Genomic DNA, 72,089 nt, shown 5'->3' on the forward strand with positions numbered 1-72,089 from the left:
TGAGTAAGTTGTCTTCAATAGAGCAATGCCCTGGTGTTGCTGCACAGGAAATCCATAATCTTCCCACACACACTCTCAGAGACCCAAAACCTAAGCCAGATGCTTCCCTCCTGCCCCTACATTCAATCTAGGCTCCTGTCAATCTAATCTCCATCCATCCAGTTCTCTCCATGTCTACAATCATCAGATTGTCATCATCCTCACTTAGACAATATCCATACCCTCCTAATCTCTTTCAAAGTTTTCAACTGCCTTTCTGCACACAGCAGCCTAAAAGAGCTGATATGATAACCTCACCTAAAATCTGTCACCACTTTCCATGTTAGATACTCAGAACTCAGAATACTATCCCAACACATACTAAGATCTTAATGAACTAACATATATTAGTTATCAATTTAATGTAATAGTTTATTAATTTAGAAATACCTTAATGATTAATCATTATATTTGGGAGTCTGAAACATAAAATATAGATTTGTGACTTAGAAGTTCTTAGGTGTTATCTATTCTGATAAAAGAATTGAGAGTGATCTGGGAGCTAATAAAAAGCAGAAAAAAGTCAAAAACAGAATCTTGGGAAATATCAAGATTTTAAAAATTAGTCAGGTAGTCATAAGTAATTATATATACAATGTGAACATAAAAGATGGTACTTGAAGGTAAATCAAGATTTTAAAACATTAGGTAATTTTATTAGACTATTGAGAAACACATAGTCACAATCATATATGACACACACAGACCCTGGAAAGAGCTCAATCAAAATGTCACCTATGAAGTAAGCCAGAAAGAAAAACACCAATACAGTATACTAACACATATATATGGAATTTAGAAAGATGGCAATGACGACCCTGTATGCAAGACAGCAAAAAAGACACAGATGTATATAACGGACTTTTGGACTCAGAGGGAGAGGGAGAGGGTGGGATGATTTGGGAGAATGGCATTCTAACATGTATACTATCATGTAAGAATTGAATCGCCAGTCTATGTCTGACGCAGGATACAGCATGCTTGGGGCTGGTGCATGGAGATGACCCAGAGAGATGTTATGGGGAGGGAGGTGGGAGGGGGGTTCATGTTTGGGAACGCATGTAAGAATTAAAGATTTTAAAATTTAAAAAATAAATAAATAAATAAATAAAGCTAAGCACCAAAAAAAAAAAAAAAAAAAAAAGTCACCTAGTTGTGTTCAGTTAGTGTACATATTGTTAGCAATGTATTGTGACTATAAAGAATATTGCTTTATTCTTTCTAAATTCCAATTTTATGGAATCTAAATTAGTCATCTTTTAAAAAACTAACAATAGCAGTTCACGATATCTTTCAAAGTTTCTTCCTTTAGATGTCCAAAGGGCAAATCTCTCTCCTTTCCTTGGAGAGAGTCCTTTCCACCTTGAAGAGAGCCCCTTTCACCTTGACCCCTATGATGGGCTTCATCATTGCTCCTTGCCCAGTTCAACCCTCTGTACTACAGACACTTGCATTCAGATACTCTGAATCAGATACCAAACCCATTCAGTGCATGGGCTCTACTTATCACTCCTATTTCAGAAGACATTGCAAACTAGTGTCCACAATTTCAGTGTTCTATCTGCTGCACAAAGCAAGAGAAGTTCAAGGATACTTTACATTTAAAAACTGGGAACTCCTTTGTATATCATCACTGCCCAGGTGCTGGTGAGATTTGTTTGGTAATGCCAAAGCCATCAATCAATCAGACTCTCCAGGGACCAGATAAGAGACATGGAACTAGAGAAGACAATGACCAAATGTATTCAGTTGCGGACTCAGAGGATCAGTATAAACTGGAAGAATTGTGGAGACATTGCCAAGGACATAGATTCATGGACAGTGAATGCTAACAAAGCAGTCCTATTGAAACTCTATGCATAAGGTATCATTAAGACTATACTACTGGTCATTTTAAAGTAAAGATATTGCTTTAAGAGGATGAATACAGTAATAAATAAATGAAATGTTATCCCCAATATTCTTGCCTGGTGAATCCCATGGACAGAGGAGCCTTGCAGGCTACAGTCTGCAAGATGGCAAAAAGTTGGACATGATTAAGAACTAACACTTTCACTGATTTAAGAGGATGAATGCAGTAATAAATAAATCAGATGTTATTTTTACTTTTATCATTTCATGTTTTACTTCCACACAGTCAAGATTATTGCATTACATGCCATAAGGTATTTCTTAGCCCATTGTGACATCTGACATCATAACATAGGGTTGGATGCACCCTGAATCAAATAAACTTTAACTGTAGTGCTTCTTCAATTTCATGGAGAAACGTGGTTAAGTTTTATTCTAAAAACTGTATTAATGCATCTAGTCCAAACTTGTCTAAAATGTTTTTATTTTGATTTTAATCTGATAGAGAAAACCAAGCCTGGAGCTTTCATTATGTATTCAAAGAGTTGAGATTCCTTGGGTTTTTTGTAAACCGTATTTTTAAATATTTGGGGTTTATTTTTTTCTGGGATGAAAAACAAATTTGGCATAAATAAATAACAATGCAAATGCCCTATTATGTGAAATCAATTAGTTATGCTTTTGTTGGACAATGAGAGCAGACTCTCCCTTCTGGATGTTGCTTGATGTGTGAAAACACAGTGATCTCTATGGCTTCCCACAAGTCTCCTATATTATGATGCTAAAAAAGATTCTGTTACCATCTCCCCTCCCACCACCACCCACAGCTCTTTATTGGCTTAATGCTTTCTTGATGATGCTCTGTTTCTCATTTACAAAGTCTTTAGGTCTTGTTCTTCTTCAGAGCAATAACTTACATAAATGTTGTCATCTACTCTGCATTGCTTTCTTGACAATTGTTATGGGCTGAATTGTAACCCACCCCCCAAAGTCTGTACATTAAAACCTAACTCACAGTATCTCAAAATACAACCTTATTTGCAAATGAGGTAATTGCAGACATAATTAAAATGAGGTATCAGAGTGGGCTCTAATCAAATGTGACCGGTGTCCATATATAAAAAGGAAATTTGAATACAGATACCAGCATGCACAGAGAGAAGAAAGTGTGAAGAGACACAGAAAGAGGAAGTCTGCAAGAGAACGTTCCCTCATAACTCTTGGAAGAAGCTATACCTGTTGATACCTTGAATTTCTAGCCTCCATAATTATGAGACAAAACATTTCTATTGTTTAAGTCACCTAGTTTGAGTGCCTTGTTACAGCAGCCCTAGTAAACTAATAAACCATTTTTTAGCATCATACCATTTCCTAGTTGTTTCTAGAATTCTAGAATTTCACTAAAGCCACCTTCTATTCAGTATTCAAGTCATTTTTTCTATATCAAAGTTTTCTGATTTTTCAAATACATGCTTCTATAGAAATACATTTCTTTCCTCAGTTCTCCCTTCTGATTTCCCAGCTTTTATTTGAAAAGCCCATTTCTGAATATTTTTCACTTCCATTTTCTTTAGTAATGTTCAGAACTAATTGCAAAAGCTCATGTCTTGGTGCAAGAGCAAATCACTTACTGAGCTTCAGTTTCCTCATTTCCAAAAGGCATTAAAAGCAATGCCTGCCTTTTAAAACACAGGATTGTTTTGAGGACTAAACAAAAGAGCACGTATAAAAATGTTTGAATGGCTACCAATGTTTCTCTGTCATGTCATAGCCTCTCTGATGTTTTGCAGAATTGTAATAACTTTTGTTTGTTACCACAAACTTCAAGTAGAAGTCTCCAGGAGAAGTTAGTAAAGACTCTCAACTCTTTATCCTGGGTCATCACTGATGCCCCAGGGTCATCATCATATAAAATTTGGCTTGTTTCATTTCTTCTTATTCTACAACATTCATACATCCATGGTGAAGTTCATCTTTGTGTCCTGACCTCACACACAAGCAGGAAAGATTTTTCTGCAGTTTATCCTTATCAGCTTGACATTTAATTACCCAGAGAAGCTTAGTGTCATCTGTGAACTTGAAGATTTTCCTGGGCACTTCATCTTCCCAGTCACTGATAAAATCCTTAAATGAAGCCAGTCTGACAATAATCCCTGAAGCATAGCCTCCAAACCCAAGTGCTAGGAATGAATTACAGATGGGCTGAGGTGCAGATACATTGGGAACATTCTTTTCCACAGACGTGAGCAGACAGGGAGAAAATTATTATCTTCTATAGGCTGTATATAAGAGAAATTGTGAAATGACACTTTAGAGGTAACTTCTGATAAGAGCATTTTCTCCATAAAAGTAGTTGCTTGTGCCCTTGTCTTTCCCCCATGAATAAACTGGATTCCAGCCATGAGGCATAATCTCCTAAACTTCTAGACTATTTGCTATGTGTGTTTTTGTGTGTCTGTGCCTTCTATGGCTATTTTTAATGGACTGACAGCACAGATGATTTTCAGATGTGTTGCAGTCACGGCAACTGAGAATCGCAGGGAAGGTGAAATTCAATGTGATGTGAAGCATCAGTCACATGAATAAATAAATAAATGAGAAGTGAAGGTCAAAGAACTCATTGAGGTATCACTGTCAGATTGCAACAAATGAAAACATTTTATGTTCCTCATATGGAAATGCATTTTTATGGGGCCTATATACATTCAGAAGCCTTGTAAATAATACCTTTATTTTCTATCTAGTGGGTATTCCTTTGGGCCGTTCCAAAAAGGTCATCTCAATTAATGAGTATTTTGTTTTACTTAAGTCTGGCTGCTGCAAACTTTTGGAAAGATAATTTCTGTCCAGATAAGAACTCTTCCTTCCAAAGATCATGGGGGAAATAGGAGACTGGGAGGGAGTTATCTAGCACAAGGAGTAGGAATTTCCAGGGAAAATGTGGAGAGGGAGCAAACCCAAGCAAGACTGGGACGTCTGTCTGAAATCTAACAGCCTGGCCAGAAGAGTGACAGGAGAGGCGGGGTTTGCTCACAGCTTGGTGCCTAAACCTCCCATAGAAAAAGGTCATCTTGTAAGTGGCTCAGTAAACAAGTAGAAAAATAAAAGAGCAATAGTGACAGAGGGAGAGAAAAAGAACAGAAAAGAAAGCAAGAGTGAAAGTAACAGGCAGTGAAAGAAAACCCTAGGCAAGACAATCCAATTCCTGTCTTACAGTAACATCTGTTCCTACACAAAGACAACTTCTAAATATGCTATGGGCAAAATTCTGTTTGAAATTTTAAAACCTTCTGTGCTTGTGTGTCTATCTACACACACACACACGCACATTCAGCATCCTAGGTAGATATCTATTCTGCATATATAGAAAACAATGTAAGGACTATTTGGAAAGCTAACTTTTGGTGCATAGTGTGCTATTATTGTATTTTAGCGTTGTGTCATATATGACAAATTTAAACAGATGACTTCTATGGGGTAGAATCCTAGGGGAGAGAAGATTAAAGAGGTAAGGCAGTGTCAAATAACTTGTGAAATGGTGTTCCTGTCCTATAAGATTGGCATATGTCCAATCTGAATTCTTCTCTGATTGCCATTGTGGGGGTCTTTGAGATTTCCTCTCTACCGCCTCTTACTAGAATACTCATAAAGCACGGGGTGCCTGCATCATTCCCAGCATCAGAACCCAGGGACAATCAGGCCCTTGCTGGGCTATGTCACCCAGAATTCTGTTGCATGCATTCCCTTTCAAAATGGCTCTAACTCAGACTCCTCCCAGGTGGGTGGGTTGGGAGATCCTTCTAAAGACTCATCTCACATGACAGAGTCTGGAAGAAATCAATTCTCCTCTCATCCCAAGAGAAGGGAGAGCACATGGCCAGTTCATACTCTCTCTAAAGAAAATTTCCTTCATTCATTTTCTATTTCTATGCTTTTGTGGTTGGAGGTAAGTGATCACTAATACAACAGAATTAATCTAACCATCTTGACACATCCAAAGAAAAGTGAAGGCACCTTTCTTTGAAAATTTTGGGATACTTTATATCTATTATTCCTGGCCTAAAGGGGCTTATGTTAAAAAGAAAATAAAAGGAGTTCTATTTATTAGGTTGCTAAATTTTAAACTACCATGTTTGAGATTAAATATGGATGGTCTATATAAGCAAGTTCATATGTTTCAATATAATGCATATCTTATATATGAATTTTCTGCTCTGCCCTGCTCTTATCACCCAATTTGGCCAAAATGGAACTTCTTAGACAACTCTCTTTTGCCAACAAGAAGTTTTTTATAGTGACCTAAGAAATATACATACATACATATATGTGTGTATGTGTATGCGTATATGCTAAATTCAGCTCTTCCCTGTTACCTCAAGTAGCAGTTTTCAAACAAATGAACAAAACACATACCTAACTCAGTGTTCTCAAAAGTACTCATTTCCAAAGTGTCTTTTATTGTAAAGTGACAAAACAAGTTGCAACTCACTTCCCAGCTTGTTTGGAACTGGAAAGAAATAAGTTTTCCTATTACTTATAGAAAGATATATGACTTTTTTGATTGCCTGAAGAAATCCTGTTTAGGGAAGCCTCATGGTATTGATGGAGAAGACAATGGTACCCCACTCCAGTACTCTTGCCTGGAGAATCCCATGGGTGGAGGAGCCTAGTGGGCTGCAGCCCATGGGGTCACGAAGAGTTGGACAAGACTGAGCGACTTCACTTTCACTTTTCCCTTTCATGCATTGGAGAAGGAAATGGCAACCCAGTCCAGTATTCTTGCCTGGAGAATCCCAGGGACAGGGGAGCCTGATGGGCTGCTGTCTGTGGGGTCGCACCAAGTTGGACATGACTGAAGTGACTTAGCAGCAGCAGCAGCAGCATGGTATTGAGTCAGAGGCAGGGTCTGTAGTTATGATGCCATTTAAATATGACTGTCACAGTTGCTGGCCTGTGACTTTTACCTAAGCTCAAATACCTTCAAAAAGTATCTTCACTCCTATGATCTTCTACAACATTTATTATTTGTACCACATATTTTGTACTATATGTACAAATAATAAAGCTTGGCACCACTGTTTATTGTTTGTATGTATTTTGGTACCTTGTTTTCTCTTTTTGACTTGCATTGCAACTGAATTGCCACATTTATTTCTGAGTCTGTGCTCCTTATCTCGTGTGATGTACAGTGCACTGTTGTGCAGTGCTTTATTCCCCTTTGTGCCTTTGTGGCCTTTACATGGTGGAAAAACTCAGTAAATGCATGTTGAAGGAGCTAATGAAGGCATCTTCTCTCAACTGCTGAATTTCCAGTGTTTGCATTATTCTATTTAGCTGTAATATCAAATTTTGAGATTGTTCAAATCAATCAATCACAATAGCTGAAAAAAATAATAAAGGCATCTTTCAACATTTCTGGGAGAATAATATACATTATGTTTATTAGTAGTGGTTCTTTGATTTACTGTTCTGACCTTTTAGTTCCTTGCAAGAATGAGATCTTTTACACATATTCATCTTAGGCTAAAACCAACAGGGGAATTTACATAATTTTAAGCTCAAAGAAAATGGAAGTGTTATATGGAACACAATGCATGTGTGCTTACTAATTCACTTCAGTTGTGTCTGACTCTTTGCAACTTTTTGAGCTGGGGCCCTCCAGTCTCTGTCCATGGGATTCTCCAGGAAGAATACTTGAATGGGTCGCCATGCCCTCCTCCTGGGGATCTTCCTGACCCAGGGATCAAACACCATCTTTTATGCCTCCTGCATTGGCAGTGAGTTCTTTACCACTTGTGCCACCTGGGAAAACCCATGTAGCACAGTATGATCCTTTAAAGATTCTTTCGTCACTTCTGCATGTAGAAGAAGTTGAATAATCACATCAAGATACAAAAGAAAATAATTGTAAGATTGTATCATAACTTTTGCAAGATAAACTCTTGCAAGAATATGAGAAAAATCATTGTTCTTGTCCTTTAGTCATTATGGAAGGAGAACTTTAAAAAGTATAAATTCTCAAAGTTTACATCATACTTAGAATAATTTATCTGCTCATTTAAAATCAAACTATGATTTTCCCAGAAAGAATTACCACAGCTTAGAGACAATCATATAAAAAGATCAGAATAAAGATATTTTATTCATGATTAATAGGTTTTTTTAAATTATTTTAATAGATGCTCTTTTTCTCTGGAGCACAAAGTAGACTTAGTTGAATTGCTTTATCTGTATAGTTAATGAAATTTTCTGATTAAGCCGATGATTCTATTTTCAGCAATTAATAAATGTTTGATGATATAGACCTCAACCGTATTTTCTTTGCAAAAACTCCAGGAACCCTTGTAATTCTTTACAAAACATCTGTGCTAAATGGAAATAAATTGTGAAGAGAAAAATAATGAAAGAAACTTAAAACAAATACTCACAAATAGATGAATTTTTATAACTGGCAAGTGCTTTGAAAGACTTGTAGGATAAATTTGCTTATATTTATAGAGAAACACACTGTCGTAAAATTGAATGTATGAACATGATCCTTATTATCCAGGCAACACCTGCTGTTGTCAATTACTGCATGTTTAATTTAATGAGAGGAGTAAAATGAGTTTGGAAATAGGGAAATAGATTATACTGGGAAACCCAGTATCAAATTTACTCAGAGATGATCAAGTAAAAATAAGGGACGTCACAGAAAAGAAACAGAATTTTTCTTCAGGCTTATAAATTCGATTTTAACCAAACAGAAGTTATGGGCATATGAAAAATGATAAATGTCAGTTAATATGGAGTTGGTATAGAAAATGAGAATCAAAAGGGCAATACCCAAAGTAAAAATGAAATCAACTGTCTTGAGAATGCAAGAAGGTTGGCAAGAATATTCTCATCACTGTGTAAATAAATAAATTGGGATTAGCTTTAAACCCTTACACATTTAAGTCGTATGACTAACTGTCCCTTGAGCGTGGTCTTGTGAAACCCTTAGCAGAAAAAGCACTCATGCTGACGAACTTTTGACCTATTGACATGTGATACTGACATGTGAGTTAATAAGTGGGTATTATTTGTTATGTTGCAATAGAAAAGTAATGCACTGTCTATGACTAGCCAGTCTTTACAGGACCAGCCTCAACCAACCAGCCTCTACTCAGCTATGCTTATTACCATAGAAATATGGGGTCACTGTTGTCTTGCATTCCACTTTTTATGAGGTTCTGGAAGTAGATATATTCAGGCTAAATTTCTCAATATTTTTTGAAATTGGCAAGTTATTCAATTAAATCAGAGAAGAAATCACTGTGGAGGCCAAATAATATCACGTCTGAGGGCAGCCAAATTGAAACTAGCCTAGCTGATGATCACAGTCCCTTTAAATTCTAATGTCCCATGAATTACAAAATGAATTATTTTAAAGCCTTTTCTATTTGTTTTAAATCATAAATATTATAAATGTGGTAATACCCTAAATGGCTTCAAACTTTTCTTCCAGATGAAAGATTATGATTATTAATGCATTATTATTTTTTTAACTTTTCTATGAGATTTCTTCCTGTCCTGTCCAGAGAATTACAGGAATTGAAGTTTATATCGTAAATTTGTTACAGTAAGCCATCAGTTCAGTTCAGCTGCTCAGTCGTGTCCAAATCTTTGTAACCCTATGGACTGCAGCACGCCACGCCTCCCGGTCTATCATCAACTTCCAGAGTTTACTCAAACTCATGTCCATTGAGTCAGCGATGCCATCCAACCATCTCATCCTCACACTCAAGGGACAGTAAGCCATCATACAAATTCAAAAATAAAATAATTTACTTTGATGTGTGACCTTTTCAATTTTAATAGAAATATGAAAATAATGATGTGTACCAAGAAGAAATACCTGTTTTTCTTCCCATCCAAAGAGGTGGTAAAGAGTGTGACCCTGGGCAAATTGTTTAACCTCTCTGTGTCTAAATTTCTTGATACACAAAATGAACTTACATTTAATAAGTGATTAATAGGGTTTTGTGAGGATGATATGAGTTGGTGTGTCTTAAGTACTTAGAATGTTGACCAGAACATAGTATTCAACAAATACCAGTGATTTACAAGCAGAGGCATGTAAGTTCTAAGCAGGGCTCCTCAACCTCTGAAATCTAATGCCTGATGATCTGAGGAAGGGGCTGATGTAATAACAATAGAAATAAAGTGAACAATAACTGTAACATGCCTAAACCATCCTCTCAATCCCCCCACGCCCACTCTGGTCTGTGGAAAAACTGTTTTCCAAAAAACTGGTCCCTGGTGCCAAAATGGTTGGGAACCACTGTTCTAAAGTTTAGAGTAGCTCATGCCTTGACCAGGAACAATCTGTTGCTTCCATACTCCTTCATGTGTCTTTCAGTCTAGCTCAAGTCTACTTTCTCAGGTCCCTTCTCTGCTTTAATCCAACTTGACCCTATAGTCCAATGTATCTAACTGCTCCACATTTCCTAACCTCATACTACACCTTCCCTCTTATTTAGATCCCGCACTCTGTGCTGCTGCTGCTGCTGCTGCTAAGTTACGTCAGTCGTGTCCGACTCTGTGCGACCCCGTAGACGGCAGCCCACCAGGCTCCCCCGTCTCTGGGATTCTCCAGGCAAGAATACTGGAGTGGGTTGCCATTTCCTTCTCCAATGCATGAAAGTGAAAAGTGAAAGTGAAGTCGCTCAGTCGTGTCCGACTCTTTGCTACCCCATGGACTGCAGCCTACCAGGCTCCTCCGTCCTTGGGATTTTCCAGACAAGCATCTTATTTCTTTTCATTTGTCCATCTTGAAAAGTAAACTTACAGACAAGCCCTCCACAAAACCTGCCCAGATCCTGCAGAGACTTGACTTTCCATAGTAAGTGTTTAAACTTCAGGTAAAAGTACATGGCTGACACTTAGCAAAATACTCATTTACATATTGATCTAATTTATAGATGATAAGTTGCTTCTAATAAGCATATTTTAGCTGTATTCCCACAGGGCTTAATATGATGAGTTCTCTACGTTAGGAACTCAGTGAATGTTAATTAAATTTTACATGTTAAAAAGAAGCAAACAGAACATTCCATGATGAACAAAGATAAAAGGAGAAAGAAATCATTCAGTATTTATACCAAATTTAAATAGTCTTTGGCCTACCTGTTTTTTAGAATTTTGTGTTTGTTTTGGGGTGTGTGTGTGTGTGTGTGTGTGAATTTACCTTTTCAGGCTTAAAAATAAAACAAAACTACTGAAATGAGAAGCCTGTCCAGGAATCATTTCAAACAACATAATCATAGCCTCTTGAATTTAGAAAACTTTCTTATTCTTAAAGACTTCATCACAACACAATAGTCTAGAACTCCATTTATAAAACACACATAGGCCTTTGACAACAGCAAGAGCATAAAGGGAAAACTTTACAGTGAATGAAAAAGAAGCATGCCCATTTATTTAAGAGAGTAGTATCCATTGTAATGAAAAATGCTCCTTTATTGACAGCAGCAGGAAGGGTTTTCTTTAGTACAGAAACTCACTCTCTGGGTAGAGTCTTAGATGTTAGATAAAAATGACTCAGAAAAAAGAAAGAGAGAAGGATTTGAGTAGACAGTTCCTTTCCCCATGACTCTCCCCAACAAAGGAAAATCCATCAATCTTCATTTAACGTGGGATTCTAATATACTACTTCGTTTGGCCAACAGGTGCTGCCATTGCTGCTAAATTTTTGCCTCTTTACAAAGTTATCACATGGCAGAATCATTGCCAAGATAGACATGTGTGGTTCTCCTGCTAATTTTCCTTGGTCTCTCCCCATTGTAGATGTTGAAAATATAAGATTCTTACTTCCTGGTCCTTCCTTCCAGCCTGGTTATGGATTTGTAAGCCAGCACTGGTTAAGGGTACCTTGTTGTAAGTCTGCTGGGGGGCTTCTGGGAAAGGTTTTCATCCCCATTTTAAAAACAAAAACAAACAAACAAACAAAAACACCCCTTTTTGCCTTTGAATGTGTTGTCTGAGGATATGCTTGTTACCTAGAGATTACTTTGTAGTCATGAGAGAAGACGCCTGAAAACTAAAGCCAAATCACCAAAAATAGAAGATGAGAGGACCCTAACCTGCTTTTCTAGAAGGTAAAATTCAAGGCTTGCAAACTCTGGACTTCTTTTTCTCTTAGACAGTAAATCCTAATTGTTTAAATCACTGTCAATGTGGTATTATTTTAACTACAGTTTAAAGCATTCTAACAGACATGCAATTTTCTCCACATGTACTAGATCTACCAATAAAAATATCAATTCAAAACTGTTTCCTGAATGATACAGTATTTATCATAATCACAGCAGACTAACACTTGTATTTCTCAATGTTTTCTCTATAAAGTCCCAAGTAAGAGCAAGACTCAGTTATAATAAAATGATGATTTGACATTTAAATTGAAACTATGTGACTGTCTTTATATACCATAACACTTTGAAAGATAAAACTAATGGTAATCTTGTGCAGTTAGAGATTACTATCTTACTAATTCTGAATCTCCCTGGTGATTTAGACTCACCAAATACTACTAATAATTATTCTAGTGTAGTGCCTGTTGATAATTCTGTGTGAGAAGGACTGTATCAGCTTACTGCCAAATGAAGCAGCAGAGTATTTGAGCTAGAAACCTTTCAATTATCTTAGGACAAAGAAATTTAAGAAGTTTGGTATTTCAAAACTCAATTGCTATGTGTTGCTCAATTTGGGTCTGTTTTGCCCTGAGGACTTCTAGAACCAGTCTACAGATATGTAGGGCACCTCTTATAGAGTTATGCCTAAACAGTCCTGTCTAATCAAGGTGAATTAGCAAGACTTTTAACCCTAACATTCTTATTTCAGACAGATACTACCTGAATAATATTCCACTGTGTGTGTGTGTGTGTATATATATATATATATATGTATGTATATCACATCTTCTTCATCCATTCCTCTGTGGATAAACATTTAGGTTACTTCCATGTATTGCCTATTAAAAATATTACTGTCATAAAGAAAGAATAAAATAATGCCATTTGCAGCAACATGGATGGATCTAGAGATCACCATCCTATGTGAAATCAGAGAAAGACAAATATAGTATCACTTATATGTGGAATCTAAACAAATGATTCAGACGAACTTAATCGTAAAACAGAAATAGAATCACAGACATAGTAAACAAACATGGTTACCGAAAGGGAAAGGTCAATTAGGAGTTTGGAATATAAGCACATTATTATATATGAAATAGATCTATCAACAAGGATCTACTGTATCGCACAGGGAGCTCCACTCAACCTATATTAACCAATATGAAAAAATCATCTGAAAAAGAATGGATATAGGTATAACTGAATGACTTTGCCATTCATTTGAAACTTAACAGAACATAATCAACTATGTGAAGTGAAGTTGCTCAGCCGTGTCCAACTCTTTTGCAACCCCATGGACTGTAGCCTACCAGGCTCCTCAGTCCATGGAATTTTCCAGGAAAGAGTACTGGAGTGGGTTGCCATTTCCTTCTCCATCAACTGCACTGTAGTATAAAATAAAAATTAAATAAAACAAAAAAATGACGGATACTATTTACCTCTACCAAGACAAAGCACACAGAGTAGGGAGAAGTAGGTACATATCTGACTTAAGCAAAACAAAGCCGATTCTTTAAGATGTATGCATCACTCTTCATTTTGTTTGTGACATCAACTGTCTTGCTGTTAACACTATTTGCACTGTTCGTTGAACACAGGGTAGGCAAGGTGTGAGCCAAGAGGCTAGAAGGAGACTCAAGGAGCTATAGGAACTCAGCTTATTCTCTTCTTGCTGGCATGGCAGCCATAACAGCAGACTTAACACAAGATAACCAGAGGCAACCTCTCTCCCGGCTGGCTCAGCAGCTGTAGCAGCAGACATGCTACACCCTCTCCTCCCATGGCTGGTCCAACGGACACAGCCCTGAGCTGGCAGTAATGACCCCGCTTTCTTTGGGTGGAGCTCATATATACGTACGGCACACAAACTGACTAAGCAAGTACCTTGTGATGCTCCTACATAGTGCTATAAGTGATCTCAGATATTAACATAATTATTCACAAAACATGGGGCGAGGGAGCCTGAAAAAGCCATCTTGGCTAATTTGCTCTCTCCCAACACGCCACCATGTCAGGGTCTCTTGCCTCACATTCTATGTACAGTCTGTCTGCTATGATATTCCCCTGGCCAGTAACACTGACCTTCAGATTTACATCTTGCAACAGCAGTAGCTACAACAACAAATAGTTACATCTCCAACACATAGCAAAACCCAGCACCAGGTTATCACCTGGAACTCATGCTGCAGTCCTTGCTTTTACAGGGCTAGAAGAGCCACCCACTGCATGCAGAGTGCCTTTATCTTCCATGGCCAAGTCCAGTCCACAGTCTGTTCTTGTGAAATTGCAGGAAAACCTCTACAGGGGCAACTTCATCCTGTGGAGTTTCCTATTAAGGACCCACAACTAGCACCCCTGAAAGGCATCGGGCCCACCTCTTCAAGGAGGGGATTTTTGTGACATTAACAGCACACCCATATGATTACAAATGCTTTCACACTGTTCTAAGTCTGCAAGAGAATCAGAGGTCACTAGCACATCACAGGACACAGCCTTTATACACTCTTCTATTAAATCCACATCACAGGACACAGCCTTTAGAGTACATGGTTCGATTAAATCTACATCACGGGACACAGCCTTTACAGTACACTGTTCTAAATATACATCACAGGACACAGTCTATAGAGTACACTATTCTACTAAATCTACGTCACAGGACACAGCCCTTACAGTACATTGTTCTATTAAATCTACATCACAAGACAGCCTTTGCAGTATTACCTTTGTACAAATCAGCCCACATTTGCATCTGCATAATTTAGATGGGACCCCTGCCAGCTCAGGCCCCATTCAGGGTCTTTTGCTCACAAAACCCCCTACAGGCACCAGGCCCACCCCTTCAAAGACAGTGTTTTCTTGCAGCATTCACAGCCCGCCCACGATTACACTTTAAATCTGAGGACACAGCATTTACAGTACAATCTACATCACAGGACACAGTCTTTACAGTACAGTCATCTACACAGGGCATAACCTTTACAGTACACACTGTTCTAAATCTGCAAGAAGGGACACAGCCTTTACAGTACACCTTCACATAAATCGGGCTATCCCCATTAGCTCAGATGGTAAAGAATCTGCCTGCAATGCAGGAGACCCAGGTTCGACCCCTGGATTGGGAAGATCCCTTGGAGAAGGAAATGGCTATCCATTCCAGTATTCTTTTCTGGAGAATTTCATGGACAGAGAAGCCTCTGGGCAGTCCATGAGATCGCAAAGAATCAGACATGACTGAGTGACTTTCACTTTCTTTTTTTTTTTTTTTTCACTTTCCCCATAAATCAGCCCACATTTGCATCCACGTAACCTGGATGGGGCCTCTGCCAGCTCAGTCTCCCTTTGGGGTCTTCACACTTTCAAAATGGCATCTCACATGCCATCCCTCTACTTCTTTCAGGAAAGGCCTGCGAAAGGCCCTGTGTCCCAGAGTCGTAAAAGCCAAGCTGCCAAAAGTTCCCCTTGTGTTTACCAAAACTGTTTGAGGATGCCCCCCACCCCAGGCCATAGCCTGCTCATGCTTCACTTTCTGCTACACAGCGGGCCTCGCTACCAAACAGGGACATGTGGTCTCATAACTTTCATCATCACCATCACTTACTGCCTCGCTGTCAGAGATGCTGGGTCCTTCAGGGCTACAGGGTTCTTGCTCTAATGTCAATATACATTGCTCTAGTTCTTCTAAGCTTCTCTGCACACTGTGCACTGACGCGGCATCACAGAGAGCATTATCCATATTCGCCTCAGGGCAGTCAGGAAAATCCACCCCATGGTGCCAGAGGCAATCTGTGCCGCCTTGTTTGGCAAACGGGAGCTCACCGACTCTAACATCTTTTCAGTGCTATCCAGTGAACCGTCCACCACCTCCCAGTCTTCCACCGGAGGCCAAGCCGAGAGGATCACAGCCACACAATACCACATGCCATATGGTGGCCCCTGGCTTCCTCCATCCAGTGGAGCCTCGGGCTCCTCTACCTGCTGGGCATCCTGCAGACGACGCCAATTGTACTGCTCTTCATCCTGTTCGTGACATCAGCTGTCTCACTGTTCACATTTTTCACACTGTCCGCTGAACCCAGAGTAGGCAAGGCGTGAGCTTAGAGGCTGGAAGGAGACTTGAGGAGCTGCAGGAACTGCAGGCACATTTATTCTCTACTGGCTGGCACAGCAGACGGAACAGTAGACCACACTATATTCTCTCCTCTCATGGCTGACCCAATGGACACAGCTGTAACACAGCAATAATACCCCCGTTTCCTTTAGGTGGAGCTCATATACTGGCACAGCACACAACCTGTGACCTAGCAAGTACCTTGGACGTGCCTGTGCAGTGCTATAAGTGATCTCAGCTGTTACATAGTTATTTACAAAACGTGTGGTGAGAGAGCCTTAGCATCGTATCTTGGCTAATTTGCTCTCTCCTAACAATGTACAATTAGCAGAATCAGGATTTGGTTTTTGTATATACCTATTAATAGACCTTACTTCATCCTTTAATGTTTTAAATCTATTTGGGTAATATTTATTTATTTTGGCTGCACCTAGTCTTAGCTGCAGCACATGGGATCTTTGTTGAAGCACACAGGATCTTTAGTTGCAGCATGCACTCTTAGTTGTAGCATGTGAGATCCAGTTTCCTGACCAGGGATCAAACCCGAGGCCTCTGCGCTGGGAGCACAGAGTCTCAGCCACTGGACCGCCAGAGAAGTCCCTACTTGATCCTTTTTATACTTTATGGTTATGGTAGACTGGAGGAAGCAGTGACTACATATTACAGGGTGAGTGGAATATGTCGAGTTTACTTTGTTTTGTAAGAAATAGGCAATGAACATTTTAATCTCTTCCTTATTTGGTAAAAGGTGAGTCAGATCTCTTATGATTACATGTGACACAAATCTCAGCATAAATTAACTTAAGAGAAAAAAAGAACTCTATTGAGTCAGGTATCAGAAGTGACTAGAGCAGGTTTTTATTACATTTGATCCAAGAACACATTCATCTGGACCTGGCTCCTCTCTAAGGTTTGTTTTCAGGCTCTTCCTGTGGCCTCCCATAGCTTTCGACTTGCATAGTCTTCACTACTCATAAGATCCAGGAGACAGGCGCTTCCCTGGAGGTCCAGTGGTTAAGACTTTGCTTTCCAATGCAGGGACTGTGGGTTCGATCCATGGTCGGGGAGTTAAGACCCCATGTGCCTTGGGGCCAAAAAAACAAAACATAAAACTGAAGCAATTTTGTAACAAATTCAATAAAGACTTTAAAAGTGGTCCACATCAAAAAAAATCATTAAAAAAAAAAAAGATCAAGGAGACAAGAGCCACACCTTTCTTTCAATGGTTCCAGAAATTCTCCTTGATTTCATTTCCCTTGGCTGGGTTTTTCCATTCCTGAATCACAGTGACCAGAGCAATATAGTTACAATAAGCCAGGAGCCAGAAGTGAAGATTTCTGCACTGAGCTGAAAATAAAGGAGGGTGTTCATCAGATGACAATCATGGATTTCCGACCAAGAACAAAGAAACAGTCATTTAATTGTCAAGCGACAAAAATCACTTTAAAGGTGCATTGAAATTACTCATAATTCCCAAATCTATCAGGGTAAAACCAAGTGTAAAATATACTTTATACATATTATGTAATATACTTACTCTCTTATAATCAAACAGCATTTGATACGGTGCTGCCTACAATGACCTCAGAACTGCAAAGGTGTTTTCATAGAAATAGAAAGGAAAATATGTGACTCCAGATACCAAATTAACCTAACTGGGGAGAAAAGACCTACTTACCTGAAGTGGTGTTGAACAATAGAATGGAGATTCAACAGTATAAAATCATGTGATCTTGTGGAAAAAGTGGTATGGATTTAGAAAATTTTAAAGAAGATTGAGGCAGAATACTCAAGAAAATTTAGGATTTAATTAGATGAGCCTAGAAGAGCATGTAAGTGCAAGGGCAAATGGCACCTCTCCCAAAAAAAGCCCCCCAAAACAAAAAAGCAGTGAATAAAATAAAACTGATTTTTCAGTGGGACAGTGAAAAGGATGTCATTTTCATAAGAACAGAAGAACAAGTGAGCACAAAGTTCTATGTCAGGAAATTGTGAAATCCTTAAAACTACATAGAGGAGTTATAGAATATGCTAACAATGTGAGTAATAGAATCACAGAGACCAGAGCTCAAATCCTAGCTCTGCCATTTATTAGGTGAGTGACCTTGGACCAACTACTAAACTTCTCTGTGCCTGAGTTGCTTTATCTGTTAATGAAGATGAAAAAAAAATTTTTTTAAGATTATGAGGACTAAACAAGACAATGCATTTGAATTTAGCACTGTCCCTGACATATGAGGTGCACATAAGAGCTGTCAGTAGTTATTATGTGACTTAATGTGATAAAAAGCAAAGAGCCTATGCTGGGCTCCTTTAGGGAAAAAATAAACACTTCTTTACTCAATTTCTTCAAACATGGATTTGTTTTTCTAGCAGTAAACACAGAAATAAAGGCAATGGTGGACAAGGTCTTTAAAAAAAACAAACCACACACACACACACACACACACACACACAGGAACCATCAGAGAAGAGAAACCACAGTCGACCTGGCTTCACAGAAACCAGATCCCCATATCAGAGTGTGGTTCAGGCTCCAAGGCTCTAAAGCGATGAGTTAATTATGCTTCCACCTCATAACAACATGGTCACATTCTCTGATGAATCTTTTTATGAAGATTCCCCTACTTCCTCTGCAATGACTCGTCTAACGTGGCCAGTCAAATCTCGAGAGAGAAAGTGGTTCCATGACATTCTTTGGATTCATTCCTTCCCTTAAAGGCCTGTAGATGGGCTATCCTTGGATCAGATATCCATCTAGACAGCAGCTGCCAGTGAACAGAGTGGAATTTGGAGAGAAGGCAGTTATAGCATAGAGCAATTTGCAGAATAAATACTTTATTAATAGATGGGGACTGTGCCTAGAAATGCAGGTAGAAGACTTGTTTGATTATGTGAAGTGTGGCCTACCTAGGGCATGGCTATTTTTAAAAACTTATATAAGAAAGTAGCTATAAAAGTGATCATCTAAAACAATTATTCAGACATCAATACACCGAATGCCTCAAAGCAAAGGATGCGTGGGCTAGGTGGAAAGGTTTTTATATTCATCCCTGGGTGTTGTGTAAAGACCTGACCCAGAACTTTAGGAGTGACACTGGGAAGGACGAGTTCATCTGAAATATCTAAACAAACTAGTATGACTCGATAACTTACCAGCCAAGTGGCAAAAGGCGTTTTAGAGGAGTGGATGAGAACGACACTGTTTAATGTTCGTATTTTCTCATGTGTTAACTGTGTGACACTATGGGTTGTGTGCCCATTCCAAACCTCAGTTTCTTCCCCTGTATAATAGGGTTGCTCACCGCAGCAGCTGCATGGTGTTGGTGGGCAAACAGATGACTTCATGTCTGTGAAACGCTGAGCAAAGAGTGTTAGTAAGTGCCCGACTCATGTTACCCACTTCCATTAACTATATTAGAAGAGAAGTTTAAGGCTTCCAAGGGATTTAAATGGAATTCAGGGAAGAGTCAGAGGCTTGGGGGTTGGGGGGGCGGGGACTGATTCTAATGCAGCAGAGACTTGGGTTCTGCTTTGGATGTGTTGGGTGGTTTGTGGTACAAAAGTTCCTCCAGGGGAAAGATCATGAGGGTCCTGAACACATGGAAGGTCATTAACTTGGAAGGGGACGAAAAAGAGAAGGGCATTGGGGAGAAAAAGATGATGATGTTAGAAGCTAACCTTCCTAGAGGCTTCCCTGATAGCTCAGTTGGTAAAGAATCCACCTGCAATGTAGAAGACCCCGGTTCAATCCCTGGGGGAAGGAAGCATCCTAGAGAAAAAACAAAGTGATCAGAGAGAAGAGGGCTACTCCTTCTGCTCACTAGAGGCTGAAGAGAAGTGCTAGGAAAAAAGAAACAGGAGACTTTGAGAGAGGGTCCCAAGATTCATTTAGAGGAATGTGTAATTTAAATAATTTGAGCAATATTTAAAATTGTGTATCTGTTGTTGGCCTTTTATCTCACTGCAATAATATAATACTCTGAAATTAACTGGAAAGTTCAATAAAATAATTTTAATTTATATAAATTGATCCATGAAAAAAAATCGTGTGGGAGTAATATTCCTTATGTACTACATTGTACATGAGGATATTTAGGGGCTTATAATACAATGATGCATATTTTAAATGTGCTTTCTTTTATGGGTTGTGTCATTCAATACTATAAAAGTCAAATTCATTCTCACTGGAATCTATCAGAAACTCTGTAATATTTGCTAAAGATCACTGTCTTCCACTTAGTTTCTCAAGTCATAAACTTAGGAAAAGTTCCTTCCTTTTTCTCAGTGGTGCTACCCAACACACACACACTCATGATCAATCAAAACTATTGCTTCTACAGTTTGGTAATCTCTCAGACCTGTCCCCATACCTACATACCCACTTGCCACTGCCCTCATCTAAGTAGCTATTTATTTCCCCTTGCAGGACCACTGCAGGGTATATAAGCCAGTACTGCAATTTTTTCTCCAGTTCTTCTCCAACCCTTTTCTGTTCTGTTATCTACAGACCCTTTGTAATACAGGTATAATCACAAATGTCCATGACTTAAAACCCACCAATTGCTTCCCCCAGGCCTTAGGTGAAATCACGAATCTTGCTCACAGCTTATACTGTCCTTCACACTTGGCTCCTGTCTACTCTCAAAGCCTCATCTTTCAGCACTCTGATTAGCACTCTATGTCCCAGTCGCACTGGTCTCTTTATCATTTGTGGCTTATCACTATTCATCATCCTCACCTACTGGTTTTAGACATACCTAAGACAACCCTTCTGGCAGAAAGAGAAGAGGAACTAAAAGCCTCTTGATGAAAGTGAAAGAGGAGAGTGAAAAAGTTGGCTTAAAGCTCAACATTCAGAAAACGAAGAGCATGGCATCCGGCCCCATCACTTCATGGAAAATAGATGGGGAAACAGTGGCAGACTTTATTTTGGGGGACTCCAAAATCACTGCAGATGGTGATTGCAGCCATGAAATTAAAAGACGCTTATTCCTTGGAAGGAAAGTTATGACCAACCTATATAGCATATTGAAAAGCAGAGACCTTACTTTTCCAACAAAGGTCCATTTGGGCAAGGCTATGGTTTTTCCAGTAGTCATGTATGGATGTGAGAGTTGGACTGTGAAGAAAACTGAGCACCGAAGAATTGATGCTTTTGAACTTTGGTGTTGAAGACTCTTGAGAGTCCCTTGGACTGCAAGGAGATCCAACCAGTCCATTCTAAAGGAGCTCAGTCCTGGGTGTTCATTGGAAGGACTGATGCTGAAGCTGAAACTCCAGCACTTTGGCCACTTCATGCAAAGAGTTGACTCATTGGAAAAGACTCTGATGCTGGGAGGGATTGGGGCAGGAGAAGGGGACGACAGATGAGATGGCTGGATGGCATCACCAACTTGAAGGACATGAGTTTGGGTAAACTCCAGGAGTTGGTGATGGACAGGGAGGCCTGGCGTGCTGTGATTCATGGGGTCACAAAGAGTCGGAAACGACTGAGCGACTGAACTGAACTAAACTGAAGACAAGTCTAATTATCCCATTTGGGCATTCTTCAAGTATAAGTCTAAATTTGCTTTTCTCCAAAATGCCCTGGTCCCCAAATCAGGATAGTCTACAATGCCATTCATTATATTGTATTTTTGTTTTTCATGACAACTGTCATACTTATAATTACTTGCTTACTGTCTGTCATTCTTATTAAGCTGCATACATATTGAAGGCTGGGGCCATTCAGTTTTGTTTGTAGCCAGAGTTGCAATAATAAAGTGTAGAATCTATTGTATAAAAGAAAGTGAAATTGTTAGTTGCTCAGCTGTGTCCTACTCTCTGCGACCCCACGGATCTTACTGACCCAGGGATTGAACCCAAGTCTCCTGCATTATAGGCAGATTCTTTACCATCTGAGCCACCAGGTGAGCACAGCGTTTATTGGCTGAATTGAATTTGGGGAAGAATACTATCAAACCAAATGGTAAGAAACAATTGTACTGCCACTTAGTAATTTTATTAATCATTTCATTTATTTGTCTGTAGAGCCCATTTTTCGCCTTATAATATGATATACATGTCAAATATAAACTAAAGACCTTTTATGTATAAGCACTTCAAGTCAGATAATAAATGCACTCTTGAAAACTGAGGTATGTCTATTTAAGATTGCCATTTCATATGCACGTTTGCCTCATAATCATTTGAATGATTTTAGAAGTCTACAAAACTGTTTTCTACAAATACATCCTCTTTGTTACTAATTTCTTGGCAAAATAAAAAGTTGGTAAAATTTCCTCTGGATTCTTTCCCCCAGACTTCTCTATAATCCAGATATTCTCTTTGCACTAAATGAATGATTTTTCCACCACAGAAGTAATTTCTTAAGAAGAGGAATAGACTGTGTAACTTGGCACTTGTATATTTTCACTTATGCTAGTTAGACAGAAATGGCAGGGGAAAATGACAAATGAAAAATATGCTTTATTGTCAAACATGAGCCAAATGGTATGGTGTGACAAAAATGAACATTTGAAGCTCTAAGATATGGGGATTTTCTAGGAAATACATACCCCAGATATTCAAAGGTCATTTCAATTCAATTCTAAAATAATGGAGCCTAAATTATTAAATAGAATCTGTCTCAGACACCCAGAATTAGACCAGAAGCCAATTAAATGTTCAGTGCTATTGGGTATCATGAACTAATTCTCCCAAACTCCAGGGACAAGTTTCTTTCTAACCCAGTCCTAAAAATAAGAAGCCAGAGAACCATCTTTGGATATTTTATTTCATCTCAGGTTTTTAATTAACTTGATCTCTGCCCTGGTTGGGAGTGAGGGCAGTAGGTACAAGCTATTACAGGCTAAAAGGGCACTCTAAAATGAAAATTATGGTTTTCCTTTGCAATCGAGAGGTGTTTCTTTCTTCAGAATATTTACTTCAAAAATTTAAGTGCAATACGTTTTCATAGTTCATTAAAAAAAAAAAAAAAATACAGGCACTGTTTAACTCCAGTTAGTGACCTCAGCCATCTTGGGCCAAAGGTACAAGTACAGCAAAGCCCAAACTTCCTGGCCATCCAACTCTTCCAGTCACACATGCCTTTCAGGTTTGGACTAGAGTGAACATTTCAGATTCAATTTAAACCTAACATCCTGAGCCGTGGAAGTCAACGTCAGAGACTAGTGGACCTATGTTATCTTTATCCCATGGTTTTGAATGCTTGTTAGAGAAGTGATAAGAGTCTTACCTTTGCACATTGGGAATAAGACAAGCAAATTAAAAAGTGATTATTCCTGCTTTCACCTTGAAACATCCTTCTCTATGTATGCAGAGGCTGCTTTTTCAACTCTTACCAGCTTGAAGCCCCAACTACTGATACCTCTCATATCTCCTCCTGTGACTCAAGGACTGATGTCTCATGTTCAGTCTGCTAGGATGTTAGCACTGCCTGGTGAAGATGCAAGTCTCAGTCATCCCTTCATCTCCCTTTCCAGTACCTCCACTTCACTCTTTTCTATCTAGGAGAAATCATATCCTCTCTTCTCAAGACCTGAAACTTTCTCTGTGTTACTTGGTTCCACTGGCAATTTCATATGAATGCTGAACATTGGCCTCTTACCCACTTCAGTGACTTTAGAAATATATAAAACTGGCACCTTTGTCTACAATGGGAAGTTTGCTGTCCTTGCTGGACCAAAGATTCAAGAAAAATTATCTTCTCTGCACTGAAGAAACAGTCTTGACCAAGGCTGCCAATGATTTCCTAAAATCAAAATAAAACCTTCTCCTGGGCTTTCATCTTTTCATAATTTGGCACTGGTGACTAGTACCTTCCTCCTGGGAATTCTCTCTCCTTTTGGTGTCGAGGACCACACACTCTCCTGGTTCTCCTCTAACCTCACTGAATACTTGTGAAGGTGCTTCCTTTTCTGCCTGGCCGATAAGAGAACCTAAAGCATTACAGGGCTTATCCTCTCTTTTTATCCAACACACTGTCCTACTCATAATGCTGTCAGTCACCTAAAATAGCTAAAGACTTCCCCATCTCCATTTTCAGCCCAGGACTCATTTTAGAGCTCCATGCTCACATACCCAACAGCCTACTTAATATTTCTGCTCAAGATCCCATTGACTCTTCCTCCTTGGACATCCCTCAGAACTTCTCCATTTATCTTTTTCTTTTCTGATATCTCATACCAGCATGTCTTCATGGTCTTGTGCTGGTCAACATGTACTCATAAATAGTCCCTCTGCTCATTTTATCTCCCTATAATCAAATTTCACTAGCATAATCATTTTTAAAAATACAGATTTGAACATATTATCACCACCTCAATGCCACTTAGGGGCTTCTCTTGAAAAGTGAAAGTGAAGTCACTCAGTTGTGTTCAACTCTTTGCGACCCCATGGACTGTAGCCCACCAGGCTCCTCCATCCATGGGATTTTCTAGGCAAGAATACTAGAGTGGGTTGCCATTTCCTTCTCAAGGGGATCTTCCCGACCCAGGAATCGAACCCAGGTCTCCTGCATTACGGGCAGATGCTTTACCATCTGAGCCACTAGGGAATCTCATAAAATACAGATTTAAACATATTATCATCATCTCAGTGCCACTTAGGGGCTTCTCTTAGCCCAATGGTTCTCAAAATTTAGTACGTTTCAATCACCTAGAAGGCTTGGTGAAATACAGATTGTTGGGCCATACTCCCAGAATTTCTGAATTAGTAGATTTCAGATGGGCCTTCTAATGAGCATTTTTAATAATTTCCCAAGTGGTGTTATTGATAGTAGAACAACTGTGAGCTGATGGTATATGTTTAAGACGACATAGCTCGGTGTACAAGGCTTTGTCAACCTGTCTCCCCAGCCCTGTCTCCTTACCACCACTATGGAGAGTTGAGAAATGGGCTTCAGAGGCACAAAAGTGCCTCATTGCTTCCTAGGGAAAAAAAAAAAAGCCTAATTGTTTCCTCTTCCTCCTTTTACTTTTTCCTCCTTAATTAATATACACTCATATTTCAAGATCCAGCTCATGTCACCATCTCACTGAGGTATTTCCCCAAAGCATCTCCTCTCCCTCACTACACATACACAACTTTGATGGTAAATCTGACTAATTCCTTTCTGGACCTTGTTTAGGAACTGAATCTATGCTTGTCAAGAACACAAATCTTTATCGCACTCACCTGCCTGTCTTCTCCTTTAAATTCTAAATTCTTATAAGCAGAAATTTTCTTACTAGTATGTATAGCTCCATTATGAAGCAGAACATCCATTGTTGCTCTTCAGTTGCTGAGTTGTGTCTGACTATTTGCAACCCCATGGACTGAATCACTCCAGACTTCCCTGTCCTTTACTATCTCCCAGAGTTTCCTCAAACTCACATCCATTGAGTCAGCAATGCCATCCAAGCATCTCATTCTCTGTCACCCCTTTCTCCTCCTGCCCTCAATCTTTCTCAGCATCAGGGTCTTTTCCAATGAGTCGACTCTTCACATCAGGTGGTCAGAGTATTGGAGCTTCAGCTTCAGCATCAGTCCTTCCAATGAATGTTCAGGGTTGATTTCCTTTAGGATTGACTTGTTGGATCTCCTTACCGTCCAACGGACTCTCAAGAGTCTTCTCCAGCACCACAGTTCAAAAGCATCAATTCTTCAGCATTCAGCCTTCTTTACGATTCAACTTTCACACCCATAAGTGACTACTGGAAAAATTATAGCTTTGACTATAAGGACCTTGATCAGCAAAGTTATGTCTCTGCTTTTAAATACACTGTCTAGGCTCATCATAGCTTTTCTTCCAAAGAGCAAGGGTCTCTTAAATCCATGGTGGCAATCACCACCTGCAGTGATTTTGTAGCTCAAGAAAATAAAATAAGCCGCTGTTTCCACTTTTTCCCCATCTATTTCCCATGAAGTAATGGGACTAGACGCCATGATCCTAGTTTTTTTTTTAATGTTATTTTTAAGCCAGCTTTTTACTCTCCTCTTTCACCTTAATCAAAAGACTCTTTAGTTTCTCTCTGCTTTCTGCCATTATTATAAAAAGGATATATATTTTTTGTGGTATGAAAATAAAAGAGTATATTAGTCAAATTATTTAAAAACCTACACAGTCCCACATATGTTTCTATGTACCCTCATTGGAAGACTGATATTGAAGCTGAAACTCCAATATTTTGGCCACCTGATGCGAAGAGCTGACTCATTTGAAAAGACCCTGATGCTGGGAAAGATTGAGGGCAGGAGGAGAAGGGGACGACAGAGGATGAGCTGGTTGGATGTCATCACCGACTCAATGGACATGAGTTTGCATAAACCCTGGGAGTTGGTGATGGCCAGGGAAGCCTGGTGTGCTGCAGTCCATGGGGTCGCAAAGAGTAAGCAACTGAGTGACTGAAGTGAACTGAACCCTCATGTAAAGGAAACTTATAAATTGGAAAAAAATATCTGGAGGTATTTTACATTTTTAGTACATGAAAAATATGGAGAACAGTAGCAGAGCAGATTAAACCTTCTTTCTTTTACTTAATGAATATAGACACAGAATAATTTGGCTAATGGAATATTAGGCCATACAACCTATTACATAGCAATTCCATAAGAATAAAGGGACTCCAGCAATTCTACTGTGCTCTTGGCTCTATTGGGTAAAGTGAAAGTGAAAATCACTTAGTCAGGTCGACTCTTTGCAACCCCATGGACTAGACAGTCCATGGAATTCTTCAGGCCAGATTACTGGAGTGGATAGCTTTTCCCTTCTCCCGGGGATCATCCCAACCCAGGTATCAAACCTAGGTCTCCCTCATTGCAGGCAGATTCTTTACCCGCCTGTTGGTTAAGTCCAGCATTAATTCATGTATCATGCTTAAATAAAAATGATCTAAGCCATCTTAACAAAGAAGATAAATAACTCACTTTAAGCAGAGCATGGAGTGGTGGGGAAGATTGGTTCTAACCAGAAATTATTGAATGGCCAACCAAAATGAAATCTCTATGTCCTTACTGGGTCAGAAATATAAATCCCTGCATGTTTTATAACATATCACCCAAATGTTTTGAATAGCTCTTTTGTTGAATTTTTAAAATATAAAACAAAATACAATAACCAATAACTATAGTATAAAATATAATGCTGACTACAGTCCAAAGAAGATGTCTTTTTCATTATAGGGGACTGGAATGCAAAAGTAGGAAGTCAAGAAACACCTGGAGTAACAGGCAAATTTGGCCTTGGAATGCGGAATGAAGCAGGGAAAAGACTAATAGAGTTTTGCCATGAGAACGCACTGGTCATAGCAAACGCCCTCTTCCAACAACACAAGAGAAGACTCTACACATGGACATCACCAGATGGTCAACACAGAAATCAGATTGATTATGTTCTTTGCAGCCAAAGATGGAGAAGCTCTATACAGTCAACAAAAACAAGACCAGGAGCTGCAAGTGGCTCAGATCATGAACTCCTTCTTACCAAATTCAGACTCAAATTGAAGAAAGTAGGGAAAACGGCTAGACCATTCAGGTATGACCTAAATCAAATCCCTTATGATTATACAGTGGAAGTGAGAAATAGATTTAAGGGCCTAGATCTGATAGATAGAGTGCCTGATGAACTATGGAATGAGGTTCATGACATTGTACAGGAGACAGGGATCAAGACCATCCACATGGAAAAGAAATGCAAAACAGCAAAATGGCTGTCTGGGGAGGCCTTACAAATAGCTGTGAAAAGAAGAGAGGTTAAAAGCAAAGGAGAAAAGGAAAGATATAAGCATCTGAATGCAGAGTTCCAGAGAATAGGAAGAAGAGATAAGAAAGACTTTTTGAGTGATAAATGCAAAGAAATATAGGAAAAGAACAGAATTGGAAAGAATAGAGATCTCTTCAAGAAATTTAGAGATACCAAGGGAACATTTCATGCAAAGATGGGCTCCATAAAGAACAGAAATGGTATGGACATAACAGAAGCAGAAGATATTAAGAAGAGGTGGCAAGAATACACAGAAGAACTGTACAAAAAAGAGCTTCATGACCATGATAATCATGATGGTATGATCACTAATCTAGAGCCAGACATCCTAGAATGTGAAGTCAAGTGGACCTTGGAAAGCATCACTGCGAACAAAGCTAGTGGAGGTGATGGAATTCCAGTGGAGCTATTTCAAATCCTAAAAGATGATGCTGTGAAAGTGCTGCACTCAATATGCCAGCAAATTTGAAAAACTCAGCAGTGGCCACAGGACTGGAAAAGGTCCGTTTTCATTCCAATCCCAAAGAAAGGCAATGCCAAAGAATGCTCAAACTACCACATAATTGCACTCATCTCACATGCTAGTAAAGTAATTATCAAAATTCACCAAGCCAGGCTTCAGCAGTATGTGAACAGTGAACTCCCTGATGTTCAAGCTGGTTTTAGAAAAGGCAGAGGAACCAGATATCAAATTACCAACATCTGCTGGATCATCGAAAAAGCAAGCGAATTCCAGAAAAACATCTATTTCTGCTTATTGACTATGCCAAAGCCTTTGACTGTGTAGATCACAATAAACTGTGGAACATTCTGAAAGAGATGGGAATACCAGAGCACCTGACCTGCCTCTTGAGAAATCTGTATGCAGGTCAGGAAGCAACAGTTAGAACTAGACATGGAACAACAGACTGGTTACAAATAGGAAAAGGAGTACATCAAGGCTGTATATTGTCACCCTGCTCATTTAACTTATATGCAGAGTACATCAAGACAAACTCTGGCCTGGAAGAAACACATGCTGGAGTCAAGATTGCTGGGAGAAATATCAATAACCTCAGATATGCAGATGACACTACCCTTATGGCAGAAAGTGAAGAGGAACTAAAAAGCTTCTTGATGAAAGTGAAAGTGGAGAGTGAAAAAGTTGGCCTAAAGCTCAACATTCAGAAAACTAAGATCATGTCATCTGGTCCCATCACTTCATGGCAAAAATAGATGGGGAAACAGAGGAAACAGTGTCAAATTTTATTTTGGGGGGCTCCAAAATCACTGCAGATGGTGATTGCAGTCATAAAATTAAAAGACGCTTACTCCTTGGAAGAAAAGTTATGACCAACATACATAGCATATTCAAAAGCAGAGACATTACTTTGCCGACTAAGGTCCGTCTAGTCAAGGCTATAGTTTTTCCTGTGGTCATGTATGGATGTGAGAGTTGGACTGTGAAGAAGGCTGAGCGCTGAAGAATTGATGCTTTTGAACTGTGGTGTTGGAGAAGACTCCTGGGAGTCTCTTGGACTGCAAGGAGATCCAACCAGTCCATTCTGAAGGAGATCAGCCCTGGGATTTCTTTGGAGGGAATGATGCTAAAGCTGAAGCTCCAGTACTTTGGCCACCTCATGTGAAGAGTTGACTCATTGGAAAAGACTCTGATGCTGGGAGGGATTGGGGGCAGGAGGAGAAGGGCATGACAGAGGATGAGATGGCTGGATGGCATTACTGACTCGATGAACGTGAATCTGAGTGAAGTCCGGGAGTTGATGATGGACAGGGAGGCCTGGCATGCTGCGATTCACGGGGTTGCAAAGAGTCGGACATGACTGAGCGACTGAACTGAACAGTGGAGGTTTCAAAGAAGAGATCAGCATTACCCCCAAGCTACATGGCAACATGGGCTCTATTGGCATTTGGGGTAGTATAATTATTGTGTGGGATGGCCCAGTGCATTTCAGGATGTTTCAGGTTCCTGTTATTCATTTGCTAAAATATTGTTAGCATCCCCTAGTTAAGGTAACTAATTATCTCTGCCGCGGCTGCTGCTAAGTTGCTTCAGTCGTGTCCGACTCTGTGCAACCCCATAGACGGCAGCCCACCAGGCTCCCCCTGTCCCTGGGGTTCTCCAGGCAAGAACACTGGAGTGGGTTGCCTCCAATTCCTTCTCCAATGCATGAAAGTGAAAAGTGAAAGCAAAGTCGCTCAGTCGTGTCCTTAGCTAAACCATGGACTGCAGCCTACCAGGCTCCTCTGCCCATAGGATTTTCCAGGCAAGAGTACTGGGGTGGGTTGCCTCTACACTTTCCCAAAAACTTTCTAGATGTATTATCAGCCACAGTTGAGATTTATGGTATGGGAGCTTCCTTGACAAAAGGGTTCTTTATAAAAAATTATTGTACTTTCACTCTCTGACTATCTCACCCCATTCTGAAGGTAATAAAGAAATGAAAAAGACATGCTTTAAATTTTCTATTTTTTTTGTTATAGTTAACACTCATGCTACTCATATGACTCACTAAATTTATATATGAATAGTAATGGTAATATCTGGTAATTACCAGAGGAAAAATATTTCTTACATTGATGTCAGCTATTATAAAAATTGAACAATAATTATTATCTGTCTTGGACCCCATTGTTAGACAATAGACACATAAGAGAATGATGCATTTTTATTCAAGGTATAAGTGTTCCTATACTATAGTTTATAGAGGGCTTGCTTAAACTTATTTATTGTAGTCAAAGTCAAAAAGATGAATAAATTTAGACTATGGTTCCTGATTTGGATCTTTAATTGCGCAGAGCACTTGATTTTTGTCTATTTACTCACATGTGATTAAAACTTAAGTCCCTAAAATGTAAAATATGCTGATAAATCAGGATGTCAATTTGATAATTCACAGTGGGCTTAGAGTTAGTTTGAGATCAGAATGTCTGTGTCTTTTGCTCAGGACAGTAAATATGCCCACATCATAATTAAAAGCCTGTGAATCCAGCTCTCCCACTTCTCCCCCTGTCCTTGCTTAGCCTGCTCTAATTGTAACCTAACCTGGTGCATCTTGTTGGCCCGTCTCCAACTTGTGCTCAACAAACTATCCTTGTGATGTGTATCTTTAGAAAAATTAAATGATGGTTTTACTGCCCTGCTTAAATCCCTCCAATAGCATCCCACTGGTCTTAAAATTAAAAAAAAAAAAAAAAGAGAGAGAGAGAGAGATTTTTCAAAAAAATAAAAACTCAGAGGCAGCAGCAGGCAGGTCAGAGCTCTAAAGACTTCTGAAAGAAATTTTTCAAGCCGAATAGAAATGATAACAAATGGAAACTGAAGATGATACAAAGAGATAAAGAACACTGAAACTAGTAAGTGTTTGGGCAAATATAAAAGCTTGCCTATTTTTCTCTATTTCTTTAAAAACACTGAATTTTTTTGCAGCAAAAATAATATTATATTGTAGATTCTCTATTTGTAGAAGCAAATTACAAGATAAAGGGGGTAGAAAAAATTATATCTTTAAGGTTCTTTTATTTTACATAAGGTGGCACATATTAAGTCCAATTAAACTTGATTTTATGTCCCAGAGCAATCTATTAAAAAAATGAGAACAAACACATATAATTAAAAATCTGATATAAAAATTTAAATGAAATAATAAAACAATATTTGAGTAATGAAAAAGGAAGCAGATAATAGGAAAAGAAAAATCAAGGAAACAATGGAACAACAGGAAAACAAATAGCAAGACTATAGGCTTAAATGGAATCATGTCAATAGTTACATTAAATGCAAATAGACTAAATAATTAAAAGACAAAAATTGTCAGACTAAATAAAAAGCTAAGAGTCAAGTATACCACATATAAAAACACGGCTTGAAAATAAAAAGACAAGAATATAAGCCATTCAAACAATGGGAGAGAATATGATTATAGAAACATCAAACAAGACATTTCAAGAAAGAAGTATTACCAAACATTGTGATAGCAGGGGCAACTCATCAGGAATATTTAAAAGTTATAAAAGTGATGTATTTAATAAATTTCAAAATACAGGGTTAAAATCCATACCCCCAAAAAATGTTCAGATGAGCACTGATAATGATAATTAAATTAAAAACTAAACCTGTAAAACTTACAAGAGGAAAGCAGAACGTTTCCACAATCTTGAGGTAGGCAATGATTTCTTAGAGATGATCAAAAATACTGAAGATAAATGAAGTACATATATATATATATTTATATATAAACTGGATTTATCAAAGTAAAAACTGCTGCTTATCCAATGATACTCCTCACAAAGATGAAAAACAAAGTTCAATCTGAGAGAAAATATTCTCAGCATAAGTATACAACAAAGCACTCATATCCAGACTCCAATAAAGAACACTAACAGGAACTTTCCTGGTTGACCAGTGGTTGAGAATCTGCCTTCAAATGAAGGAGATGTGGGTTTGATGCCTTGTCAAGGAACTAAGATCCCACATGCTGTGGGGAAAATAAGCCCAAATGCTGAAACTACTGAGCCTGTGTGCCACAGAGAGAAGCTTAGAGTTATCCAGTAAAATGTAGCAGAATTAAGAGACAATATTTAAAATCCATTTGAAAATAAATACAAACTTTTAGCTATTCCCTCAAAGAAATAGTGAGTCAAAGAATATATATGTGTTTCACTGTGCTTTATAAGTATATTAACATTCCAGCTGATCCTGAAAACAAAATATAGTAATCTGTTAGATGTTTAAATCCTCATGAGTGATATCTCATGCTTTGTAAATTCATATGTAAGTCAACAAATAATGTACTTGAATTAATTAATTTGCTAGTCTATAAGGGTTTGGAATAAGAAATGAATATGACTCTCAAAACTGAAATAGCAAAATCTATCAGTGTTTCTTCTCTAATAAATATATTTCTAAGGGTTAAATCTATTATTGGGAGTAGTGTTGTACACCCGTAGAGATTTAGGCAAATGGCAGCGTCATGCACTAATCTGTAAAATATAATTCATGCTTTAAGGTGGTATCATGCAGTCCAGTTTGCAAAAAGGTCCTCTAGGGTGTTTTACAATATTCTAGTAAGGAAGCATGGGAAATAAAGAACAAACTAAACAGCATTACTTATTTCAGTGCCAAAGAGCTCAATATTTTCTGTTTTTTAATATTGGGGTTTATAAAACTAGAAGGATGTATAAAATAAGTCCTATCTCCTGATCTTTAAGAGAAAGCTTTTAGGTGTTAATTTTCTTTGAAATGCAGAAAATACTGATAATTAGCAGCACCTCTGAAGAAATTAATCATATAAAAAGACTATTTCAATATATGAAGGGTTAACATACTATGTAGGAAGCCAATGATCAAGTACCAATGGTCAGAACCAAAGCTAAATGAACTTTGATCGGGCATGGGGATGAGCCTGAAACATCTGCAGTTGTTCTGATTCATTGTGATCAAAGTCTTTGTTCCATTTTCTGTGATATTTTTCCCTAATTTTTAGTTTTTCTCTTAGACTGATACAGTACTAGAGAACATAACAAATTCTCAAAAACTGTATGATAAAGGACCTAATGCATGAACTAAATGGGAGAAGACATGGGGGAAGAGACAATGAGGGATTCCAGGCTATGACTCAAAGCATACTCGAACTGGTGCCATGGAAAGAAACCACTGACTTGAGGAGTGGAGATGCCTGAGAGGGTAACAAATTCTCCCAGAATGTCTTCTAACAGAATCAAACAGCGAGTCCTGAAATTTGAGACCTAAGTCCTGCCCTCGGAGATAACATATCAATAGAATACCCTTTCCTATAGCTGTCAAGCTGAGAATATTTCAGAGAACTTTTGTCTGTGTCATCAGATGTTCCAGGATCAGAATCAGGAAATCAACTTACCTGGCACATCTTTCTCAGTTCAGTTCAGTACAGTTGCTCAGTCGTGTCTGACTTGTTGCGACCCCATGAATCGCAGCACGCCAGGCCTCCCTGTCTATTACCATCTCCCGGAGTTCACTCAAGCTCATGTCCATCGAGTCAGTGATGCCATCCAGCCATCTCATCCTCTGTCGTCCCCTTCTCCTCCTGCCCCCAATCCCTCCCAGCATCAGAGTCTTTTCCGATGAGTCAACTCTTCGCATGAGGTGGCCAAAGTACTGGAGTTTCAGCTTTAGAATCACCCCTTCCAAAGAAATCCCAGGGCTGATCTCCTTTAGAATGGACTGGTTGGATCTCCTTGCAGTCCAAGGGACTCTCAAGAGTCTTCTCCAACACCACAGTTCAAAGGCATCAATTCTTTGGTGCTCAGCTTTCTTCACAGTCCAACTCTCACATACATACATGACCACAGGAAAATCCATAGCCTTGACTAGATGGACATTTGTTGGCAAAGTAATGTCTCTGCTTTTGAATATGCTATGTATGTTGGTCATAACTTTCCTTCCGAGGAGTAAGCGTCTTTTAATTTCATGGCTGCAATCACCATCTGCAGTGATTTTGGAGCCCCAAAAAATAAAGTCTGACTCTGTTTCCACTGTTTCTTCATCTATTTCTCATGAAGTGATGGGGCCAGATGCCATGATCTCCATTTCTGAATGTTGAGCTTTAAGTCAACTTTTTCACTCTCTTCTTTCACTTTCATCAAGAGGCTCTTTAGTTCCACTTCACTTTCTGCCATAAGGGTAGTGTCATCTGCATATCTGAGGTTATTGATATTTCTCCCAGCAATCTTGATTCCAGCTTGTGCTTTTTCCAGTCCAGCATTTCTCATGATGTACTCTGCATATAAGTTAAATGAGCAGGGTGACAATATACAGCCTTGACGTACTCCTCTTCGTATTTGGAACAAGTCTGTTGTTCCATGTCCAGTTCTAACTGTTGCTTCCTGACCTGCATACAGATTTCTCAAGAGGCAGGTCAGGTGCTCCGGTATTCCCATCTCTTTCAGAATGTTCCACAGTTTATTGTGATCCACACAGTCAAAGGCTTTGGCATAGTCAATAAAGTAGAAATAGATGTTTTTCTGAAATTCGCTTGCTTTTTCCACGATCCAGCGGATGTTGGCAATTTGATATCTGGTTCCTCTGCCTTTTCTAAAACCAGCTTGAACATCTGGAAGTTCACGGTTCACATTTTGCTGAAATCTGGCTTGAAGAATTTTGAGCATTACTTTACTAGCCTGTGAGATGAGTGCAATTGTTCAGTAGTTTGAGCATTCTTTGGCATTGCCTTTCTTTGGGATTGGAATGAAAAGTGACCTTTTCCAGTCCTATGGCCACTGCTGAGTTTTCCGTATTTGCTGGTATATTGAGTGCAGCACTTTGACAGCATCATCTTTCAGGATTTGAAATAGCTCCACTGGAATTCCATCACCTCCACTAGCTTTGTTCGTAGTGATGCTTTCTAAGGCCCACTTGACTTCACATTCCAGGATGTCTGGCTCTAGATGAGTGATCACACCATCATGATTATCTGGGTTGTGAAGCTCTTTTTTGTACAGTTCTTCTGTGTATTCTTGCCACCTCTTCTTAATATCTGCTGCTTCTTTTAGGTCCATACTATTTCTGTCCTTTATGGAGCCTATCTTTGCATGAAATTTTCCCTTGGTATCTCTAATTTTCTTGAAGACATCTCTAGTCTTTCCCATTCTGTTGTTTTCCTCTATTTCTTTGCACTGATCACTAAGGAAGGCTTTCTTATCTCTCCTTGCTCTTCTTTGGAACTCTGCATTTAGATGCTTATATCTTTCCTTTTCTCCTTTGCTTTTCAGTTCTCCTTTTGACTGTTTCTCAGAGCTCAGTGTAAAGAAAGCTCCTGATGGAGGATGCATTAATGCTGAGATCATGAAATGAACATGAATTCTTAGTCCAGCAAAGGGAGGGAAGAGGTAGCCTGGGATGTGTTCTAATTTAACAATGTATCTTTTACATGTGTACATTATTTTTATAAATAGCTTTCTAATCTTTATTTATTTATTTATTCATGCTGCACTGGGTTTTCATTGCTTTGAGTGGCTTCTCTTATTGTGGAGCACAGTTTGTAGGGCACACGGGCTTCAGTAAATGTGACGAGTGGGCTCAGCAATTGCTTCTCGCATGCTCTAGAACACAGGCTCAGTAGTTGTGGCTCACAGGGTTAGTTGCTCCATGGCATGTGGGATATTCCCAGAGCAGTGATCAAACCCATGTCCCCTGCATTGGCAGCCAGATTCTTGTCCACTGTGCCACCAGGGAAGTGTTGCCAGCATCCAGACTGACCTTTCATCTGTGAGGATGCTGCTCAGGTTGGAGAAGAGATGTAGGGGGTAACACTGTCCCATAAATAAAAATGTTATTTCCTGAAATTTTTGCTGTAAGAAATTCCTAATTATTATTAAATATTTTGCTGTAGGATATTCTAAGCTAAATATTCTCAAATGAACCAACTGTATCCCCTTACTAACTTCTAGCTCATCATATCACTGTCCTATTTCCTAAAAGAGAGAAGACTTTGAATGATAGTTATCAAAGGATTCTGGAGTTTGCATGGTATTTCATCATTTTTCACAACAAGAAAATGAAAAAGTGACTAGTAGAATGAAAAAATTCATTAAACAAGATAATCAGTTTGCTAAATAGTGTTCAAAATTGGGGGCTTCCCAACATAGCATTGTAAACCATCTATACTTCAATAAAATAAATTTAAATTAATTAATAATCATAAATAAATAAATGGCTTTTCTGGCAGCTCAGTTGGTAAAGAGTCTGCCTGCAATTTGGGAGACCTGAGTTTGATCCCTGGCTTGGGAAGATCCCCTGGAGAAGGAAATGGCAACCCACTCCAGTATTCTTGCCTGGAGAATCCCATGGACAAAGGAGCCTGATGGGCTACAGTCTATGGGGTCACAAAGAGTCAGACATGACTAAGTGGCTAACTTTCAAATAAATAAATAGGGGCTTCCCTCGCAGGTCTATGGAGACCTGTAAGTATTACTGGCCTACAAGCCGTGACAGTCTTTACTCCACATTCTTTAGTGAGGCTGTGCAGTACACAATTGAGCTCATTTTTATTGCATGGTATTATACAGTGGCAGAACTTTTGGGAAGATATATAAAAAAATTCTTCCCAGAATTCTCCAGAGACAAGTATTTTCTTTCCCAGCTCAGAAATTCTTATTTGGGCATGTCTCAGTTTGGATATTTTTACCTGTCAAAGATAATGATTTCATCCTTTAAGCTCCAGGCTTACTTTCTCTTTTAAGTCATGAGGATATCAATTTTCTTTTGGAAAAGCGCAAGCAAACTGAAGAAAGTTCTTACCTTACGGTTCCTCTAAAGTGATAACTACTCCCCCACAGAGATGCCAGCTTCTGTCTTCTTTGGGTAGAGAATATTCTGGCATTGATTTTTCCCATTTAAAAAGGTGTATCATTGGAATCAAATGGCATTTCTCTAGTAGGTCTGTGGTCCTTTTTAGTGTCGAAAAACCTACTGCACCGTCAGATTTTTTTTTTAAGATGTTGCCATTTGTAAGACATATTACAGAGGATTAAGGGGGTCATTTTTCACCCGAAAGTTGGAGACTCCACACTCCAGTTTCTCATCACAGCAGAACCAGGATTTCTTGTGCATATTGACATTGACACTACATGTGTGCTCAGTCAAGTCTGACCTTTTGCAGCCCCATGGACTGTAGCCCACCAGGCTCCTAGGTCCATGGGATTTTCCAGGCAAGAATACTGGAGTGGGTTGCCATTTCATCCTGCAGGGGATCTTCCTGACCCAGGGGTCAAACTCATGTATCCCACTTCTCTTGCATTGCAGGTAGATTCTTAACCACTGAGCCATCAATGAAGCCTTCTGTGCATATGAATCCCATCAAATCCCTGCCTCAGAGTCAGCTGGCAGGAGACACTCAGCTCTCAGCAGCAGAGGTGAGGTTGGACTTTGTAATCATAAGTCAGCAAATTACAAAAGGTTATTTAGAAAGGGTTCTGCTAAGATATAGATGAAAGAGGCCGCAGTATTTACACAGTAAAATATTAATCAGTAAGTTTTCTTATCAGCAAAGAGGTAACAGGGTGTTTCTAGGAAACAATAATCTCTTTGTTAGTTCAGATTTGAATGTTTTGAATTTGGGACACAGAGTTCTGTTGGTTTTGGAAGCTGCTTATCTCTTTAGTGATTCTTTAAGTATAAAGGGTCCAAGTTCAAAGGATTCTGGTAAACAGGGCTTCCTAGCCTTGGCAAGTGTACATTAACCAACAGAAGGCTCTCTGTAATCTGTGTTTAACTGTGCTTCCCAAACATGTTCAACCACAAAACCCTTAACATGTATTTGCATCCCATGGAAATAACCTCCTAGAATAGTCTTTGAGAAACATGACCTCAAATGATTTCCAAAAACTGATATATATTCTGAAAAGAGGCTAAACTTGAGTAGACTTTGACTGGTAGCCTTTCAAACCAGTGAAAAAATAACTAAACAATATTTTATTGGTTCCTTGTTGTTTTCATATTTCTTCTCTCAAATATATTTTATCTTCATAATTCCATGAAATTGGTTTTATTTTACTTTTAATTAAATTTTATTGGAGTATAGTTGCTTTACAATTTTGCATTAGTTTCTGCTGTACAATGAAGTGAATCAGCCATATGAATACATAATCCCTGCCCTCTGAACCTCTCTCCCATGCCCCCATCCAGCCCCTCTAGGTCATCGCAAGCACTAAGCTGAGCTTCCTGTGCTTTATAGTAGCTTTCCACTAGCTATCTATTTTAAAAATGGTAGTGTATATACGTCATTCCCAATCTCCCAATTCATCCCACTGTCTCCTTCCCCTCTTTGTGCCCACGTGTTTGTTTTCCACTTCTGCATCTCTGTTCCCGCATTGGAGGCAGACGCTTTAACCTCTGAGCCACCAGGGAAGCCCTTTTTGGAAATAGGTTCATCTGTGCCAGTTTTCTACATCCCACCTATATGCATTAATGTACAATATTTGCTTTTCTCTTTCTGACTTTTCATTCTATATGACAGACTCAGACTCCCTTCCCATCTAGGTCACCACAGAGCACTGAGTCGAGTTCCCTGTGATATATAGTAGGTTCTCATTAGTTATTCAGTACATATATGTCAATCCCAATCTTCCAATTCATCCCACCACCATCCTGTCCCCACTTGGTAACTGCAAGTTTGTTTTCTACACCCGTGGCTCTGTATCTGCTGTGTAAATAAGTTCATCTGTTTCCCTTTCTTTTTAGATTCCACATATAAGCGATATTATATGATATCGGTCTTTCTCTTTCTGACTTACTTCACTTTGTAGGCAATCTCTAGGTTTTATTTTTAAATTGACGCCAGAAAACCACAACACTCAAAAGATTTCTGCAAATGATTTCAGGGGAAAATCACATGACGCCATAATAATAGCCCAAACTGCTCAGTGTGCAAGATCTTCTTTGGCTAAAGCCATGCCACACTTCCATGTCCCTAAGATGTCAATTCCATGAAAATTGCTATGCAAAATTCCCCGTGCTTCCCACATAGGCCTATGTAGTAATTACCCTTATTCTCCAAATGGCTCCTACTTCTTTCACTCTCTTAAGATTTGGAGAAGAGCTATATTATGGAAATAACACTGGTTAGAATTAGACATTACTGGATTCTAATCCTTATCAAGTCATCAACTTGAAGAGCTTGAAAGTTACTTATTTTTAGGTTATTTTAAATTTCATATTCAGTTCAGTTCAGTTCAGTCGCTCAGTCGTGTCCGACTCTTTGCGACCCCATGAATTGCAGCACGCCAGGCCTACCTGTCCATCACAAACTCCTGGAGTTCACTCAAACTCATGTCCATCACGTTGGTGATGCCATCCAGCCATCTCATCCTCTGTCAACCCCTTCTCCTGCTGCCCCTAATCCCTCACAGCATCAGAGTCTTTTCCAGTGAGTCACCTCTTCACATGAGGTGGCCAAGTACTAGAGTTTCAGCTTCAACATCAGTCCTTCCAAAGAACACCCAGGACTGATCTCCTTTAGGATGGACTGGTTGGATCTCCTTGCAGTCCAAGGGACTCTCAAGAGTCTTCTCCAACAACACAGTTCAAAAGCATCAATTCTTTGGCTCAGCTTTCTTTAAACCAACTCTCACATCCATACATGACAACTGGAAAAACCGTAGCCTTAACTAGATGGACTTTTGTTGGCAAAGTAATGTCTCTGCTTTTGAATATGCTATGTAGGTTGGTCATAACTTTCCTTCCAAGGAGTAAGCGTCTCTTAATTTCAATGCTGCATTCACCATCTGCAGTGATTTTGGAGCCCAAAAAAATAAAGTCTGACACTGTTTCCACTGTTTCTCCAACTATTTCCCATGAAGTGATGGAACCAGATGCCATGATCTTCGTTCTCTGAATGTTGAGCCTTAAGCCAACTTTTTCACTCTCCTCTTTCACTTTCACCAAGAGGCTTTTTAGTTCCTCTTCACTTTCTGCTATAAGGGTGGTATCATCTGCATATCTGAGGTTATTGATATTTCTCCTGGCAATCTTGATTCCAGCTTGTGCTTCTTCCAGTCCAGCGTTTCTCATGATGTTCTTTGCATAGAAGTTAAATAAGCAGGGTGACAATATACAGCCTTGACATACGCTTTTTCCTATTTGGAACCAGTCTGTTGTTCCATGTCCAGTTCTAACTGTTGCTTCCTGACCTGCATATAGGTTTCTCAAGAGGCAGGTCAAGTAGTCTGGTATTCCCATCTCTTTCAGAATTTTCCACAGTTTACTGTGATCCACACAGTCAAAGGCTTTGGCATAGTCAATGCAGCAGAAATAGATGTTTTTCTGGAACTCTCTTGCTTTTTCCATGATCCAGGGGATGTTGAAATTTGATCTCTGGTTCCTCTGCCTTTTCTAAAAGCAGCTGGAACATCTGGAATTTCACGGTTCACATATTGGTGAAATCTGGCTTGAAGAATTTTGAGCATTTCTTTATTAGCGTGTGAGATGAGTGCAACTGGGCAGTAGTTTGAGCATTCTTTGGCATTGCCTTTCTTTGAGATTAGAATAAAAACTGACCTTTTCCAGTCCTGTGGCCACTGCTGAGTTTTCCAAATTTGCAGGCATGTTGAGTGCAGCATTTCACAGCATCATCTTTCAGGATTTGAAATAGCTCTACTGGAATTCCATCACCTCCACTAGCTCTGTTCCTGGTGATGCTTTCTAAGGCCCACTTGACTTCACATTCCAGGATGTCTGGCTCTACGTGAGTGATCGTGATTATCTTGGTCATGAAGCTCTTTTTTGTACAGTTCTGCCATGTATTCTTGCCACCTCTTCTTAATATCTTCTGCTTCTGTTAGGTCCATACCATTTCTGTCCTTTATGGAGCCCATCTTTGCATAAAATGTTCCCTTCGTATCTTGAATTTTCTTGAAGAGATCTCTAGTCTTTCCCATTCTGTTGTTTTCCTCTATTTCTTTGCATTGATTGCTGAGGAAGGCTTTCTTATCTCTCCTTACTGTTCTTTAGAACTCTGCATTCAGATGCTTATATCTTTCCTTCTCTCCTTTGCTTTTCACTTCTCTTTTTCCACAGCTATTTATAAGGCCTCCCCGGACAGCCATTTTGCTTTTTTGCATTTCTTTTCCATGAGAATGGTCTTGATCACTGTCTCCTGTACAATGTCATGAACTTCAGTCATCAGGCACTCTATCTGTCAGATCTTGTCCCTTAAATCTATTCCTCACTTCCACTGTATAATCATGTGGAAGTATAATGTATAATGTATACATGTATAATCACCTTGATTTAGGTCTAGTGGTTTTCCTACTTTCTTAAATTTAAGTCTGAATTTGGCAATAAGGAGTTCATGATCTGAGCCACAGTCAGCTCCTGGTCTTGCTTTTGTTGACTGTATCGAGCTTCTCCATCTTTGGCTGCAAAGAATATAATCAACCTGATTTCGGAGTTGACCATCTGGTGATGTCCATGTGTAGAGCCTTTCTTGTGTTTTTGGAAGAGGGTGTTTGCTGTGACCAGTGCATTCTCTTGGCAAAATTCTATTAGCCTTTGCCCTGCTTCATTCGAAATTCCCAGGCCAAATTTGCCTGTTACCCCAGGTGTTTCTTGACTTCCTACTTTTGCATTCCAGTCCCCTATAATGAAAAGGACATCTTTTTTGAGTGTTAGTTCTAAAAGGTCTTGTAGATCTTCATAGAACCATTCAACTTCAGCTTCTTCAGCATTACTGTTTGGGACATAGACTTGCATTACTGCAATATTGAATGGTTTGCCTTAAAAACCAACAGAGATCATTCTGTCATTTTTGAGATTGCATCCAAGTACTGCATTTCAGACTTTTGTTGACCATGATGGCTACTCCATTTCTTCTATGGGATTCCTGCCCACAGTAGTAGATATAATGGTCATCTGAGTTAAATTTATCCATTCCAGTACATTTTAGTTCGCTGAATCCTAGAATGTCGACATTCATCTTGCCATCTCTTGTTTGACCACTTCCAATTTGCCTTGATTCATGGACCTAACATTCCAGGTTCCTATGCAATATTGCTCTTTACAGTATCAGACCTTGCTTCTATCACCAGTCACATCCACAACTGGGTAATTTTTTTTGCTTTGGCTCCATCCCGTCATTCTTTCTGGAGTTATTTCTCCACTGATCTCCAGTAGCATATTGGGCTCCTACTGACCTGGGGAGTTCCTCTTTCAGTATCCTGTCATTTTGCCTTTTCATACTGTTCATGGGGTTCTCAAGGCAAGAATACTGAAGTGGTTTGCCATTCTTTTTTCCAGTGGACCACATTCTGTCAGACCTCTCCACCATGACCCACCCATCTTGGGTGGCCCCACAGGGCATGGCTTAGTTTCATTGAGTTAGACCAGGCTGTGGTCCATGTGATTAGATTGACTAGCCTTCTGTGATTATGGTTTCAGTGCGTCTGCCCTCTGATGCCTTCTTGCAACACTTACCATCTTACTTGGGTTTATCTTACCTTGGATGTGGGGTATCTCTTCATGGCTGCTCCAGCAAAGTACAGCCGCTGCTCCTTACCTTGGATGAGGGGTATCTCTTCACCGCCACCCCTCCTGACCTTGAACATGGAGTAGCTCCTCTCAGCCCTCCTGCACCCATGCAGCCACCGCTCCTTTGACAGTATATTAAAATTATTAGAGTATCATTGATACAATGTTTTGTTAGTTTCAGGTGTACAGCAAAGTGATTTAGTTAAATATTTACCTGTTCTTTTTCCATATAAGTTATTACAGAATATCAAGTAGAGTCCCCTGTGCTACACAGTAGATCCCTGTTGATACAAGTGACTTTTTATAACTTCATTTCCTCCTTTTGAAAATAGAACACTGACATTTTTCCAGGGACAATAGTATCTTGATCTAGAATAGAGACTTTCAATAGAATTGATTTTTGAGTGACCTCTTCCCACTGTCAGTTTCTCACACCATTAGTAGAATTGCAATCAGCTAAAAATGAAGATATCAGACTTTATTTTTTGGGGCTCCCAAATCACTGCAGATGTTGATTGCAGCCATGAAATTAAAGGACACTTACTCCTTGGAAGAAAATTATGACCAACCTAGATAGCATATTCGAAAGCAGAGACATTACTTTGCCAACTAAGGTCTGTCTAGTCAAGGCTATAGTTTTTCCAATGGTCATGTATGGATGTGAGAGTTGGACTGTGAAGAAGGCTGAGTGCTGAAGAATTGATGCTTTTGAACTGTGGTGTTGGAGAAGACTCTTGAGAGTCCCTTGGACTGCAAGGAGATCCAACCAGTCCATTCTGAAGGAGATCAGCCCTGGGATTTTTTTTGGAAGGAATGATGCTAAAGCTGAAACTCCAGTACTTTGGCCACCTCATGAGAAGAGTTGACTCATTGGAAAAGACTCTGATGCTGGGAGGGATTGGGGGCAGGAGGAGAAGGGGACGACCGAGGATGAGATGGCTGGATGGCATCACTGATTCGATGGATGCGACTGAGTGAACTCCAGGAGTTGGTGATGGACAGGGAGGCCTGGCGTGCTGTGATTCATGGGGTCTCACAGAGTCGGACAGGACTGAGCGACTGAACCAAACTGAACTGAACTGAACTAGTGTGTAGGCAGTGCAGTCATGAATGTTTTAGTTAATGTATGGTTTGTTTTGCAAGGACTTGTGCACATTTAAAAGGAATGTTCATGAATTTCCAAATATTATGTTTGCTGTAGCAAGACAGTCAGAATAATCATTACCTCCAATTGTGCTTTCCATGTTCCCCACCACTGTTCCCTGTGTGGGGCCTCTTTTACATTTGACAGACATTCTGCATTTTTAGCCACCCTGGCAATAATTATGTAGTTGGTGAGTAGCAACTACTAAGCTTAGGTGCATTTAGTTCCTACTTAGTCCCAATTATGTGATCACGAAGCACTTCAAGGGGTAACACCACATCAAGCATTACGACAAGATAAAGCCAATAATTTAAATGAAAAAGGGAAAAGGAATTATTCTGAATGTAGTACAAGATAAAAGACATCTTTTATGGGGTTCTTTTTGAATATAAGAAGTAATTAGCCTCCAACTAAAAGAAATAAATTTAAATTAAAATAAATAAAAGAAGTTACTTTGGAGCAAATTATTTGAAAATAATTTATGTAATTGCCATTAAAACATATAACTACAAGTTAGGAGAAAACCTTTGTGAGATTTTTATATCTTCTGATTCTTTTTCTATCTTAAATATGAAAACATTTAACTATGTTGTCTCAAATTGGTTACTGTCTAGAATTCTACAAAGGGATCTTCTTTTCTGTAGGATCTCAGACTGCATATTATCCCATGTTAAGCTCCTTTCAGCTCCTAAACAGTTTGTTTAGGAATGAAATACAATAAATGTAGAATTGCATCTAAATTATATTCTGCTTGAAATGTGTAAATAAATGCAGAAACTTAATATATCAAAATCGTATTGCAATGTCTTCAGCAGACATATTGTGTGCACATGTATTTGTATATATATACATATGTGTGTATATACATATGTGCTGTGCTATGCTTAGTCATTTCAGTCATGTCTGACTCCTTGTGAGTCCATGGACTGAAGTTCAAGAGGCTCCTGTGTCTATGGGATTCTCCAGGCAATAATACTGGAGTGGGTTGCCATGTCCTCCTCCAGGGAATCTTCCCAACCCAGAGATCGAACCCACAGCTCTTGTGTCTCCTGCATTAAAGGCAGATTCTTTACCATCTGAGCCACGAGGGAAGCCCATAAACACACACAAATATATTTAATTTTTACCTTACATTTTTGAGATCTAGACATAGCCGATCAGGCTAGACATAGCTGATTCTAGTGGTAATTATTTGCTTACTTTCTACTGCATTTTTGGTAGAAATATTTTTAATGGAAATTCTTAATAAGAAAAAAAAGAACAGGTAGTATCTTTTAACTCATCAAATTCCAAAGTAACTTGAGTTGTGAGAAACCATATGATATACACACACAAAGTTTTCTTCCAAAAATATTAGATCTACCATTCAAGTATCAAATGAGATGACAAATGTAACAATTATTTCTCATAACTCCCTAAGTTAACAATTTGGAATGTGTAAATTAAAAAATACTACCTCTTGTTTTACTTATTAAAAGTTTCCATTAAAATAGTTTTCCAAAACCTGCAGTAACAACTTTACTGCAGTAATAAAGAAATAATTATTACTAGGATCAGCTATGTCCAGCTCCCAATACTGTAAGGTCAAAAGAAGTCTGACTCTATCATATATTCCTAGGTTACCTATAATTCAGATGTCAATCAGATAGAGTTAAAAATACATATACATATTTTATTCTTTAGATTTCAAGATTACAAAAACACAGCTTTGGAAAAAGAAAGATGAAAAATAGAAAATATTATCCCAGCAGTTAAACATGGAGAAGAAATTTCATAGGAGCAAATGCGATCATGAATTATATATTCTCATTAATAGTAGAATATATCTATATATTGAAATTTGAGATTAAGGGATAGGTCAGAGAACAGAATGGAGAGAAGCTGCTTCTTTTTGCCACATTGGAATTGTATAAGAAGCACCTGAACTTGGCAATGACTCTTTGCAACTAATTGAAATAAGAAAATACATTATCTGGTCAAGTATTTGCAACATTTTTGAGAAATCTGGGTCTGCTGTACCCAAATTCTCATTATTTACCAGGTACCTCTCCAACCATAATACACTAGAATTTTCTTCTTCTGAGCTGCTTCTCAATGGCTACAGGGAATTGGCTGAATAGAAAATGACTGTTGTTGTTCAGCCACTCAGTTGTGTCCAGCTATTTGACATCCCATGAACTGCAACATGCCAGGCTTCTCTGTCTTTCACTGTCTCCTGGAGTTTGCTCAAACTCATGTTCATTGAGTCAATGATACCCTCCAACCATCTCATTGTCACCCTCTTCTCCTCTTGCCCTCAATCTTTCCCAGGATCAAGATCTTTTCCAATGAGTTGGCTCTTCGCATCAGGTGGCTGAAGTAGTGAAGCTTCAGCTTCAGCATCAGTCTTTCTAATGAATATTCAGGGTTGATTTTCTTCAGGATTGACTGGTTTGATATCTTAGCAGTCCAAGGGACTCTCAAGAGTCTTCTCCAGCACCACAGTTAGAAAACATCAGTTCTTCAGTGCTCAGCCTTCTTTACAGTCCAATTCTTACATCCATAAATGACTACCAGAAAAACCAGAGCTTTGACTAGCTGGACCTTTGTCAGTAGTGATGTCTCTGATTTTATTATGCTGTCTAGGTTTGTCATAGCTTTTCTTCCAAGGAGCAAGTGTCTCTTAACTTCATGGCTGCATAACACTGTACAGGATGTGGTGACTAAAACCATTCCCAAGAAAAAGAAATGCAACGAGTAATATAATGCAAAATGTTTATCAGAGGAGGCCTTACAAATAGCTGAGATAAGAAGAGAAGCAAAAGACAAAGAAGAAAGAGAAAGATATACCCATCAGAATGCGGAGTTCCAAATAATACCAAGGAGAAATTAGAAAGCCTTCTTAAGTGAACAATACAAAGAAAATGATGGGAGAAGCCAAACTGAGATTGGAATTAAGCAAGAACTCAGTTCCAAACTGAGTTTGGAACTAAGATTGAAAACTAAGCCATTTTTTAATGGGAGCCAACATGTGATCCACGATGACTTTATCCTTCATCCCTTGTGAGGATCTCTTTATATCAACCATCTCTACTATCCTTTATTATATTTATATGTACATGTAATTTTTCTAGAATTTAATTATGATTGACCTGCATTCCATTTTCAATATGATGAGTTCCATTTATTCTGTTGGTCACTTTATCTTTCTTTTGAGAGTCCAAATTTATAAGTAACTTCTTCCTGAGTGATTGTCATAATTCAAAACCCTTTAAACTTTTTTCTTCTATAGTGATAAATCTATGAGTTGAAGGATTCACTCTTAGAAACTTACTTTACACCGAAAATAAAATTATATATACCAAAACCAATTACCAACATAAAAAGAAATAAAATAGATTTTAGAAATACATTTTATAAATATATTTTAAATATATGAATTCAACCAAAGTACAATGAAATCTAGGCTCAGAATGCTTCTTTTTTTTCTTCTTCAATATCTCTATGGTAAATATCACATTTTTTCTTACTCCAATATACATTCAAAATTTAAAACCATCCATCTTAAAATTTCTATTGCCAATTTCTATTGCTGATATACATAAAAACCATAGAAAATCTCTGAATGTAATATATTAGTTTCTCTAGTGCCCTTTGTATTGATAAGAGGAAGTGTGTCAGCAGAAGTCACTGAGGTGCTGGTTGTGGATATTGCTTGGGGGAGAGAGACAGCTACAATAAACAGCCCTCAAAAAGAATATTCATAAGTCAAACAGCCTCAACTCTGTACATACAGTTTTAAAATATATTTCATGGTCCATTGGAGAAGGCAATGGCACCCCACTCCAGTACTCTTGCCTGGAAAATCCCATGGATGGAGGAGCCTGGTAGGCTGCAGTCCATGGGGTTGTGAAGAGTCGGACACCACTGAGCGACTTCACTTTCACTTTTCTCTTTCATGAATTGGAGAAGGAAATGGCAACCCACTCCAGTGTTCTTACCTGGAGAACCCCAGGGACGGGGGAGCCTGGTGGGCTGCCATCTACGGGGTCGCACAGGGTTAGACATGACTGACGCGACTTAGCAGCAGAAGCAGCAGCATGGTCCATTGAGTCCTATGTCTGAACTGCTCAGATGATATTCATGGACAGGACTTCAAACTGGCTGAAATGCTAAATTTCTCCAGAATGTATGTATGGAGTCCAAGGAGGGCTCCACTCAACCGGAGTTAGGAGGCAGGAGTTCCTACATGTCTCACTGTGGTCCCTGGGATTGCTTCATGTAGCTACTTCAGGAAACTGTCCTTGAAGGATAACCATCATCAACTGGGCTGAAGGACATCTTGTTTACTTCAGGTTCAGTAGCAGGCAGGAAAAGGAAACAAGAGGCAAGATTAGGGTCACATGCCCTGTTCTAGTCTGTTGACATTCTCCTGGGGCTTTGATGTGCACAGATCAGGGCTGTATCCTTCATCCCTCATTTCACTGATTAATACCTTCAAATTCCTTCTAGGAAAGGTGCACGCCTGCTTAGTCACTTCAGTCATGTCTGACTCTCTGCGACTCCATGGACTATGGCCTACCAGGCTTCTTTGTCCATGGAATTCTCCAGGCAAGAATACTGGAATGGGTTGCCACTTCCTTCTCCAAATTTGGGAAAGGTAACCCCCATCTGAAACCAAGCAATCAGTCTCAGTCTAGAATTAAAATGATATCCAGCCCCTCTTTGGAAAAATGAAAGTGTTCAAGTCAGGGAGAGACAGGTACTCAATAACAAACTTAGTTCCACTCAAATTTCTCTCTAGTCCAGGAGAAAAATAGAAGTGCCATTTCTTGAGGGTTGCAATGAGGGCATGACAACCCCCTCCAGTATTCTTGCCTGGAGAATCCCATGGACAGAGGAGCCTGGTGGGCTATAGTCCATGGGGTTTAAAGAGCCAAACATGACTGAGCGACTTAGCACGTACATGATTTGGTCACTTACACATTATAATTTTTCCATAACACTTTATTAGGGGAGTTTTCAATTTGGTCTTTTCTCAATCAGAAAACAAGTAGCCATGTTGTCTAAATATAACTCATTTAAAGTGTCTTTCTTTAAGTTCAGTATCTAATAATCCAAGCAGAGGGGAAGAACACTAAACGTATACCTGTGGACTACATATTTCATTTCCTTCAATTTCAGAAAAGAAGTTCTTACTTCTAAAGAAGTACCACAGATCATGAGCAGTATCTTGCACTTCAAATCTCTTTAGCAAGCTTTTGGAGAAATAATGGGTCAGAATTCTGTGTCTTATCAGTAAAACACATTTCATGGTAAATTCAGAAAGAAAGCATTGAGTGGAACAGATGTATGCTCTTTAAGGACCATTTATGATGTCAAAACTATTACAAGTAATAATGTAGCTTCTCTCTATAATATTTTGATCCTTCCTTTTGCTACACATAATACTATAAGTTAATACTTTACATGAAAATCCATTTCCAGGACAATTCTATTGGGCTGCTGTACTACAGTAAACTCTAATCTCTGGAACAGAAGGAAATTGCCATAAAGGATAACAATGTCCGCCTTTTAAATATGGGTTGTTGTTTTCTTTTGCATCAAGTAGAGGAAAAGGAGGAATAAAGCGGGCAGCATTCAAAAGATTTACTGGCATACTAAAGAAAAGACCACAAATCATAATAATCCTTCCAAATAGGAGATCAAACCTTCCAAATCCAGAATAGGGAAAGCTGATGTCATTTTATTCAATTGAATAAATGAATTCTAAATGTGAATATGGCATGTAATGAAAGATGACATTATAGCCTTAAATAACTTATCAACCTAACACAGTTTATAAAAAATCAGGATATATATACATATATATTCAAGAAATGTAATTTTATTCAAAAAATTTACATGTAATTTTAGAGCTTCCTCCTACACACATAGTCACAGGGCACAGATGAATGAGGAATCATGTTGATAGAATATCTGTTACAAACGATGGAAACTGTGGTTTTCTACTTTCCCATCATCTCTCCAATCCCAACTGTTCTTAAAGGGAAAAACAGAGACAAAACCATTTCTAGAAAACAGGGTCCTAGGGGAAATCTTACTCTACATGTGTCCTTTATCTCAATAGTTCATTCAGTAAATATGTATTGGTTGTATACTGTGTACCATCTAGGGCTGGGGGTACAATAATAAGAATAATAGAGTTTCTTCCTTCAAGGAAATAATTATCTAGGGGGAAGACAAATCTACAGACTATTACAATGCAGCACAATAAATTCTCCCCTCTGAATACTGTGTTTTGGGATAGCAAGTCAAAATGTGGAGAGCTCCTGGAATTAGAAAATACAAAACAAGTCTGTATGCAAAAGAGGACATGGTGTTGGCCTAGATGTTATTAATTTCACGTATCTTTTTAGACCAGGAGATGGAGTACAATATTTCATGACCCCCTGCCTTTCTGGGCCCTCTCCCTAATACTACATTCTTCATATTCATCCCCCATATTCCTCCAAACATAAGCCCCAGGACAGGTGCCCTAATTTTTGGTGTCCTCCAGACAATTAGCCAAAAAGAAAAAAACAGATAAAATAATTCTGGGGGTGGTAGTGATGATTTAGTCACTAAGCTGTGTCTGACTCTTTCTGACCCTGTGGTAGACTGTAGCCCACCAGACTCCTCTGTCCTTGGGATATCCCAGGCAAGAATATTTGAGTGGGTTGCCATTTCCTTCTTCAGTGGATCTTTTCAATCCAGAGATCGAATGTGTGTTTCCTGGTTGGCAAGTGTGTTCTTTACCACTCTACCAGCTGGGAAACCCAAAATCATTCTAGGAAAGATTCAACTTAGCACAGCATATCTATAAGATTAGGTCTCTTATGGACTCCTGGTCTCCAAAAACCAGCATGGATCATGGTCTGTCAAAGCAGAAATTTCACCTGAGACATTAGGAAAGATATTAGTTAGGAAGGCAAGATACAAGACAAAAACATTTTTGAGGAAATTGTTAAGTAAAATGTAAGTTTAAAGCTGTGCTTTACTTATATCCAAATTAAGAATATAAACAAGTCAAGTAAGAATTAAGGGCAAAGAATTTGTATGGCAAGAGGAATTCTATAGGAACCAAGAAGAAAGAGGGTTCAAAAGGACCACTCCCTATAGAGAAGATGAGCCAGTAAACAAGGGTCTAGCTCAGATCATGAACTCCTTATTGCCAAATTCAGACTTAAATTGAAGGAAGTGGGGAAAACCACTAGACCATTCAGGTATGACCTAAATCAAATCCCTTATGATTAAACAGTGGAAGTGAGAAATAGATTTAAGGGAATAGATCTGATAGACAGAGTGACTGATGAGCTATGGATGGAGGTCCATAACATAGTACAGGAGACAGGAATCAAGACCATCCCCAAGAAAAAGAAATGCAAAAAAGCAAAATGGCTGTATGAGGAGGGCTTACAAATAGCTGTGAAAGAAGAGAAGTGAAAAGCAAAGAAGAAAAGGAAAGATATACTCATTTGAATGCAGAATTCCAAAGAATAGCAAAAAGAGATAAGAAAGCCTTCCTTAGCAATCAATGCAAAGAAATAGAGGAAAATGATAGAATGGGAAAGACTAGAGATCTTTCAAAATAATTAGAAATACCAAAGGAACATTTCATGCAAAGATGAGCTCAATAAAGGACAGAAATGGTATGGACCTAACAGAAGCAGAAGATATTAAGAAGAGGTGGCAGGAATACACAGAACTGTGCAAAAACGATCTTCATGACCCAGATAATCATGAGGGTGTGATCACTCACCTAGAGCCAGACATCCTGGAATGTGAAGTCAAGTGGGCCTTAGGAAGCATCACTATGAACAAAGTTAGTGGAGGTGATGGAATTCCAGTTGAGCTATTTCAAATCCTGAAAGATGATGTTGTGACAGTGCTGCACTCAATATGTCAGCAAATTTGGAAAACTCAGCAGTGGCCACAGGACTGGAAAAGGTTAGTTTTCATTCCAATCCCAAAGAAAGGCAATGCCAAAAAATGCTCCAACTTCCACACAATTGCACTCATTTCACATGCTAGTAGAGTAATGCTCAAAATTCTTCAAGCCAGGCTTCAGCAATATGTGGACTGTGACCTTCCAGATGTTCAAGCTGGCTTTAGAAAAGGCAGAGAAACCAGAGAACAAATGGCCAATATCCGCTGGGTCATGGAAAAAGCAAGTGAGTTCCAGAAAAACATCTATTTCTGCTTTATTGACTATGCCAAAGCCTTTGACTATGTGGATCACAATAAACTGAGGAACATTCTGAAAGAGATGGGAATACCAGACCACCTGACCTGCTCTTGAGAAACCTATATGCAGGTCAGGAAGCAACAGTTAGAGCTGGACATGGAACAACAGACTGGTTCCAAATAGGAAAAGGAGTACGTCAAGGCTGTATATTGTCACCCTGCTTATGTAACTTATATGCAGAGTACATCATGAGAAACGCTGGGCTGGAGGAAGCACAAGCTGGAATCAAGATTTCTGGGAGAAATATCAATAACCTCAGATATGCAGATGATACCACCCTTATGGCAGAAAGTGAAGAAGAACTAAAGAGCCTCTTGGTGAAAGTCAAAGAGGAGAGTGAAAAAGTTGGCTTAAAGCTCAACATTCAGAAAATGAAGATCATGGCATCTGGTCCCATCCCTTCGTGCAAATAGATTGGGAAATAGTGAAACAGTGGCTGACTTTATTTTTGGGGGCTCCAAAATCACTGCAGATGGTGATTGCAGCCATGAAATTCAAAGACGCTTACTCCTTGGAAGGAAAGTTATGACCAACCTAGACAGCATATTAAAAAGCAAGACATAATTTTGTCAACAAAGGTCCGTCTAGTCAAGGCTATGATTTTTCCAGTGGTCATGTATGGATGTGAGAGTTGGACAATAAAGAAAGCTGAGCACCAAAGAATTGATGCTTTTGAACTGTGATAATGGAGAGGACTCTTGAGGGTCCCTTGGACTGCAAGGAGATCCAGCCATTCCATCCTAAAGGAGATCAGTCCTGGGTGTTCATTGGAAGGACTGGTGTTGAAGCTGAAACTCCAATACTTTGGCCACCTCATGCGAAGAGCTGACTCATTGGAAAAGACCCTGATGCTTGGAAAGATTGAGGGCAAGAGGAGAAGGGGATGATGGAGGATGAGATAGTTGAATGGCATCACCGACTCAATGGACATGGATTAGGATGGACTCCGGGAGTTGGTGATGGACAGGGAGGCCTGGGGTGCTGCAGTTCATGGGCTCGCAAAGAGTCAGACACGACTGAGCAATTGAAGTGAACTAAACTGAAACTTCCACTTACACAGGAGGCTTAATAAGCAAGAGGGATGGGTCAGAGAGCTGCTTTCATGAGACAGACAATCAGAGTTGCTTCCGTGTGGAGACTGGTCTGGCCGGAAGTTATATGGGCAAACCGTGCCTGTTTCCTGTTGACCAGCTGTGAGCACTCAAAGTATAGAGTCAACCATAATTGCTGAGGAGGACAGCCCTGAGAGAAAACCATCTTGGAAAGTCCCCTGAGCTCCACCAGAGAAAACCTGGGGAGAGGAGACTCTCAAACACAGAAACTCCCCCATCTGAGAGCCAATGTTAAACAGAAGCCAAGTCCACCGAGGCAATCAAGAAAACCCTTCCTGCACTCTTCTGCATCTTCTTTCCTCAGCCTTCAGAGTCAGAACGCAAACAGAGCAAGAGAGGGGAAAGACAGAGAAATGAAAAGCCTGGAACAGGGATGCTAGCGGGAAATGTTTAAAATTTGAGAAAGAGAAGCAAAAGACAGACTGAATGCCCACTCAGTGTCCCGTTGAAGCATGGCTAACAGGTTTACCCAGGGGGATTCACTTTTCACTTACTATCTCTGCTGATTAAGGCTCAAACTCTAGAATCTGACAGTGACTTATAGATTTCTGTCCAGGAGAAAACAGCCCAAAAGGTACAGTTCTAGGACAAATTTAGGACACTTAATTCAGCTTTCTTCTCTTGAGTGACTATATTGATTCCTCAAATGCTCTGAAACCAGCTTTATTATCCTGCTGATTTCCTCATTTATGAGTTATACACATTTTTGATATGTGCTCATTTTATATTGAAAGCTTTTTAAGAAATATTTTTTCTAGAGTGGCAATCTTTCTCTATCTCTGATTGCCAACCACCAGCCTGCAAAAGAACCCCAGCCAAGGAAGGGGAGATTTAACTAAAACACAGCTTGTAAGTTCTCATTACTACCTGGAACTGTCCCTTCTAATTTCTGAGTAGAGGCCATACTAGAAATACAAAGTTACTTTAAGAGACTCAGTTACCTAAGTGATCATAAATGTCATGTATCTACCAAAATCACCTATCCAGGGATAAAAGAATACTTTCTGTGATATTTTTTAATTAAAGAGATAATTGGAAATAAAAATGATATTGTCATTGATAAAAATCGTGTGAGTTCTGCTTGTTCTGCTTACTCTTGTAGTCTGAAACTACAGAAGAATGATAGAAAGGTTCACTAAAAGAAAATAAAGAAAACCAGAATATTTGTTTCTTTGTTCTTCGCTATAACCAGGATGTCTCATTTTTAGGTAAAAAAAAAAAAGAAAAAGAATTTTATATATAATTGATGCATGTTTATCTTAAACACAGATAGCATTTTTAAATTTATAAACACTATATACACTAAAAAATATGCTGAATCAGGTATTCATACGGTTATAAAAAGCAAACTCCAAAAGTACTAATTTACTTCAAGATAATTTCATTTGAATTCCACTTTATCCAAATGATGTTTATAATGCATTTTTCTTGAGTAATTATAAAACCTCAAGATATAAAAGATGGAATCTTATTATAGATTTTTACACAGCAACAGTAAGATTAGTGATAAGCAAAGTTGAGATAACCTATAAAACCTGGCACCGCTTGTGCTGTACAAGATGTTAACATTTCAACATCCCAAACACAGAATTCAAATGAAATAAAATGCAAACTAAAAAGAAATAAGTGAAACTTGTTAAAACATATTTTCATTAAATACAATCTTTGAACACCATGTGAAAAACTATGATACTTAATTCAATAAAAGTAGCGATGCATTATAACTTCATGCTATGCATGGCTTATCATTCACACAGGAGTGAATACAAGCCTTGGAATAAAGCCTGAAATTTGTGGTCTACATAGATTCAAAAGCTATATAGAGTTAAGTTCTAAATCCACTTCCTAATTGGCTGTGGAATGTGGGGAGAGAGGAACCCCTTAGGTTATTTTAGCCTTCATTTCATCATAATGTCTACTGCAAAGCATGCTAAGTACTAAATATAACAAAATAGTATATGTGAAGTTCTCTTTATACTTCTAAATCCTGTATTCATATTTATTATTAAAGTTTCTGTTTTGTATATATTTTCTTTTCTAGAAGGCAGAGTATTATTGTGCTACAGTTCATTTTCCTGAAGACTAATGAATAGATTAACAGGAGATGTAATATACCATCTTTGAAAGCTCTAATTTGATTAACTTTGATGAAGAAGGAAGTCAAGTGGAGATCACTCCACCACCACTTCCCCCTGTACACAGCTTCTGCTTGTTTCTAGCCAGTGGAGTGAGAAGGCGGGGAACCCGGATCAGTCCCTCAGTGCTGGCAAGGAAAACCCAAGTGCAGCAGCTGTTACCAACCACTGGGCATTGACTTCCCGATAGCCAAGCTCCCAGCAAGTCTCCTGGCTCTGAATCCAGGCACTTACTCAGGGTCGTACAAGTCGTACAAGTTATGCAAGTCGTGCAAGGAAAACCCTTCTCCCCTCCTGTTTTACTTTCCTGAATCTACTAAAAACCAGCGTCAAAAGCATCAAACATCTCAGGAGCTGAAGGCCCATCATGCTGCAGAACTGACATTGCTGAGGATGGCAGAATGGCCTCTGCCAATATTTAGCTCTATGATGACTGATGAGGTGCAGCCAGATAATATCCTACTTTTTCAAACTGTGGCTTCTCTATATGGAGCACAGACAATAAAAGGACAAAAAGTTTAAAATCAGAGAAAGACAAAGGAATGAATATGTTTCTCATATTTTCAGAAAAGAGCATGTTCTTTGGAGATACATTTTTTGGGGAAAAAAAGAATATCGTTTGGATTGGGATTTTTGCATTGAGTAAGAAGATATTCTGTAGCTTTGGGAGTAAATAATTGCAAAAGGAACAAAAGTAAACAGATAAGAGATTATTTAAAAGCAGTATATGGTAGCTTTGGACTAAGGTAATTTATTGTGTTAAACTCGTTTCTCCTGCACTTCCTTATACAATTTTGAGAAATACATAATGCCTTGAAAGGTAAATACCAGGTAATATAGCAAATGATAAACACATGGCAGATTTATAACCACTGGTTATAATTTTGGAAAACAGTGGAGTGAGTGGAAAATGCTTACTCAATATGCCATGGTGTTCAAGACACCATCTCCATATACAGCTAGTATTCTGGCTCTGGAGAAAGAATACACAAATCATTTAAAGAGCAGCTGATGAGCAATTTATGAAAAAATGTGCACATAGTATCCAGCAGTTTCTATGTTTTTAGTCTCAAGTTATGTGAAAGTGATAAATTCCAGCCTGCAGCTGCTGTGCTAATAAAGTTGCCAGTGAGTCAAGTTCTATCTAAATATATGCACATGCATTTCTATTGCTATTACATTTACCCTGTTGACATCAATATCTCAAGAGTTAAAGGGCATTTTTTTCACACCCTACAAAAAAAAAAATTATCCAGAATAAACTATGCTTTCAACAAATCCCCAAATGTATCCAGTGTGCCCCAGGATAGCATTCAGATTTCAGTCATTTAAACGGCCACCTTCTGGAACCTAACTTGAGGTTTTGTACCATCACAACGGAGAAAACAGAGACTTTTTTGTTGTTGTTTTATTGCGCCATAGTTTTAGTGTGGGGTTTTTCTATCTCGCAATCTTGGTGATCAATGTTAAAAGGAAAAGATATGTCTGACCCAACATTGGTTCACAGTTGTATCCATAGACCTTAAGGCAAACACAATCATTCTTCCTTAATATTTTTTTTCAAAATAATAATATGATGTAGTCATAATGGTATCTTCTTTTACTTTAGTGTGGAGTTCACAATTTAGGGTGAAAAATAAAGAACCTAGCAAATTCTTGATTATTTTTGTTTGTCCTAGGAAAATCCTGAAGACAACCATAGTTAAAATAGCCACAGAATGTAGGAATTGAGATTCCACATGGCAGGTATTTGTGATTAAAGCAAATACAGTGCATAAAGCGGCAAAAGCAATAAACTGGGTCAGAGTACCAGCTCTGTCAGCGAGAAGTGGCCTGACCCACTTGCGTCATTTGGGGCGGCTTGGGGCCTCCATTGACTGACCTGGAATCTGAGAACGTTAGGGAAGGTCATTTTAGATGTCTTCTTAGTTCTAAAATCCTACGTTTGGGTAAAGAAAATGTTAAGTGATATCATAGCTTGCGAAAGTAGCAACAGTCGCCCCCTCCAAAAATTACAATTTTTACAATTAATTTCCTCTATCCCAGTAACTTACCTTCAAATATAGAAAGGCTGTACAATCAAAAAAGCAAACGCTTTCTTTGTATATGGACTTACATATATAAGCACAGTTTTTAAACCACAGTGAGCCTACACGGGAATTTCGCATATAGAATAAGTCCCCTAAATATGAATGAGTTCCATTCTGAGAGCCTGTTCATAAGGCCAATTTGCTCATAAGTCCAACAAAGTTAGCCTAGGTACCCAATTAAGACAGCACTCTCTGTACTGTAGAGGTTTATAACATTTTTCACACAAATAGTACATTAGAAAAGACAAAAAAAAAAATAAAGAGAACATTTTTCTCTTACAATATAGCACCTTGAAAAGTATGGTAGTACAGTACAACAGCCAGCTTGTAGAGACACATTTACATCTTTGAAAGTTTGCAACTTAAATGTTCATATATAGGGGACTTACTGTATAATTCATTTCTTATGTATATAGATACTGAATATAACTTTCCCAAGCTATTGGTACATGTGTTCATTTCTCCTGGATGTGAACCAGGAGTCAGATGTTGAATTGAATACATGTTGATATAATGAATAATAGATGACTGCCAGACATACGTTTCATGTTACAGAATATACTGCCCAACTTAGTGATCTACCACTATTTCAAAAACATTTTATATTCAGACATGATACAAGGACCTCCTCTTGTTCTCAGGACCTAACATTTGATTATGAGTTATAAACATGGAACATTTAATGTCTAAGCTGCCTGCATTTAAATGGAAGGCACAATCAGAATAACTAAGTGCATCCACCATATTAATTTGCAGTCTTGGTAGGAACTATAAATTCAGAGGAAAGTAATCAATTCACCAAGGAAATAATGTTGATCTCTTAGCCTTATATCATATTCACCCTGGAATTATTCCACTGCCATCAATCAGAAAGAGAAATACAGCATATGAGGCAGCAGAAATCATCAACCATTTCATAAATAGAAACAATCTTTGCATATGGTTTTCTAGAAATAATGCACAGACTAGGTTTTGAATAGTAAGAGAACATTGAGTCACCACACTGTGTGCTTCCCAACTTAGAAAGTAAAATAAAATATTCCTCTTGGAACACTTCCACACTCCTGTTTATGAGAAGCAGAAAGAAAGGTTTGATGGGGACACCTATGCATAAGATGAAGGTAGATACTAGATAACTTAATATTTATACTTCATCTACATTGTAAAGAACACATAAAAGCTGTTGAATACTTCTGTAGCCAGCCCAAAATTACAATCACTTTACCTTGAACTCATCAATAATAAGCCAAATAACCTCATAGAAGAAGGTTTATAATACATTGGATTAGCAAGCATTTGATTGAATTTTTACTAAGTCAACTACTCATCTGCTATCAATTGATCCAACTCACTTAACATGAGAAGAGGGAGAATCTTGACCTAACATGGATTTTTCTATTCAGTGGTTCAATTGAATCAAACCCAGAAAGATCTGCTCAGTTTTAACTTATGGTTTATGAAAAATTGGGAAAGCTTAGATCCTTCAAAATTCATGGCTATCCGAAGAATAATCTTCATTATATATATTTGTAACTAATGAATCCATTAATGAAAGGTCTACCCAGAAGCAATTACAGAATAAAATAAATCCCCATTGACTGAAGATTCAGGCTCTTTCTACTTGTGTCAGTTATTTATTTTCATCATTTATGAATAAATTGGCAGAAAGGTTAGAATTAGAGTTGAGGTTAGATTTTCAGGTCTCAGTTCAGGTTCAGGGTAGCATTTTAAGAAACTGCCTTAAACTTTTATTGATTTGAGGAGCTAAAGTTCCTAATGGACTTTTCCACATGGGTAGTACAGGGTGTAGTATAGCATTCTCTAAGCCCAACTCAAGATCTTCCTAACACAGAGATCTTCCAAACTTCACATGACAGTTTCACTATTAGGTTGCCTTCCAGCCCAGAATCACTGGAGTTTGCCTGTCTCCCTCTACAACTTGTATGTCTCTAAGTCCTGTGAATAATTTCCCACCACCAACCACCCTTATTTTTAAGGTCTTCCTTACCTCATCCCGAGGGAACCAAGTAAAGATACACTATTACCATATGTCTGTGCATGTGTGCTAAGTTGCTTCAGTTGTGTCTGACTCTTTGGAACCCAATGGACTGTAGCCCACCAGGATCCTCTGTCTATGGGATTCTCCAGGCAAGAGTACTGGAGTGGGTTGCCATGTCCTCCTCCAGGGGATATTCCCAACCCAGGGACTGAACCCATGTCTCTTATGTCTCCTGCATTGGTAGGTGGGTGTGTTCTTTACTACTAGTGCCACCTGAGATGCCCCACTAACACCATATGCATTGCATCAAAAGCTGTTAAATAAGCTTTTCTTTTTTTAACATTTTAATTTTTTTTTAAATTAAGACTTTTTTTCATGTGGACCATTTCTAAGTCTTTATTGAATTTATTACAATATTGCTTCTGTTTTGTGTGTTTTCTGTTTGCCTGTCTGTCTGTTTTCCCAGCTGTGAAGCATGTGGAATCTTAGCCCCCTGACCAGGGATTGAACCTACACCCCTTGAACTGGAAGGCGAAATCTTAACCATTGAACCAACAGAGAAATCTCATAAGCTTTTATTTTCCTATCCAATTTATTCTATATATGACCAACAAGCAAAAGGTCTCATTTGTATCACTGTTTTGCTCTTGAACCTCTACCACTTCCTTGCTGCCTTTGAATCAAAATTAAATCTCACCTGGATTTGAAGGTCCATTACCATGTGCATCTCCTTTGCCTATCAATAGGTATGAGTGCCCCCACACACCCTTGTGCCCTAAACACATCCTTGGCTCAAGGAGAGCAGTCTCATCATGGCACAACCATGCACGTGTTGATTCTGAGGCTTCAAATCTAGCCACTCCTCACCCTGTAGGCACAGTCTTTTCCACCCGGCCAGTTCTATCCAATTCATCCTTCTAGCTTCAACTTAAATCACCTTACATCTATCCTGTCTCCTATCGTAACTTGGAGTCTCCCTCATTCCTGGGGAACTACTGCACTTACCCACTTACCATATATACCTCCTCACTTAACACTTTGTACGTTGTAATTTCTGTTTTTACTCAAATTATTGCCTATATATTGACATCCCCATAACTGGAAGTTCAATATCAAAGCTGTTCAACATATGCTTAAATAATTAATTTATTAATATTTAAAGTACTCTTGTATGTGTACTACTTGTTAGCGTACTCTTGTACACTAACATGGGCCCAAGGTATAGACAGAAATGGAGATTAATGAGTGTTTACAAAAATGGATCTATTTGGGGACTTCCCTGGTAGCTCAACAAAGGTCTGTCTAGTGAAGGCTATGGTTTTTCCAGTAGTCATGTAAAGATGTGAGAGTTGGACTATAAAGAAAGCTCTATAAAGAGTACCAAAGAATTGATGCTTTTGAACTGTGCTGTTGGAGAAGACTCTTGAGAGTCCCTTCGACTGTAAGGAGATCCAACCAGTCCATCCTAAAGGAAATCAGTCCTGAATATTCATTGGAAGGACTGATGTTGAAGCTGAAACTCCAATAATTTGGCCACCTGATGTGAAGAGCTGACTGATTTGAAAAGACTCTGATGCTGGGAAAGACTGAAGGTGGGAGGAGAAGGGGACAACAGAGGATGAGATATGGATGGCATCGAGTAAACTCTCGGAGTTGATAACAGACAGGGCGGCCTGGCCTGCTGCAGTCCATAGGGTTGCAAAGAGTCAGACACGACTGAACAACTGAACTGAACTGGACTAGTGGTTCAGTGGTTAAGAATCTGCCTTCCAATGCAGGAGATGTGGGTTCAATACCTGGTTGGGGAACTAGGATCCCAAATCTGTGAGGCAACTAAACTCCTGAGCCACAACTAGAGAATTCCACATTCCCCAAAGAAGACCCAGAGTTGCCAAAAAATGGAAAAAAAAGAAAACTGAGATAGAACTATCATTACTTTTCTAGTTGTCCTCTGATTGAGTACCTAGTGTGTATAGAGAAAGTACCATGTAAGTAGTCACCTCTAAATAGTTTATTTTATTTAATCCTAACAACAATTTGTTAGATAGGTAATTGACTATATTAACTTGAGAGCAAAGAAACTTACTTTTTAAAAGATTAATTAATTAATTTTAATTGGAGGCCAATTACTTTACAATATTGTAGTGGTTTTTGCCATACATTGGCATGAATCAGCAATGGGTGCACATGTGTTCCCTTTCCTGAACCGCTCTCCCACCTCCCTCCCCACCTTTAGAAAAAGTTGTCTAGCTTGCCCAAGACTGTCCATCTGGTAGAGCGTAGAACCAAGATGATTTTCAGGCTTGTCTCACTTTAATTCTATTATTTTTCCTGTCCAATAAAGTAGGACTTAAAACTAGAGTGGACATTTTAAATGAAGAAGATATACTACAATTAGAGCATGGAACACTCACTTCTATTGTCTATTTGTGCATAAAAGGAAGCTAGTCATAATCTCCTCCAGGCACAGATTTTCACCCTGCTGCTTCCCATGCCAAGATTTATGCGTAGACAAAAGAAAGTGTGGCTCTCCAGCTGCCAGCTGATGAATAGCCCTCGGGGAGAGCAGCATCAGCTGCTTGGAGAATTACCTATATATTAAAATGACATCCCTGATCTTTCTAAATCCATGCCCCTTCCAAAGATGCACATGGGCAAGATAGTTTTCTCTTTCTTGTTGAGGATTCTTTATAATTTTTAATTTTGTTGTTTAGTTGCTAAGTTGTGTCTGACTCTTTTGTGACCCTATGGACTACAGCCATCCAGGCTCCTCTATCCATGAGATTTTCCAGGCAAGAATAGTGGAGTGGGTTGCCAGTTCCTTCTCCAAGGGATCTTCCTGACTCAAGGATTGAACCTGAGTCTCCTGCATTGGCAGGCAAATTCTTTTCCACTGAACCTTTGGGGGAGCATAATTTTTAATAACATACCACACATGAATTAAGACTATCACATTCCTCACATTCTGTATCATGCACCCTGTACTCAGAGTGGTTACACAGATGGGGAATTGATGCCTCAGGGATACTAGGAGACTGGCAAATGGAAAGCTGGAAAAAGAGGACAGGAGAGAATCTGTAGCCCTTTGAACCCAGGCTGGGGAGCCTGGAATTTGTCTGATAGGCAGCCAGAAGACACCGAATTTATTGTATAGGAGGATAACATTATCCAGAGGATGCCACAAAATCCTGCATTTAGTCATGAATAAAACTAAGTATCTGTCCTAATTCCAAGCCCACATTACAGTTAAATAGAAAATTAGACCAAAATTTTTGATTTAAAAAGCATCAGATGTAATACTATTTATTTGATCTTGGGCAAAATACTTAAATAAGATGCTAGCAATCAAGTTTTTTCATCTTAAACACAAACACACAAGACTGATAAAGCCTATATCCCATGCTCTAGAGGTATTGTGGACAAAGTGAAATAAGGAATGTTAAAAAAATATATAAAACTAATTTGTAAGTAGTGAGGCTACAAAAAGGCAATTATCTCATACTACATTTTTAAATTATGGGTGAAATGGGAAAATACAGATTCAAATGAGTAAAACAAAATCTCAAATCTGCAGAAAGATTGTGATTCACTATGCTTGACATTGAAGGATATTTAGAGAAGGTTTATTACTTTTCACAACTGGGAGGGTCTTCTTTATATCCAGCTGGATTCCTGAGTTCTACAGTAACATTCTCCCTTCTGTCAAGCTGCAAATCATTATCATTTTGTCTATAATAAGGTCTCATATTCTTGAATAATTTTTAATGACTTTGTGCTTTGTGGTCTAAATTATTCTAGTTACTTTGATCTTTTCTCTGAATACAGTATTCTGCCTTTATAACTTGCCAAATGGCTCAGACAGTAAAGAATCTTCTGCAATGCAGGAAACACAGGTTCCATCCCTGGGTCGGGAAGATACCCTGGAGAAAGGAATGGCTACCCACTCCAGTATTCTTGCCTGGAGAATCCCATGGGCAGCGGAGCCTGGGCTACAGTCCATGGCATTGCACAGAGTTGGACATGACTGAGTGACTAAGCATACAATCCAAAATTAGGGGGAAAAATGGATCCCATGACCATTTTTTAAAAAGAAAGAGAAGGCTGTTTGGTAATCTCGCCAAAGCAGGTACATTTTGATTAAAGGAAGATGAAGCATATGCTGTTTTTCTGATTAATAATAATGGACAGAATTGATATATCCCTTAGCAATTTTATATAACCACCAAATATTTAAATATTCCATGCAGGCTCTTTAAGGACTTTGGTGATGGAAGGAGGAGGGCAGGGCTGACAGAACAAGAATCCCTCCACTGAGGGCTTCAGTGAGTGTTTCCTGTACCATCAGAACCACCTCCTCAGTCATGGGATAGAGCCCAGAATCTGTAACAAGCTTCATCTACTTTTCAACCAGATTTTTAATTTGTTTGTGCCTGAGGGATAATGTATCACATTTTCTTTCAGTTTCTCTCTTTGTTATTCTGCCCTTCTGCCTTTAGCTTTAAATATTAAATTACTTTCATACAATGTGTCCTTTATTTTGCCCTAAATTTGTCTTCTGTGTGTTTCACACTGCACTTCACATAACCCTCTGCTTTTACTATTAATAACCATGCTAAAGTTAAAATAAGAGCATCATTAATCCTTGTCCAGAGTCAGGGAGTCTGAGTACAGTCAGTTGATCTCCCCCAAGTACAGGGTGGAAGGCTGTCCCATTTTATAGGCAAGAATACTGGAGCAGGTTGCCACTCCCTTCTCCAGGGGACCTTCCTGACCCAAAGAGCAGACCCATGTCTCTTGTATCACCTGCATCAGCAGGAGGATTCTTTACCACCAGCACCACCTTCTTGTCGCTCAGTTGCTCAGTTGTATCCAACTTTTCACAACCCCATGGACTACTGCATGCCAGGCTTCCCAGTCCTTCACTATCTCCCAGAGTTTGCTCAAACTCATGTCCATTGAGTCAGTGATGTCACCCAACCATTTCATCCTCTGTCATCCCCTTCTCCTCCTGCTTTCAGTCTTTCCCAGCATCAGGGGCTTTTCCAATGAACTGGCTGTTCGCGTCAGATGGTCAAAGTATTGGAGTTTCAGTTTCAGCATCAGGCCTTCCACTGAATATTCAGGGTTGATTTCTTTTAGGATTGACTGCTTTGATCTCTTTGCTTGTTCAAGGGACTCTCAAGAGTCTTCTCCAATACCACAGTTCAAAAGCATCAATTCTTTGGCCCTCAGCCTTCTTTATGTTCCAACTCTCACATCTGTACATGACTACTGGAAAAACCATAGCTTTGATCCGGTGCCACCTAGGAAGCCCTTAAAATTAAAGTAAGAATGTAATCCAATAAAGCTAGTGCCTTTATGAGAAAAAGAAGAGACACCAGGGGAAAGGATGTACAGAGAAAAGGCCGTATGAGGACACACAGAGAAGATGGGCATCTGCAAGCCTAGAAAAAAAGGCCTCGGGAAAAGCCAAACCTGCTGACACCTTAACTTTGGACCTCCAGCCTCCAGAATGGTAAAAAAATGAGTGCCTGCTGTTTGAGTCACCTGGTCACTGGTATTTTGTTATGGCTGTCGTAACAGACTAACACAGCAAGCAGCCAACAAATTGCTCAAATCTCCAAGTAATTGCTGGGAACTTTTGTCTTTTACTTAGAAACTAAAATATATAGGACCTAAATGAGACTGCAGACTGTAAGGCTAGACTCTGTTACTAACTGGACAACCCAGAACAAGCTGTTTAAAATCTCCAAGTCCATCAATAAGAGATGACTGGTTGGAACACTATTACTTAGTCCTGTTGTGAATCTTAAATGAAATAATAAATGTAGAAATATTTATTAACTGCAATCCCAAGAAGCAGAAAACAATAACTCAATACATGAGGCCCATTGTCACTACTGTCATTAGTATGACTGGATAAAAGCAGAAAAGTCAATTCCCCTACACAGATTCCTATCTTTGCAAGACTTTTAAAATTCAAAGTGGGAGGAAATTCCAGCTTTGAACTGCTAGTTCTCTCTGTCATGAAATATTAGAACAAATTTATGAAAGATTGGAACCCTCCTGAGTAGCGGTGTAAATTGGTGGGATTGTGGTATTTTCTAATTTTTTAAATTAAAGTTAACCTGTGAAATTTTCAAAGAGTAATAAAGAGAATCATCAATCATGTGGAAGCTTTTATGATCAAATTACCAGGTGACATGTTATAAAGACACTCAGAGTGTTCTCCTAAAGTCTGTGTCGTGCTTCAAAGGGGGCTCTGCAATACCTCACATATCCTTACACATATCCTGTTCTGTCACCTACTTGTCACTCTCACAGTGAAAGCAAAAGGGTCAATATCAGAACAACAGCTAGAACCTGAAATATGAGAATTCTGGGAGCAAATGTGAGGCCATAGGAATACAAAATGAGAAACAGAAAAGATTCTGCTTTTGGCAAAAACTTTTCCAAGCATCTTGGAATTCTGAACAGGGCCTGTTTAGTGCTAAGTGAATTGGGTCTCAAATCAATGTCCTAATTTACATAAAAGAAATAAAGCAGAAAAACAAGAGCATATAAATTTAAAGGGTAAAACTGCACAGCATCTCATGTATTCAAATAAGAGCACTTACTTAGATTTATTTTAGAGACATCAATTTACTCAATTTTCACCAATTGTTTAAGAATCTCTGTTTGCAATTATGTTTACCACTATCCTTGTCCTGCGTCTGCTGTATTGTGAATCCCTAATTTAAGAGTTTGGTATTTGTATTAAAAGAGTCTGGCTTCAATTAACCAACCACCATTTGTCAGCTGTGTGGCCTTGGGCAAGTCATTTAAGTCCTTCATCACTCAGTGTACCGCCTAAGAAATGAGCATAAATAGCACACCATTACAATAATAGTAACCCAACATTGCCTCATTTACGTTAAGTATACTGAGCACATTGACTACATGACAAATGCTTAGTGAATACTAGAGATTACTATTATTGTGAAACATTTTCACACTCACATCTCTGTCTTAATCTTACCACTTCACTTCTGTATGGTTCTTATAGACACAGGATCCTTTTTCTGAACATAACTTTGACTCTCTCTACCTTCTTGATTTTCAATATATAGTCTCATATTAGGAAGGAAATTTATCTTGCCATGTGGTCATTCTGAATGCTACTCTTCATTACCAAAAGGGCTTAAATAATAAAGCATTTTGGTTAATAAAGGATTTGGCTAACCTAGAGGAAAGAATGTGCTACCCATGTCTGAATGATTAGAATTTAGGAACAAACAAAACTTGAATTCTGATTTGGGGATTTACAAGGTACTCAGTAAGTATTCGAAATAGCATAAGAGAGAAAAAATGCTAAAGCTAAAGTGAAGATAAATAGAGTCTTTTTTTTTTTTTTGGAAATTTAAGATTACTTGCAGCTAAGTTCATTTGGATTTTAGTAGGTTATTTTGTCATAGCATCCTTCACTGTATCTCTTTTCTTGAATAAAGTACCTTTTTTCCATTGTGCATGCTAATACAGAGGCAAAACATCTGTGATCAGCTTATTTTGCCCTGCTGACGTATTTTTAAACTTCCTCCTAATGAATGTGGTATGGTACAATCAATGTTGTCAGAATCTTCAGGGACTGATAGTAGCTTTTCTGAAGACTATCATTAATTTTCAAGAAACTCATGACAAACGTGTAGAAAGAATGGCATTTTGCAAATAATGGATTGTCCTCTTTAATATAGAAATGACCTCTATATACTGAAGGGTCCCAGTTCTTCGAATAAGCTTCTCTCCATTCTTGAGAGTTGGGCATTTTAACAAATTAACCAAGAAATTGATTGATTCAATGTTTGAAGTGATAAAAATTTTATCTGCCAGCTTTGTTTTTTATTTGTAAATGTTTGGAAGATAATTTTTAGTCCCCTTTTTCTTCAAAAAGAACTGATACTTCAAAGCTTCTATGAAATTCCAAGAAATTGTTTTTATGTAACACCAATATTTCCAGTCCATAAAAGTCACTATAGTTCAATTATTTAAAATTCATAATTGGTTATTTTAGATTATATAATTTCCTGATACGTTTAGCCACTTCAAATAGCTTGACTAGTGTTATTCGATTCAATATATAAAATCTTTCATACAATTAAATTTGATTCTGGCTTATTGCATTGGCTTCAGTGCCTGCTTAAGTGAATTTTTGCTTCATGCTAATAACAAATGAACTACTTTAATGATGAATTAATGGACTTCAATGATTTTTAAATCTTAACTTTATTTTGGTTTTATTACAGAAAAATATTGCTAAAATATCTTTATTTTATTTGTTTATTTTATCTTTATTTTAATTGTTTAAGTCATACCTGCATGGATGATCTAATCAACTTTAAAATTCTAAAAATTCACTTCCTATAGTTGATAGCTTTAAGGGTTAGTACACAGGTGGCTTAGTGGTAAAGAATCTGCCTGCCAAGCATGAAACTTTGGGTTAATCCCTGGGTTGGGAAGATCCCCTGGAGAAGAAAATAGCAATCCACTCCATTATTCTTGCCTGGAAAATCCCAAGGACAGAAGAGCCTGGCGGGCTGCAGTCCATCGAAAAAGAGTTGGACAGCACTTAGCGACTAAACAACAGCAGCAACAATTTCATAGGTAAAGTTGAGGGCCTAAAAATATTCTGATAAAAATAAGCAAAAAGACCTACTAATTTGCAATCTGAAGCTATCTTTATGTGACAGGTTGTGGGGTGAGGGGGCACAAGGAAGGGTTGCCTAGGATACAGAGTATAGGATGCAAAGAAAAATAAGGCTGCCTTCTGTAAGCAACTAACAACAGAAAAAAGAGACTCCGTATTTTAGCATGACAGCTTTTATAATGCTAAGTGAAAATGGGCATTAAAACTGCAGTAAAATATAGGACCTTCTTGGAGACAGCGGACTTTGAGTTGGCACTCCTGAAGGAAATTGCCTCAAACTACTTTTTCCTCCAAATGATATCAGGAGACCCTCTCAACAGCAAGAGGGCCTGGGGGAACAAAACTGATAGAATTAGTGCTAACAGAGGAAAGGGGACAAGAAGAGTGTTTTTTGAGAAACCAGTGGAACAAGCTGAATAGGGTGAAGCCCTGACCCGTACCCACGCCACTGTTCTTTGGCTGCACACAAACTACAGAGATTAGAAGAGTCTTACTGCACATTCTCTGACTTCTCTGTGTATTGATTGGCTAAGATGCACTTTTTAGATAATAAACTAACCTTTCTTTCTCTTCAACCCAGAGTATACAGTAAGGACATTTCTCGTAGAATTGTGGAAAACATTTTCCAGATTCACCCATGAGAAACTAAACAGTTTAGCATTTAGAATGTCAAACTGCCTTACACACCCTGGTGACCTGTTTCCCTGATCCCTCAGGTCTCATTCTGATTATCTTGCCTAGCCTTAGTCTTTGTTCTTACACAGAATCCCATGCCAATACCAGTGACATGTATTCTGAGATGGTGGCAAAGTCCAAAAGGCTTTATTCAGACAGCATAACATTGGTTATCGGTTAGACCAGCAGCTGGATCTCTGGGACTGACAGGCAGAGCCTTCCATTCTGCTCCATGTGGACCTATCCTTAGAGTTACTCAGGCTTCCTCACAGTATGGCTACTGGGATCCAAAAAGTAGGAAGTAGGAAGCCCACATTCCCTTAAGACTTGGCTGGGGAGGGAGGTGGGAGGGGGGTTCATGTTTGGGAATGCATGTAAGAATTAAAGTTTTTAAAATTTAAAAAATAAAAAACTAAAAAAAATATATATATATTTGAACATGTGTGGCAAAGTGCCAAAAAATAAAAAGACATATTCTCAGTATCAGTACTAAAAAAAAAAAAAAAAAAAGACTTGGCCTCAGAAGACCTAAAATGCGATTTAGGCTACATTCTATTAAGTAGAGCAGTCAGAGGGCCAACCCCAAACTATAGAAAACAAACAAACAAAAAAATGCTTTCTACTTTTGGAGGGAGACATAGCATGCATATACAGAGACAGAAGGAACTGACTGAAGCCATCTTTGCAGATTACCACACAGATTTAATTTGATTCCACTTCTGAGCAGGTTCAGAAAAAGCAGAAGAAAGCTTTCAGAATTGCCCTACACTATAACAACTCTGTAAATCCCAAATCAACACAGTAAGTCTCTCTTTGTGCAGTGTTCTCCTTTGTGTAAGCAAAGGGAATTTTTTTTTAAAATTAAATTCAGTTCTTAGAACTAGAAAGATTGTACATTTTCTTTGTTTTAATTGTATTATTTTGACCAAATAAAACATTTAAAATATTACTAAGTAAAATGTTAGATATATTTTTTTTCTTAGTGTTACCATAGCTACCAATAATTTGTTGAGCAGATATCATTTTCAGGGATTTATGTTAAAAATAAATAAATTTAGGCTAAAAAAAAAAAAGAAATCTTCAAAGGCAACAGAAGTTGCCAGAAAAGCTGACTCTAAGAGGAAAAATACTATTATGATAGACACTAAATGGTAATGAAGAGTAATAGCTAAATATTTAAAATTTTAGGCACACTTTGAGATTAATAAAAAGTCTTTGAGCTAACAAAGAACTACCAAACAAAAGGTTGACAGATAAAAAAAAAAACTGAGGCCAAATTTAGTAAAATATGGCATTTCGGAGACAATCTTGCTGTTGAAAAATAATTGAGGAGTGTTTATCCGTTTGAAGATCATTGTTTTATTTACCCAAAATGAAATATGGATTTAACATATGTCAACTCCCAAATCTGTTGAATTAAATATGCCCAGAAATCTACTGAAGAAATTAGAAAGATTCTGAACTATTTGTCTTATTTATTAGTATGACAGTCTGACACCACACATCTCCAACTGGAATAAAACTGAAATCCCACATACCAATGTGTCAGACTGAGAAACATATGGCACTCTCCAATAACTAAAGCCTGGATATTTGTAGGTGTCGAAAATCTATTTGGGGGCCTCCTTATAGCTTATGAGAAAAAGCATTGTATGTTTACTTTCAGGAGCGTTAGTTAGAATTAATTTTAGGTTTATTTACAGCAGAGAGAAAAAAGTATTACCTTTATTCATGAAACGTGGGGATTCTATGGAGACAGGAGGGAATTCTTTTAATACATTTCTTTAGAAAGGGATGACAACTCAGAAAGAACACTTTGTGTGGTTTTTAAATAGTTAATAAGCCACTGCTGCTTTGCAGCTTGAGAAAAACTTGTGATTCTTTATTGGCAAATATTTCAGAGCTTATCTCAACTTGTATGGATTTTTTTAAAATGTTTAATAGTTCTAAAATGTAAAGCTAGTGGAAAAACAACAGCTTAGGGCAACAAGGTAATTCTTTCTTTGCAAAATTAAAAAAATATATATTAAAATTTCAAGCTCATACATTTTCATAGCTGTATAAAAATGTCCTTGTAATTAGGGTTTTTATTCGTTATCTTTTAATTACTATTGTTGATTCTTCATTGTATATGAATTATTTGAAGTGTTTGGGTGAGTTAGATAAGCATGTACACTCTCTTAATAGTGAATAATTTAGCAGATAGACCAGATATTAGACCAAAGATATACAGATGAGTCTTATTTCCTTGGAAAGACAGAGTATTATATTGGGATGGAAACACCTAATTTTAATAGGGTGATTGTAGAAATATATATATTTTTAAACTGCTGGAAAGTCTCTCTTAATGGAACCTACTAGAGATTTGGAGCTGAAGAATTGATGCTTTTGAAATGTGGTGTTGGAGAAGACTCTTGAGAGTTCCTTGGACGGCAAGGAGGTCAAACCAGTCAACCCTAAAGGAAGTTAGTCCTGAATATTCATTGGAAGTTGAAACTCCTAATGAGAAGAACTGACTCCTTGGGAAAGAACCTGATGGTGGGAAAGATTGAAGGCAGGAGGAGAAGGGGACGACAGAGGATGAGATGACTGGATGGCATCACTGACTCAATGGACAAGAGTTTGATTCCTGTCCAACTCCTACCTGGGACTTGGGGATGGACCGGGAAGCCTGGTATGATGCAGTCCATTGGGTCACAAAGAGTCAGACATGACTGAGCAAATGAACTGAACTGAACTGAACTGAACTGAATGCATTTGTAATCACATATACTATTAGCCTCATAAAGTTAAGTTACTATTAGAATATTGTGTACTGGGTTAATCATCTCTACTCCAATACAAAATAAAAAAGTTAAAAAAAAAATGTATATTGAGAATTTCCTGGTGGTCTAGTGGTTAAGACTTCATCTACCAATGCAGGGGGTGTGGGTTCGATCCCTGTTTGGGGAACTAAGATCCCATATACCTCCTAGCCAAAAGTCAAAACACAAAACAGGAGTATTGTAACAAAATCAATAAAGACTTCAAAATGATCTACATTAAAAGAATCATTAAAAATTTAAGTATAGTTTAAAACAATA

The 72,089-nt window shown here is 38.6% G+C and overlaps 1 long non-coding RNA gene across 1 annotated transcript; it reads right to left on the reverse strand.

Annotated features, from left to right (window-relative positions):
* Nucleotides 1-16,996: 16,996 nt before the first annotated feature.
* On the reverse strand, nt 16,997-37,764 carry LOC121818560 (uncharacterized). Its single transcript, XR_006058525.2, has 4 exons — nt 37,182-37,764; nt 33,784-36,193; nt 17,374-17,508; nt 16,997-17,245 (listed from the first exon to the last, which is right to left on the reverse strand). It is a non-coding gene; the product is annotated as an uncharacterized LOC121818560 (long non-coding RNA).
* Nucleotides 37,765-72,089: the final 34,325 nt, after the last annotated feature.

Source organism: Ovis aries, chromosome 1 (assembly GCF_016772045.2).
Source record: "Ovis aries strain OAR_USU_Benz2616 breed Rambouillet chromosome 1, ARS-UI_Ramb_v3.0, whole genome shotgun sequence".
NCBI classification, from domain to species: domain Eukaryota; kingdom Metazoa; phylum Chordata; class Mammalia; order Artiodactyla; family Bovidae; genus Ovis; species Ovis aries.